We start from the raw sequence: 72,089 nt of genomic DNA, 5'->3' as shown, positions 1-72,089 counted from the left end.
CGTATGCTGGACAATCAGGTGCTGAAAATTACGAGATTGGAAAAGGCATTCAGAATAGTCCACAGGCAAGACCTTTTCATAGGAAAGCTAGGTGTCAGCCGGGCAAGGTGGGGCAAAAGATTTCGAAATCCAGTTGTGGTTCATTTTAATGAAGGTTAGATCATCTACATTTTGGGTAGCCAGACGAGTCCTTTTTTCTGTTAGTATTGAACCTGCAGCACTGAATACTCTTTCTGATAGGACACTAGCTGCCGGGCAAGCAAGCTCCTGCAATGCATATTCTGCCAATTCTGGCCAGGTGTCTAATTTTGATGCCCAGTAATCAAATGGGAATGACGGTTGAGGGAGAACATCGATAAGGGATGAAAAATAGTTTGTAACCATACTGGACAAATGTTGTCTCCTGTCACTTTGAATTGATGCTGCAGTACCTGTCCTGTCTGCGGTCATAGCAAAATCACTCCACAACCTGGTCAGAAAACCCCTCTGGCCAACGCCACTTCTGATTTCTGCCCCTCTAACTCCTCTGGTCTGCTGGCCCCTGCAGCTCGTGTGAGAACGATCACGGGCGCTGTGTGCAGGGAATGCCAGAAGCAAACGGTCAACAAGAGTTGATTGTTTGGTTGCTAATATTAGTTCCAAGTTCTCATGTGGCATTATATTTTGCAATTTGCCTTTATAGCGAGGATCAAGGAGGCAGGCCAACCAGTAATCGTCATCATTCATCATTTTAGTTATGCGTGTGTCCCTTTTGAGGATACGTAAGGCATAATCCGCCATGTGGGCCAAAGTTCCAGTTCTCAAATCTGCGGTTGTGCTTGGTTGAGGGGCAGTTTCAGGCAAATCAACGTCACTTGTGTCCCTCAAAAAACCAGAACCCGGCCTTGCCGCGCCACCAATTTCCAGTGGCCCCGGAAAAGCTTCCTCATTAAAAATATAATCATCCCCATCATCCTCCTCGTCCTCCTCCTCCTCTTCGCCCGCTACCTCGTCCTGTACACTGCCCTGGCCAGACAATGGCTGACTGTCATCAAGGCTTTCCTCTTCCTCAGCTGCAGACGCCTGATCCTTTATGTGCGTCAAACTTTGCATCAGCAGACGCATTAGGGGGATGCTCATGCTTATTATGGCGTTGTCTGCACTAACCAGCCGTGTGCATTCCTCAAAACACTGAAGGACTTGACACATGTCTTGAATCTTCGACCACTGCACACCTGACAACTCCATGTCTGCCATCCTACTGCCTGCCCGTGTATGTGTATCCTCCCACAAAAACATAACAGCCCGCCTCTGTTCACACAGTCTCTGAAGCATGTGCAGTGTTGAGTTCCACCTTGTTGCAACGTCTATGATTAGGCGATGCTGGGGAAGGTTCAAAGAACGCTGATAGGTCTGCATACGGCTGGAGTGTACGGGCGAACGGCGGATATGTGAGCAAAGTCCACGCACTTTGAGGAGCAGGTCGGATAACCCCGGATAACTTTTCAGGAAGCACTGCACCACCAGGTTTAAGGTGTGAGCCAGGCAAGGAATGTGTTTCAGTTGGGAAAGGGAGATGGCAGCCATGAAATTCCTTCCGTTATCACTCACTACCTTGCCTGCCTCAAGATCTACAGTGCCCAGCCACGACTGCGTTTCTTTCTGCAAGAACTCGGACAGAACTTCCGCGGTGTGTCTGTTGTCGCCCAAACACTTCATAGCCAATACAGCCTGCTGACGTTTGCCAGTAGCTGCCCCATAATGGGAGACCTGGTGTGCAACAGTGGCAGCTGCGGATGGAGTGGTTGTGCGACTGCGGTCTGTGGACGAGCTCTCGCTTCTGCAGGAGGACGAAGAGGAGGAGGAGGGGGTGCGAACGGCTACAGCCAATTGTTTCCTAGACCGTGGGCTAGGCAGAACTGTCCCAAACTTGCTGTCCCCTGTGGACCCTGCATCCACCACATTTACCCAGTGTGCCGTGATGGACACGTAACGTCCCTGGCCATGCCTACTGGTCCATGCATCTGTTGTCAGGTGCACCTTTGTGCTCACAGATTGCCTGAGTGCATGGACGATGCGCTCTTTAACATGCTGGTGGAGGGCTGGGATGGCTTTTCTGGAAAAAAAGTGTCGACTGGGTAGCTCGTAGCGTGGTACAGCGTAGTCCATCAGGGCTTTGAAAGCTTCGCTTTCAACTAACCGGTAGGGCATCATCTCTAATGAGATTAGTCTAGCTATGTGTGCGTTCAAACCCTGTGTACGCGGATGCGAGGCTAAGTACTTCCTTTTTCTAACCATAGTCTCATGTAGGGTGAGCTGGACTGGAGAGCTGGAGATCGTGGAACTAGCGGGGGTGCCGGTGGACATGGCAGACTGAGAGACGGTGGGAGATGGTATTGTTGCCACCGGTGCCCTAGATGCAGTGTTTCCTACTACGAAACTGGTGATTCCCTGACCCTGACGGCTTTGGCCTGGCAAAGAAACCTGCACAGATACTGCAGGTGGTGCGGAAAATGGTGGCCCTACACTGCCGGAAGGGATGTTGCGTTGCTGACTAGCTTCATTGGCCGAGGGTGCTACAACCTTAAGGGACGTTTGGTAGTTAGTCCAGGCTTGCAAATGCATGGTGGTTAAATGTCTATGCATGCAACTTGTATTGAGACTTTTCAGATTCTGTCCTCTGCTTAAGGTAGTTGAACATTTTTGACAGATGACTTTGCGCTGATCAATTGGATGTTGTTTAAAAAAATGCCAGACTGCACTCTTTCTAGCATCTGATACCTTTTCAGGCATTGCAGACTGAGCTTTAACCGGATGGCCACGCTGTCCTCCAACAGGTTTTAGCTTTGCCACGCGTTTTGGGCAAGATACGGGCCCGGCAGATGGAACCTGTTGCGATGTTGATGCCTGCTGCGGCCCCTCCTCCTCCGCTTCAGAACTGCTGCCGCCTGCACCCTGTTCCCCCAATGGCTGCCAATCGGGGTCAAGAACTGGGTCATCTATTACCTCTTCTTGTAGCTCGTGTGCAACTTCGTCTGTGTCACCGTGTCGGTCGGTGGTATAGCGTTCGTGATGGGGCAACATAGTCTCATCAGGGTCTGATTCTTGATCAGCACCCTGCGAGGGCAATGTTGTGGTCTGAGTCAAAGGACCAGGATAGTAGTCTGGCTGTGGCTGTGCATCAGTGCACTCTATGTCAGATTCAACTTGTAATGGGCATGGACTGTTAACTGCTTCACTTTCTAAGCCAGGGACGGTATGTGTAAAGAGCTCCATGGAGTAACCCATTGTGTCGCCTGCTGCATTCTTCTCTGTTGTTGTTTTTGCTGAAGAGGACAAGGAAGCGACTTGTCCCTGACCGTGAACATCCACTAACGACGCGCTGCTTTGACATTTACCAGTTTCACGAGAGGAGGCAAAAGAGCTAGAGGCTGAGTCAGCAAGATAAGCCAAAACTTGCTCTTGCTGCTCCGGCTTTAAAAGCGGTTTTCCTACTCCCAGAAAAGGGAGCGTTCGAGGCCTTGTGTAGCCAGACGACGAACCTAGCTCCACAGCTCCAGACTTAGGTGCAATATTTTTTTTCCCACGACCAGCTGATGCTCCACCACTACCACTACCCTCATTACCAGCTGACAATGAACGCCCCCGGCCACGACCTCTTCCACCAGACTTCCTCATTGTTTTAAAAACGTTACCAAACGAACGGTATTTGTTGCTGTCACACAACTTACACGGTGAGCTATAACTTCAGTATGATTTAGCTACCCCTTTACAGGTGGGTGAGACCACAACGAAAATCAGCCACAATGTTACACACTCTGTTGTTGTTGGCAACAAATGAGATGGCACACACGCAGGACTGTCACTGAAGCGCAAATGTAAATATTTATCTCCCACTGATTTGTGTTTGTTTTTTTTAAAAGGGAGACTTCAGAAAAAAAAAAAATTTAAAAAAAATTATTTTTTACAGAAGAATTTATAAAACAAATAAAATGAAATGATTGTTTCAGGGAGAATTTAGGAAAAAAAAAAAAAAAAAAGGCTTTGTAGGGCCCACTGAGTGAGAGAGGACGCACACAGGAGTCAGGAGTGGCACACAAGCCCAGAGGCCAATATTAATCTCCCACCGATTGATTTAGTTATTTTTTTTGGTAGATTTTGGAACCCAAATCAAGCAAAAAAATTAATAGGCTTTCTATGGCCCACAATTGGGGAGAGAGAGAGAGATGGCACACCCAGGAGTCAAGACAGGCACACAAGCAGAAGGGGCAATATGAATCTCCCACAGATTTTATTTTTTTTTTTTTCAGGGAGACTTGAGAGAAAAAAAAATACAAAAAAAATGATTTTTTTCAGGAATAATTTAGAAACCAAAGAAAATATAATGATTGTTTCAGGGAGAATTTAGAAAACAAATAAAACAAAAAATAGGCTTTCTAGGGCCCACTGAGTGACAGATGACGCACACAGGAGTCAGGAGTGGCACACAAGCCCAGAGGCCAATATTAATCTCCCACTGATTGATTTAGTGATTTTTTTTGGTAGATTTTGGAACCCAAATCAAGCAAAAAAATTAATAGGCTTTCTATGGCCCACAATTGGGGAGAGAGAGAGAGATGGCACACCCAGGAGTCAAGACTGGCACACAAGCAGAAGGGGCAATATGAATCTCCCACAGATTTTTTTTTTTTTTTTTTTTTTCAGGGAGACTTGAGAGAAAAAAAAATACAAAAAAAATGATTTTTTTCAGGAATAATTTAGAAACCAAAGAAAATAAAATGATTGTTTCAGGGAGAATTTAGAAAACAAATAAAACAAAAAATAGGCTTTCTAGGGCCCACTGAGTGACAGATGACGCACACAGGAGTCAGGAGTGGCACACAAGCCCAGAGGCCAATATTAATCTCCCACTGATTGATTTAGTGATTTTTTTTGGTAGATTTTGGAACCCAAATCAAGCAAAAAAATTAATAGGCTTTCTATGGCCCACAATTGGGGAGAGAGAGAGAGATGGCACACCCAAGAGTCAAGACTGGCACACAAGCAGAAGGGGCAATATGAATCTCCCACAGATTTGTTTTTTTTTTTTTTTTTTTCAGGGAGACTTGAGAGAAAAAAAAAAATACAAAAAAAATGATTTTTTTCAGGAATAATTTAGAAACCAAAGAAAATAAAATGATTGTTTCAGGGAGAATTTAGAAAACAAATAAAACAAAAAATAGGCTTTCTAGGGCCCACTGAGTGACAGATGACGCACACAGGAGTCAGGAGTGGCACACAAGCCCAGAGGCCAATATTAATCTCCCACTGATTGATTTAGTGATTTTTTTTGGTAGATTTTGGAACCCAAATCAAGCAAAAAAATTAATAGGCTTTCTATGGCCTACTATTTGTGAGAGAGATGGCACGCTCAGGACTGGCACACAAGCCCAGAGGCCAATATTAATCTCCCATTTTTTTTTTTTCCAGGGAAAATTTATAAACCCAATAAAAAAAATAATAATAAATAGGCTTTCTATGGCCCACTATCTGAGAGAGAGAGATGGCACGCTTAGGACTGGCACACAAGCCCAAAGCCCAATATTAATCTCCCACTGATTGATTGATTGATTTTTTCAGGTAGAATTATGAACCCAAATCAACCAAAAAAATAAATAGGCTTTCTATGGCCCACTATTTGTGAGAGAGATGGCACGCTCAGGACTGGCACACAAGCCCAGAGGCCAATATTAATCTCCCACTTTTTTTTTTTTTCCAGGGAAAATTTATAAACCCAATAAAATAATAAAAAAATAGGCTTTCTATGGCCCACTATCTGAGAGAGAGAGAGATGGCACGCTTAGGACTGGCACACAAGCCCAAAGGCCAATATTAATCTCCCACTGATTGATTTATTGATTTTTTCAGGTAGAATTTAGAACCCAAATCAAGCAAAAAAATTAATAGGCTTTCTATGGCCCACTGAGTGAGAGATGGCACACACAGGAGTAAGGAGTGGCACACAAGCCCTGAGGCCAATATTTTTCTCCCACTGATTGATGTTGTGATTTTTTCTGGTAGATTTTGGAACCCAAATCAAGCAAAAAAATAAATAGGCTTTCTATGGCCCACTGAGTGAGAGATGACACAGACAGAGATGGCACTCTAGCAGAAATGTCAATCTTAATCTCCCACAAAAAAAAAAAAAAAGGAACTGTCCTTCAATTACTATCTCCCTGCAGTAATCTCAGCCAGGTATGGCAGGCAGCAATAAGGAGTGGACTGATGCACAAATTAAATAAAAAGTGTGGACAAACAAACAAGATAGCTGTGCAGAAAGGAAGGAACAAGAGGATTTGTGCTTTGAAAAAAGCAGTTGGTTTGCACAGCGGCGTACACACAGCAATGCAGCTATCAGGGAGCCTTCTAGGGCAGCCCAATGAGCTACAGCGCTGAGGAAAAAAAAAAAAAAGGAGCTTCCACTGTCCCTGCACACCGAAGGTGGTGTTGGGCAGTGGAAATCGCTACAGCACAAGCGGTTTGGTGGTTAATGGACCCTGCCTAACGCTATCCCTGCTTCTGACGAAGCGGCAGCAACCTCTCCCTAAGCTCAGATCAGCAGCAGTAACATGGCGGTCGGCGGGAACTCCCCTTTATAGCCCCTGTGACGCCGCAGACAGCAAGCCAATCACTGCAATGCCCTTCTCTAAGATGGTGGGGACCAGGACCTATGTCATCACGCTGCCCACACTCTGCGTTTACCTTCATTGGCTGAGAAATGGCGCTTTTCGCGTCATTGAAACGCGACTTTGGCGCGAAAGTCGCGTACCGCATGGCCGACCACGCATAGGGGTCGGATCGGGTTTCATGAAACTCGACTTCGCCAAAAGTCGGCGACTTTTGAAAATGTTCGACCCGTTTCGCTCAACCCTACTCCCCACTTCTCTTGGTGGGAGAAGGAAGAGATTGAAGGCAGATTCAGGAGCTCAGCAAGGTACGTGGCCTCGACATCTTCACCATTAGAAGTAATCCAGGGAGCAGGTATAGCTAGAGTTAGGGACAAGGAAGGAGCCCCTGGCCCCGGGATATCCTACAACTGAGTCTTGACAATTTTTGTATGTTCACATGGTGCCATTTACAGTCATGGCCAAAAGTATTGACACCCCTGCAATTCTGTCAGATAATACTTATTTTTCTTCCTGAAAATGATTGCAAACACAAATTATTTGGTATTATTATCTTCATTTAATTTGTCTTAATTGAAAAAACACAAAAAGAATTGTCCTAAAGCCAAATTGGATATAATTCCACACCAAACATAAAAAAGGGGGTGGACAAAAGTATTGGCACTGTTCGAAAAATCATGTGATGCTTCTCTAATTTGTGTAATTAACAGCACCTGTAACTTACCTGTGGCACCTAACAGGTGTTGGCAATAACTAAATCACACTTGCAGCCAGTTGACATGGATTAAAGTTGACTCAACCTCTGTCCTGTGTTCTTGTGTGTACCACATTGAGCATGGAGAAAAGAAAGAAGACCAAAGAACTGTCTGAGGACTTGAGAAACCAAATTGTGAAGAAGCATGAGCAATCTCAACGCTACAAGTCCATCTCCAAAGACCTGAATGTTCCTGTGTCTACCGTGCGCAGTGTCATCAAGAAGTTTAAAGCCCATGGCACTGTGGCTACAGAGGCGTAGCTAGAGCTTTTGCCGCCCGGGGCTGTTCCCGAGTTTGGCGCCCCCCCCCTCCCCAGGCTCAATACACACAAAGGTTACCAAAAATGGTTTTCCTGTTTTGTAGAACTTAAACTGGGCCTAATGGTGTCACCCCCACATGCCAAACCTGTGACTTAATACCACCACACCATGACCAGACCACATAGTGACCGAATAATACTACATACAAGGGACAAATACCACCGCACCATTTCCAGACAACATATTACCACCACATAGTGACTGAATACTACAATACTGATCAGTAATAAAAAAAAAACACAATACTATCACCATAAGTGCCAGTATTCACAGGAGATCTGTACTTAGTATGCAGTGTCTGTGTAGAGGTAATACAGAGATCACTGGTGGTATCATACACAGGAACTCTGTATATAATGTATAGATAATACAGTGATCACTGGTGACATTGTACACAGGACCTCTGTATATAGTATACAGTGTATAGTGTCAGTGTATAGGTAACACTGACTCACCAGTGACGTCTCTAGGTGAAGTCCTTCATCTTTCATCCAGCACAGACCGCCATCATTCCTTCCAGCCAGGACTCGTTTCTGCAGGAAATAACACAGTTATCTCGAGCTCCGCTTGCAGAACACATTACTTAATTTTTCACAACTTCTACATTACACCACATGAAGAAAAAAAGGTGTCATAGTGTCACTCTGCACAGTAACAGGACCGCCCCCTCATTTAAAACAGTGTCCTCAAAAAATAAAATAAATACATCACTGCAGTAATAATATCCCTTAATTAGCCCCTATGGTAATAATATTCCCCACCCTGGCCCCGTTTATCTCATTCCTGGCTCCAGCCATATGTTCTCGCATCCTGCCCTCATGAGTATCCATTCTACCCCATATGATCTCCCCATCCTGCCCCACCAGCCTCCATCGTATCCGTCCTGCCCCATGATCTAATCCTGCCCCATGATCCAATCCTGCCCCGTGTCTCCAATCATGCCCCGTATCTACATTCTGCCCATGCCTCAAGTCCTGCCCCCAGTGTGTCCAGCATATTACCCCCATGTTGTCCAGCATTGCCCCAGTGTGTCCAGCATATTACCCCCAGTGTGTCCAGCAATCTGCCCCAGTGTCCAGCATTGCCCCAGTGTGTCCAGAAATCTGCCCGAGGGTCTCCAGCATTGCCCCAGTGTGCACAGCAATCTGCCCCAGTGTGCACAGCAATCTGCCACAGTGTGCACAGCAATCTGCCACAGTGTGCACAGCAATCTGCAACAGTGTGCACAGCAATCTGCCACAGTGTCCAGCATTGCCCCAGCGTGTCCAGCAATCTGCCCCAGTGTCCAGTATTGCCCCAGTGTCCAGAAATCTGCCCCAGGGTCTCCAGCATTGCCCCAGTATATCCAGAAATCTGCCCCAGTGTGTCCAGAAATCTGCCCCAGGGTCTCCAGCATTGCCTCAATGTGTCCAGAAATCTGCCCCAGGGTCTCCAGTATTGCCCCAGTGTGTCCAGCATTGCCCCAGTGTGTCCAGCATTGCCCCCAGTGTGTCCAGAAATCTGCCCCAGGGTCTCCAGCATTGCCCCAGTGTGTCCAGCATTGCCCCAGTGTGTCCAGCATTGCCCCCAGTGTGTCCAGCAATCTGCCCCAGGGTCTCCAGTATTGCCCCAGTGTGTCCAGCATTGCCCCAGTGTGTCCAGCATTGCCCCCAGTGTGTCCAGCATTCTGCCCCAGTGTCCAGCATTGCCCCAGTGTGTCCAGAAATCTGCCTCAGGGTCTCCAGCATTGCCCCCAGTGTGTCCAGCATTGCCCCCAGTGTGCACAGCAATCTGCCCCAGTGTGCACAGCAATCTGCCCCAGAGTGCACAGCAATCTGCCCCAGCGTGCACAGCAATCTGCCCCAGCGTGCACAGCAATCTGCCCCAGCGTGCACAGCATTGCCCCAGCGTGTCCAGCATTCTGCCCCAGTGTCCAGAAATCTGCCCCAGGGTCTCCAGCATTGCCCCAGTATGTCCTGAAATCTGCCCCAGTGTGTCCAGAAGTCTGCCCCAGGGTCTCCAGCATTGCCTCAATGTGTCCAGAAATCTGCCCCAGGGTCTCCAGTATTGCCCCAGTGTGTCCAGCAATCTGCCCCATGGTCTCCTGTATTGCCCCAGTGTGTCCAGCATTCTGCCCCATGGTCTTCAGTATTACCCCAGTGTGTCCAGCATTCTGCCCCATGGTCTTCAGTATTGCCCCAGTGTGTCCAGCAATCTGCCCCATGGTCTCCAGTATTGCCCCAGAGTGTCCAGCATTCTGCCCCATGGTCTTCAGTATTGCCCCAGTGTGTCCAGCATTCTGCCCCATGGTCTCCAGTATTGCCCCAGTGTGTCCAGCATTCTGCCCCATGGTCTCCAGTATTGCCCCAGTGTGTCCAGCATTCTGCCCCATGGTCTTCAGTATTGCCCCAGTGTGTCCAGCATTCTGCCCCATGGTCTCCAGTATTGCCCCAGTGTGTCCAGCAATCTGCCCCATGGTCTCCAGTATTGCCCCGGTGTCCAGCAATCTGCCCCATGGTCTCCAGTATTGCCCCAGTGTCTCCAGCATTGCCCCCAGAGTCAGACATAAAGAAAAAAAAAAAGTAAAATCCTCACCTCTCCCGTTCCCAGCGCAGGTCCGGTGCACTCGGCGTCTCTCCGGCTCTGCACGCACAGTGATGACGTCATCGCGCCCTCTGCCCTGAGACGTCGCAGAGTCAGAGGGCGCTGAAGACGCTGCAGCTGCCGCAGGAACCAGGAGAGGTGAGTATTAGAGCGGGGGCCGGGGGTGGGGGGAGCCTGGTCTTGGCGGCGGACGGCGCCGCCCGAAGATTTAAAGTGCCCGCGTCTTTTTTTTTCTTCTCCTCCTGCAGCGCCGGCCGCCCCCCGCATTGTGCCGCCCGGGGCGGCCCGCCCCCCCGCACCCCCCTTCCTACGCCACTGACTGTGGCTAACCTCCCTAGATGTGGACGGAAAAGAAAAATTGACAAGCGATTTCAATGCAAGATTGTGTGGATGTTGGATAAAGAACCTCGACTAACATCCAAACAAGTTCAAGCTGCCCTGCAGTCCGAGGGTACAACAGTGTCAACCCGTACTATCCGTCGGTATCTGAATGAAAAGGGACTGTATGGTAGGAGACCCAGGAAGACCCCACTTCTTACCCCGAGACATAAAAAAAGCCAGGCTGGAGTTTGCCAAAATTTACCTGAAAAAGCCTAAAACGTTTTGGAAGAATGTTCTCTGGTCAGATGAGACAAAAGTAGAGCTTTTTGGGTAAAGACATCAACATAGAGTTTACAGGAGAAAAAAAGAGGCATTCAAAGAAAAGAACACGGTCCCTACTGTCAAACATGGTGGAGGTTCCCTGATGTTTTGGGGTTGCTTTGATGCCTCTGGCACTGGACTGCATGACTGTGTGCACGGCATAATGAAGTCTGAAGACTACCAACAAATTTTGCAGCATAATGTAGGGCCCAGTGTGAGAAAGCTGGGTCTCCTTCAGAGGTCATGGGTCTTCCAGCAGGACAATGACCCAAAACACACTTCAAAAAGCACTAGAAAATGGTTTGAGAGAAAGCACTGGAGACTTCTAAGGTGGCCAGCAATGAGTCCAGACCTGAATCCCATAGAACACCTGTGGAGAGATCTAAAAATGGCAGTTTGGAGAAGGCACCCTTCAAATATCAGGGACCTGGAGCAGTTTGCCTAAGAAGAATGGTCTAAAATTCCAGCAGAGCTTTGTAAGAAACTCATTGATGGTTACCGGAAGCGGTTGGTCGCAGTTATTTTGGCTAAAGGTTGTGCAACCAAGTATTAGGCTGAGGGTGCCAATACTTTTGTCTGGCCCATTTTTGGAGTTTTGTGTGAAATGATCAATGTTTTGCTTTTTGCTTCATTCTCTTTTGTGTTTTTTCATTTAAGACAAATTAAATGAAGATAATAATACCAAAGAATTTGTGATTGCAATCATTTTCAGGAAGAAAATGAGTATTATCTGACAGAATTGCAGGGGTGTCAATACTTTTGGCCATGACTGTAGATGCTTGTGCAGGTGAAGCCACTTCAGGAAAACACCATTGATTGTTCTCCAAGAGCAGCCCTTCTGTCATTTTTGTAGCGGGTTTAATTGTATACTGTTAAGTATAGCGAGCGGGCAGTTTCTCAGCAGAAGCTGCCAGAAGAATGAGCATGTCATTTTTTCTTTGTTCAGAAATCCTGAAGCAGTTAAAGGGATTATCCTGGGCTAATTTTTTTTTTTTTTAATATGAGCCTAAGAACTAACAGGCAGGTACTTGATATCTACCTGTCTGTTCTGCCCACCGTCAAACTTTTCTGGATCCGAATGGTGATAGCTGCTTGTCTTTCACTCTGCAGTTGACAGGGTGTCACTGCTAATGTCATGCTGATTGACAGCCGGCTCCCAACTGCCTAACTGCTTGAAGCCAGCTGTCAATCAATATAACATTGGCAGTCACACCCCATCAACAGAGCAGCCCGGAAGAAGAATATCTGCTCTGTTGATGTGAAGCAGCAGCAGCAGAGTCACTGGCAGAGGCGGTCTATGACCGCTCTGAGCTGGTGCCGGGCAGAACAGGCAGGTTGTCAGCAATTACCTGCCTTTTAGTTCTTAGTTCCTTAGTAAAAAAATTAAATAGTCACAGAAAAACCCCTTTAAAAGAAGTGCTATAAGATGGAACTCGTACACAGAAATGTTGATTTGACATTGCTAAGCATGACTTCTGGATATAGTAATGTCTCCTGAACCCTTTTCAAGGAAAGTTAATTTGAGTTGAGATATAAACGATCTCCAGATCTGCCATTGTTGATCTAATTAAATAAAAACGATGCATCGGAGGCAAGAAAACACACACACATACACAACCAGGTTCTGTCAATGTGCAATTCTTGTCTGCCTTCAGATGCCAAAGACCAAATATTTTATTACACCCACAGAAGAAAGGGGAATGGCTAAGTACATTACCTAATAAAAAAGATATGTAAGTTGGGAAAAACAAAGTCGTAAAATTCTGGATTCTACTGAATTACTTTATACTGGTTCTACCTAGGTTCCTATGCCTTCTGTATCAAATAAAATATGACACAAGGGCACCTCTATATTAGAGACAACACCCTTTCATATTCCTTTTATGAATATGATATATAAATTGTCTAAATGATAATCAAAGCAAAGTATAAAATATTTACCATAACAGGATGGACCCTCATTTATTAGCACATGACCCAATCTACAGGGTGAGCCATTTATATGGATACACCTTGGTAGGCCATGTATATGGAGACACCTAAATAAAATGGGAATGGTTGGTGATATCAACTTCCTGTTTGTGGCACATTAGTATATGGGAGGGGGAAAACTTTTCAAGATGGGTGGTGACCATGGCGGCCATTTTGAAGTCAGCCAGTTTGGATCCAACTTTATAAATGGCCCACCCAGGTGTATCCATATAAATAGCCCACCCTGTACATAGCCCAATAAAATAAACAAGACATTATCTAATATATAATTGCCTAGAATACTACTTCCTGCAATTTGTGCCAACTTCCGTGGCTTTGTCCGGAGCTAATGTCCGGAGCTAATGTCCGGAGCTAATGTCCGGAGATAAGTGACGTCAACAGTGTCCAGTGTCTGATTGGTTGCCACCTGCTGCGAGCGACCAATCAGAAACGTGCCGTACTGTGACACACTCCGCCCGCCATTTTGGTGTGATTTTTGAATTTTTACCTCACAGCAAGTTTCTACTGCGTGGAGGCGGGCCCAGTGACGTTGCTCTTCAAGCTCCTGCCGAATTTCGTCAAAAAAATGATAATACCATTTACCAAAACTATATATATTTAGTTGTGAAGTGGTTCAGTGACATTTTCACACCAATTTTGAACTTTTGTTTGGTGTTTTCTCCATATACTGCCTATTATTTTTGTTCTTTCTTACTATTATTTATTAATATTATTCTTACATTTGAATAAATAAAGTATATATGGATTCTAGACTCCCGATTCTTTAGAATCGGGCTGCCATCTAGTATATATATATATATATATATATATATATATATATATATATATATATATATATATATATATAATGAGATTGTCAGCTCACCTCCTTCTCTGGTTAATAAGTCCTCCAGGCTGCACGGATCCTCCGGGTGAAGGTTGATATGCATCAAATGGTTAAAGGGACACTGTCACCTGAATTTGGAGGGAACAATCTTCAGCCATAGGGGCGGGGTTTTCGGGTGTTTGATTCACCCTTTCCTTACCCGCTGGCTGCATGCTGGCTGCACTATTGGATTGAAGTTCATTCTCTGTCCTCCGTAGTACATCCTGCACAAGGCAAGATTGCTTTGCGCAGGCGTGTACTATGGAGGACAGAGAATGAACTTCAATCCAATATTGCAGCCAGCATGCAGCCAGCGGGTAAGGAAAGGGTGAATCAAACACCCTAAAACTCCACCCATATGACCCAAAACCAGTCCCGCCAAATTCAGGTGACAGAGTCCCTTTAAGCCCTGCAGGCACCCTTGTATTGAGGTTAAAAATCCAGAAACTTTCCTTGTTCAGGATTTTTCTATGATCCCCTCCTCTCTGCTGTTTAAAATCTTTTTCTATAGCACACAATTTCAAGTGGGATGTACCCAGGTACGGACTGGGGCTGAAATTCAGCCCTCGCATTTGAAATCACACAGGCCCATGCTGTCCCCGTCCCAATGAACCAGAAGGGTTATATTACAAATATTTCCCTGGATGGAAGAAAGGAAGAATTTCTACATGACCAATATTTCTAATGATTCCAGTGCCGTGCCGGGGTAAGTGACGGAGTCAGCAATTTTGTGCTCCATCACAACTTTCTGAGCATCTTGAGAACACCGATTCTATTAACAACGTTGCAGACAAGGTAGCCCACAACCAGACAGGCCCTTCTGGCATTTGCGAGAATTGCCAGATGGCCAGTCCGGCCCTGTATGTACCCCCCCATGGACATTAGCAAAGTGCTTAGATACAGCTGAGCTGTTTAGCTTCAACTGGCCTATAGAGTCAGAAATATGCCTACGTATTTGTTTTTTCAAGTGGCCATAGGTACATCCCACATATTGGACATTACACATGCAGCATTCCACCAGGTAGATGACATTTTTAGTATTAAAATTCATGAATTAATTTATTTTATATGTGGAAAAGGAAGAAATGTCAGTGTTTTATTTCAGGGCTACAACACAGACACACTGTGTGTCCACATCTATAGAAACCTTTTATATCCAACCATGTCTGCTTTTGTTCATTCTGATTTTTTACAAACAGACTTGGTGATATCATGGAGCCAATTGTGGGTGCTTTTTTTGCTACATACTGCATCTAATAGTGTTCATGTCTATGATTTATCTCAATTTTTCATCTTGGTTCAACATGGGGACATATTTTTTGATGATTTTTGTAATCTCATTATATTTTGTGCTATATTGTGTGCTAAATGTGATATTCATATTGTCTCCCAGTTTTTCTTTGGTTTTATTTTCTATAAGATTCTCTCTATTTGCCAATGTCACTTCTTTTTTTATTTTTTCTAGTGTTTTTTGTTTATATCCTATTTCCACTAAACATTTTTTCACTATTTCCATTTCTTTATCTAATGCAGTGGTATTTGAGCAATTTCTCCTTGTTCTTATAAATTCTCCTTTGGGGATATTATTCACTAAATGGACAGGGTGGCATGAACTTGAACTGAGAATCGTATTGCTGTCTGTGTCTTTCCTAAAGGGGGTGATGAGAATTTTATTCTTGTCTTTCTCCACTGACAAAGTAACATCTAGAAAGTTGATTTTGTACTTATTATATGTATATGTAAAATTCAGATAGTAAGTATTAGTATTCATATGTAAGGGGGTGAAGAGGAAGACGAGCCCAAAGAAGGTCGCTTTCCCTGCTCCTTACCTGGAACCACTTAGTCGGACAGCTGGGTTGTTGGGGGGAGGACTTTTTGCCCAGGACAGAGGAGACCATGTGACTGCTGGCTGCGGAGAGAAAGAGAGAGGAGTGTGGTCAGAAAAGAGCGGGAGAGCAGAGCACGCGAGACAGAGGGGACAGTGCGCCAGAGAGAAAGCAGGCTGCAGCGCCGCGCTCCCCGAAAGAGAGTGCTCCCCGTGAGGGCACTGAGGCTGAGATACCCACCATAGTGAAGGCTGTATGTGAGAGTGTGGACTCAGAAACCTCCGTAATCAGAGAAGACTTTTCCCCTGACATTGCCGAGACAGTGACCCAAGTGCGCAGCCCCGGTGACCGCAGTGACAAGCCAAGACTCCCTGAGTGTGACAAGTAAACTGCTCAGTGTGTGTGGCATGGCTACTGCAGAAAGACTGCCAGTTTAACATGCAGAGATTAGTGCAGCAGAGTGGCTGTGTTACTTCCTGCTTCCAGCTTCACTGGGAGAAAAGACTGCAAAGACTTAACCCCGGAGTCTCCAGTTCCCAGGAGACAGAGGAGAGACTTCAGGATTTCAAGTGCTGCTAGTGACTGTACCCACGTTGGAATAAGGACCCTCCAGTCAGGACCTCCCTGGACTGATAAGTTACAAGAACACTCGTTAACCATTTCGATTCCGCTTAACTGTTTACTGTTTGCTTTATCTCTATTAACCCCCTGTATACTCCCTGCGAGGAGAATCTTACTCCTGTTAATAAATTCCCCTCAACAGTTGGTCTGTCTGTTCCGTGGTGACATACCCTACCTGCACCCTATTACACTTGGCGTAGTCGGCAGGATGTCACACGGTAGCGCGGAAAGGGCAGACCAAGCAGTTGGGGGAGGCCCCAGGTCTAGCATCTCCCTGGGAGCCATGTTGGTTAACCTGCCAAAATTCTCGTGGAGCGATGTCATGTTGTGGAGTTGGATGGAGCGCATCCGAGGGATGATGCAGATGCATCCTATGATGCCGACTCTGCAGGGGGAGATAGCTGTAATGGCCCTAGAGGGGGATGCATGGGACTCTGTTATGCTCAGACCCCCCCAGGCGAGAGATATCCTGGACAAAGTATTACGTATACTTGAGGAGACGCATGGGGACCCCACTGACGTAGGGGAGCTGCGCATGCGACTGTTCCACCGGGTACAAAGAGAGGGAGAGACCGTGACGCAATATATGAATGCCCTGCAGGAGCTTCATACTGCCATCATACGGAAGGATGGCGTAGGTGTGGGGTCAATTGACGTTGTGCTGCGAGACCAATTGGTGACAGGCTTGCGAGATGTGTTGATGAAACAGGCCCTGCGAGAGTGCATGCGCGTAAAGTCAGATATAACCTTCTCTGAGGTCGAGAGTGAGGCACGCACACGCGAGCAAGAGAAAGGAGTGGTAGCACCAGTGGGGAAGGTATGGAGCGGGGAGTAACCACCCCTCAATGGGTAGAAGACTTAGAGAAGAAGGTTAAGCGGGTCCTTGAGGAAGTGGCTGAATATAAGAAGACCCCTGCTGCAGAGTACTGCCTTCCAGTGCGAGAAAGAGAGACCGCCCTCCAAAGTGAGACTAGTGCTGCTCGGCGAAGAAGACTGCCTACATGCTACAATTGCGGAGCACCCAGTCAGAATGAAGAGGAGATGACATGGAACTGGGATTCCCGGTTGAAGATAAGAAGAATCTGGGAAGAGATTGAGAGTCTGGGGAGGGCCCTGACTGCCGTTTTGCGGACCAGTGACATAACCCGAGGTAATGTGCGGAAGCAGCCAGAAAGAGATAGCGGAGAGGTGCGTAGCATGAAGAAGGCTTCAGGGGTGGCCCCAGAGTGTAACTCCGTATCCTGGGGTGAAGAGCAACCGCAGATGAGAGATGTGTCCTGCCGAGGACGACGATCCAGACTAATGCGCCCTCCAGACAGATGCAGACGTGAGTGCTGGTCGTGCAGAAGGGTGGGACACATGTCTAGAAATTGCCCTACCCGAGAAGAGCAGTGGCAGAGATCCGCTCACCCTTCTGAGGGTCCTGCTAACTGGAGGGAGCGTCGCCCCTGGAGTGAGTGGTATGGTAGGAAGAGAAGAGCCCCACCTAGAGCAAGACAGTACCACAATGTCGGATGCCAAGGAGAAGGGGAGAAAGTGCCAAGTGTTCCTGCGACGCTCGTTTTCAAGGTCCTAGTCGATGAGAAGGAGGAACCACTGATGTCATCCCCTGAGGTGAAGAATGTTCTGGCTGTCAGCTCACAAGATCCTGATCAGACAGAGGAAGCGGAACAACTGTGTGAGACAGGGCGTGTGGCAGAGAAGCCCTGGGAAGTGATGCTTGCAGAGCCCGGCGCAGATGACGAAGAGTTCGGCCTGCATGGTCTTAATCCATCAGATTCTAGTTTCGACAAGAATGCTCCTGTCAAAGAGAGAGGGAGCTATAGAGAAGAATTACTTGTACTAAGCCCCCAGACTGAGGAGCCCGGGCAAGAAGTCCCTAAAGTTTCCGATAATGACAAGGAAAAGGACGAATCGTCTATGCAAGCATCTGCTAGCGACAAAACCAAGAAGAAGAAGAAAAAGAAGAAGAGGACAGTGGATGCCGTTGGAAAATTTAATGTGACAACAGAAGATTCGTCTGAGGAATTGTCTTCTATGGCTTCCGACGAAGTAGAGGAAGAATATCTCAACTTGACTGATGAACAACTCCTAGACCATTTAGTTTGGCAGTATGTGAAAGAAGAAATGCAGAAGGAGACGCAAGAATTGCAAGTATCTGACTCCCCTCAAAAGAACAAAGAGAAGCATGAAGAGTTCTCACCCGTGGAATGCGAGCTTCAAGAGAGGGGGAATGTAAGGGGGTGAAGAGGAAGACGAGTCCAAAGGAGGTCGTTTTCCCTGCTCCTTACCTGGAACCACTTAGTCGGACAGCTGGGTTGTTGGGGGGAGGACTTTCTGCCCAGGAAGTAGAAGACCATGTGACTGCTGGGGGCGGAGAGGAAGAGAGAGGAGTGTGGTCAGAAAAGAGCGGGAGAGTAGAGCTCGCGAGACTGAGGGGACAGCGCGTCATAGAGAAAGCAGGCTGCAGCGCCGCGCTCCCCATGAGAGAGTGTTCCCCGTGAGGGCACTGAGGCTGAGATACCCACTATAGTGAAGGCTGTATGTGAGGGTGTGGACTCGGAAGCCTCCGTAATCAGAGAAGACTTTTCCCCTGACATTGCAGAGACAGTGACACGAGCGCGCAGCCCCAGTGACCACAGTGACAAGCCAAGACTCCCTGAGTGTGACAAGTAAGCTGCCCTGTGTGTGTGGCATGGCTACTGCAGAAAGACTGCCAGTTTAGCATACAGAGATTCGTGCAGTAGAGTGGCTGTGTTAGGCAAGTTTCACATTTGCGTTTAAATCCGCAGTGTTTAAAACACATCCGCAAGTGGTGAAAAAAACGCATGTAAACGCGTACAAATGCTGCGTTTTTTAGACGCATGCGTTGTCGCATGCGGTTAAAAAAACACTGCGTTTGTACGCGTTTACATACGTTTTTTCCTGCGTTTGTGCTTTTGGTACGCATGATGAGAAATTTCACAAGAGAAAAATCAAGATCCAGACACCGCCAATGGGACTACAGAGGGCGTGCATTATGACGAAACGCGGAACGGTATAAATGGCCCCCCAAAAGAAATTCATGAATAGCTGGTTTTTGTTCATTCTGCTTCACAAAAATCGGAATAAAAAGCGATCAAAAATGTCACGTGCCCGAAAATGTTACCAATAAAAATGTCAACTCGTCCCGCAAAAAACAAGACCTCACATGACTCTGTGGACCAAAATATGGAAAAATTGTAGCTCTCAAAATGTGGTAACGCAAAAAATATTTTTTGGAATAAAAAGCGTCTTTTTGTGTGTAACAGCTGCTAATCATAAAAATCCACTAGAAAACCCCCTATAAATAGAAATCAAACCCCCTTCATCAACTCCTTAGTTAGGGAAAAATTAAAAAATTTAAAAAATGTATTTATTTCCATTTTCCCATTAGGGTTAGGGCTAGGGTTAGAGTTAGGGTTTGGGCTAGGGTTATGGTTAGGGTTAGGGCTAGGGTTAGGGTTAGGGTTTGGATCCCTTTATCACCTTGATGGTGGCTTAGGGTTAGGGCTAGGGTTAGGGTAAGGGTTTGGATCCCTTTATCATCTTGATGGTGGGGGGTGGCTTATCAGTGTCTAGACTTGTTTTTCTCTATTGAAGTGCATGCGTTCAAAAACGCAACCAAACGCATGTGCTTAAAAACGCATGCGTTTAGGCTACGTTCACATTAGCGTTTCCCGACGCAGCGTTGGGAAACGCTGCGGCGACGCATGCGTCATGCGCCCCTATATTTAACATGGGGGGGCGCATAGACATGCGTTGTGCTGCGTTTTGCGACGCATGCGTTTTTTGGCTGCAAGCATGGGGCGCAGAAAATGCAGCAAGTTGCATTTTTTTTGCGTCCCAATTTCGGCAAAAAAGGACGCATGCGTCGCAAAACGCAGCGTTTTAGCGTGCGTTTTGTTGCATTTTTGTTTGCGTTGTGCGGTGCGTCGCCGACGCAGCCCCGCACAACGCAAATGTGAACGTAGCCGTACATAGACAGCAATGCGTTTTTTTTACGCAAACCTTGCGCAATCGAACGCATGCGTTTCCTGGCGGCAAATAGACGCCTCTAGAAATTACTATATGTTGCATTTCCGCGCCAAGCCGCAAGCGACGAAAAGACGCATGCGTCGTCAAATGCGGCAAAACGCGAACAAAAAAAACGCATGCGTTTTTAATGTTAAATGTAGGAAAACACAACGCATGCGTTTATATGCGGTAACGCTGCGGCAAAAAACGCAAATGTGAAACCAGCCTTCCTGCTTTCAGCTTCACTGGGAGAAAAGACTGCAAAGACTTAACCCCAGAGTCTCCAGTTCCCATGAGACAGAGGAGAGACTTCAGGATCTCAAGCGCTGCTAGTGACTGTACCCACGTTGGAATAAGGACCCTCCAGTCAGGACCGCCCTGGACTGATAAGTTACAAGCACACTCGTTAACCATTTCGATTCCGCTTAACTGTTTACTTTTTGCTTTATCTCTATTAACCCCCTGTTTACTCCCTGTGAGGAGAATCTTACTCCTGTTAATAAATTCCCCTCAACAGTTGGTCTGTCTGTTCCGTGGTGACATACTCTACCCTGCACCCTATTACACTTATACTGTATAAACCCTTTTGCTTCCTCTTCACTCCCCCTCCACACAAACAAAAAATCATCAATATATTTGCCCATACATTGTAGTTTTTCATAATATGGGTTCATGGTAGAAAACATATATTTTTCTTCCCATAGGGGCCATTGTAAGATTTGCCAGTGAAGGGGAAAAGTTCTCCCCCATACTGACGCTTCTTTTCTGAATATAGAATTCTGCCTGACCTTTTTTGTAACCTGTTTTTAATATGAAGAAATAAATAGATGTGTTAAGAAATTAACCATTTAATTATTTTTTGTGTCAAATGCCACAGTTTTTATTTAAAATCACATGAGTATAGTAAGGGTAGGGGGAGATGCTAGGCAAGTATATTCTGAGATTTACGGACACTGTGAGATCCCTGAGCTGCCTGCCATACAGCAATCGGCAGGCAGCAAACTAGGGGCAGCATGCTCTGACTTAGTAGCAAAGTCAGTCCATTTCAAGGGCTCCTATGACCTTATCAAAGATCTTCATTCCTGTGCTTAAAGGGAATCTGTCAGCAGGTTTTTCTATGTAATCTGAAGAATGCAGGAGATAGAGGCTGAAACATAGAATTCAAGGATGTGTCACTTTTAAAAGTGAAGAATTTATTATCACTAAGATACTAACATTGTCGACTAGTCAGGCTGTGATAGGCAGCTCACTGTCTATGGCCTTTGTACACTGAGAGCCTGGTGTGGGCAGGGTTAGCTTCCTCAACTCTGCCTCATTCTGAATCTAAAAGCTCTGATTGTGTCATAACGACTGCACCCAGAAAGCTAAGTGATACATCTTTGGATTCATTGTGTCTTTTCCTACATTATTCTTCTCTCAGATGGGGTAGGAAATACCTGACAGATTCCCATTAACAGCTGTGCCATCCCCGGATGATGTTACCATTATCACACCCTTTAGGCTGGCCATTAAAGCTCAGCCTATTCACGACCATTGTGTAACAGCTTCTATTAAAATAAAATTAGTCCACCTTTACATGCCACCCACTTCCAGCTGACTCCCAAACCTCCACAGGAGAGGCAGTTTGACACTTTAAATGGCTCGACCCCCACACCAAATTAACCTGTCTTAATTCCCAATGATAACTAAGTTTTCTGTAATACTGAATTAACTACAATAAAAACATACAACAGCCCCAACCAGTTTAAACTAAGAGACATAATAATGGAATAAAATAATCCTGGCCTCACCCTGGCTGTTAGTAAAGTATTGAGTCAGTAATTATAAAATTCAAGACTGCAGTGGGGTAATTATCAACTATAATCTAGGTACAGGGATCCCAACTTACCACTAGCACCTTAAGAAAAAAATGAATAATGGAAAAGACTTAAGTGACTCTTCAACCCAATATTATGAAATAAGATACTGTACTTACCCAAAGATGTTTCCGTCTCACCTATATGCGAAAATATTATGAACCCTTTTCAACAATATGTAGCCAAGCTATTGATAACTAAGTTGTCTGAAACCACCACAATCCAGTAGCCGAAGACCAAACCTAGCTTCAGTGCTGCCATCTGGGTATTGACGGTATGAACACAGTGTATTAACATATATTTCAGCTTAATAAGACTGTAAACAGGTTGACCATTCCACAAGTACCACAAGTCACTAGCTGCAAAATCAAATCAGCTGTAGCGGCATCACTTGTCTAGTGTAATCAGGAAAACTGTGTAAGGCCGGCGTCACACACAAAGAATAAAAAATCAGTCCGTTTTACATGGACGAAAATTGCACAAATGTTTCACGAACAGTGATCCATGTGCAGTGCGAGGATGCGATTTTTTTTTTCTCCAAAAAATATCTGTGTGTCGTCCGTATTATTTTTCGGCGTATAAGACGACTGGGCGTATAAGACGACCCCCCAACTTTTCCAGTTAAAATATAAAATCTTCTTAAAAGTCGGGGGTCTTCTTATATGCCATGTGTCGTATTATAGGGCCGGTGACTAATGTGCCTTTTGGGGGGGGAGTGGTCCTGATGACGAAGAGAGTGCGTCTCACAGGAAAGTGTGAGTGGAGTATCCCCCTGTTACCTCATTGTAGCAGCGTGGGGTCTCTGTGCTGGGGAGCGGCAACGGCTGCTCCTCTTTGTGCCGCGTGGGTGCTGTGCTGTGGGGCGGCAGCTCCTCTTCGTGCAGTGTCAGGGCTCTGTGCTGTGGGGTGGCGTATCTTCGTGCAGAGTTGGGGCTCCTCTGGCATTTCCCAATTCCTCAAAGCCCGGAGGCACAGGCAGCTCCAGTGCTGCGATGCGGTGGCCTCCAGGAAAATGGCCGCTGGGGGCGGCGCATGCTCAGATTCAGATCTCGTCTCCCGAGATCTCGGGAGATATACAGTGGGGCAAAAAAGTATTTAGTCAGTCAGCAATAGTGCAAGTTCCACCACTTAAAAAGATGAGAGGCGTCTGTAATTTACATCATAGGTAGACCTCAACTATGGGAGACAAACTGAGAAAAAAAAATCCAGAAAATCACATTGTCTGTTTTTTTAACATTTTATTTGCATATTATGGTGGAAAATAAGTATTTGGTCAGAAACAAAATTTCATCTCAATACTTTGTAATATATCCTTTGTTGGCAATGACAGAGGTCAAACGTTTTCTGTAAGTCTTCACAAGGTTGCCACACACTGTTGTTGGTATGTTGGCCCATTCCTCCATGCAGATCTCCTCTAGAGCAGTGATGTTTTTGGCTTTTCGCTTGGCAACACGGACTTTCAACTCCCTCCAACGGTTTTCTATAGGGTTGAGATCTGGAGACTGTCTAGGCCACTCCAGGACCTTGAAATGCTTCTTACGAAGCCACTCCTTCATTGCCCTGGCGGTGTGCTTTGGATCATTGCCATGTTGAAAGACCCATCCACGTTTCATCTTCAATGCCCTTGCTGATGGAAGGAGGTTTGCACTCAAAATCTCACGATACATGGCCCCATTCATTCTTTCATGTACCCGGATCAGTCGTCCTGGCCCCTTTGCAGAGAAACAGCCCCAAAGCATCATGTTTCCACCACCATGCTTTACAGTAGGTATGGTGTTTGATGGATGGAACTCAGTATTCTTTTTCCTCCAAACACGACAAGTTGTGTTTCTACCAAACAGTTCCAGTTTGGTTTCATCAGACCATAGGACATTCTCCCAAAACTCCTCTGGATCATCCAAATGCTCTCTAGCAAACTTCAGACGGGCCCGGACATGTACTGGCTTAAGCAGTGGGACACGTCTGGCACTGCAGGATCTGAGTCCATGGTGGCATAGTGTGTTACTTATGGTAGGCCTTGTTACATTGGTCTCAGCTCTCTGCAGTTCATTCACTAGGTCCCCCCGCGTGGTTCTTGGATTTTTGCTCACCGTTCTTGTGATCATTCTGACCCCACGGGGTGGGATTTTGCGTGGAGCCCCAGATCGAGGGAGATTATCAGTGGTCTTGTATGTCTTCCATTTTCTAATTATTGTTCCCACTGTTGATTTCTTCACTCCAAGCTGGTTGGCTATTGCAGATTCAGTCTTCCCAGCCTGGTGCAGGGCTACAATTTTGTTTCTGGTGTCCTTTGACAGCTCTTTGATCTTCACCATAGTGGAGTTTGGAGTCATACTGTTTGAGGGTGTGCACAGGTGTCTTTTTATACTGATAACAAGTTTAAACAGGTGCCATTACTACAGGTAATGAGTGGAGGAAAGAGGAGACTCTTAAAGAAGAAGTTACAGGTCTGTGAGAGCCAGAAATCTTGATTGTTTGTTTCTGACCAAATACTTATTTTCCACCATAATATGCAAATAAAATGTTAAAAAAACAGACAATGTGATTTTCTGGATTTTTTTTTCTCAGTTTGTCTCCCATAGTTGAGGTCTACCTATGATGTAAATTACAGACGCCTCTCATCTTTTTAAGTGGTGGAACTTGCACTATTGCTGACTGACTAAATACTTTTTTGCCCCACTGTATATATATTTATATTTAATACAGAGCTAGATAGCAGAAAAGCCGGTAATTCAATTGTTGGCTTTTGCTAAATCAATACCGAACTCTACAAGATATGAGACATGGTTTACATACAGTAAACCATTTCATATCCGTTAGATTTTTTGTGTTAGAAGTGTTTGTGTGTAAAATTTGGGAGCTGTGGGTGTTAAATTAAAGGGAAAAAACGGAAAAAACTGGTGTGGGCTCTCCGCCAGAGAGGTAAAGCCAGTGACTGAGGGCAGATATTAATAGCCTAGAGAGGGACCATGTTTATTGCCCCCACCCTGGCTAAAAACATCTGCCCCCAGCCACCCCAGAAAAGGCGCATCTGTAAGATGCGCCTATTCTGGCACTTAGCCCCTCTCTTCCCACTGCCCTGTGGCATTGGCATATGGGGTAATAAGGGTTTAATGTCACCTTGCTATTGTAAGGTGACATTAAGTCTGTTTAATAATGGAGAGGTGTCAATAAGACACCTATCGATTTTTAATCCAAGATTAGGAAAGGGTTAAAAATACACACACACACACACACACACACACATTAAGAATAAAGTATTTTAATGAAAGAAAGAAACACAGGATTTTAATATCTTAATTGTACACTCAATCCAAAGCGAAGCCCTCGTTCTTCTGTAAAAAAAAAACCCCAAAAAAACAACAATATCCCATATCTGTCCACCGTACAGTTAATTCCCATGCTGTAAATCCATCTGAAAGGGTTAAGTACATTTATAACTGGGAGCACTGCTAATGTGACCGCTCCCGGCTGTAAAAGACTGGGGAATGAATGAAATGCAGGGAACGGAGCTTCGGTGACTAGTGGTGCCGTCACCGAAGCTCCACCCCCTGATGGCATGAACTCATTTCAACTGGAGCATGGGAAAGTTTCTAAATATTTTCCGTGGTCCGTGTGGTGTGCAAGTTTTTCTCGCACCCATAGACTTTCATTGGCGATTCTCGGCCGATATACGGTGCAAATCGCAGCATGGGAGCTGCCCCATAGATTAACATTGGTCTGAGTGCTATCTGATTTTTTTTATCGCATAGCACCCATCCATATTACGGTCTAGTGTGACCCCGGCCTAAGAGTGCATTCTGGCACCCGATCGTTATCCCTGTCAGGGCTTACGTCTGAACGGGATTCAGCGGGGGCATAGACAGCATTTGTGCACAGAGTGAACATGCATTCTGATGTGCAGAATTTTGGGGCATGTACACCTCCTGCAAAAGGACATCCAGACGCGGTCTACTACGCCTGAGTGTCCACCTCCAGTAGGCATACACAGAATGCAATGTGAAACCAACCTAATAAAAATAGATTTAAATAACCCAAAAAGTGGCAGTATGACAAAACAATAGCTGCAAAACCAGTACATCTATAGTGCCAACACTTGGTAATGGCAATTAGAAAAACTAGTAACAGTTTTTTCAAATATTTTTTTCTTTTTATTTTAAATACAGAGTACTGGGTAGGTCGGGTCCTTGGCAACCGTGGCTCCAGTATTAAATGGCCAAAATTGCAAAATTAAATATAATGTCTCCACACATATGCCCTTGTGCACAAATAAGTTCAGCATTAGCCTTCACCACTAGCCTCTAAAATATCCAACCAGCTAACGTGGTATACAACGGCTCCCGCAAAGACCTCAGCCATCACTCCCGAGTTTCCACCCCTTAGACGAGATATGTCCATGTGTACACATATACGTGCAGCGTTAACCTCCATCACAAGCCTCTAAAACCACCAACTAGCTACAGTGGTGTGCAAGGGCTCACTCTCATCCTTTTTTATTTTTATTATTGCAAAAAATATCATAATATGTAAAACTGTAGTCCAATTAAATGCAACAAGAACATTAGTCTCATGAGAGAGTAATAAAAAAAAACCTTTTTCCACCTTTCCAATCTTTTCCTCTCCCTAATCTCCTACTTTTCTTACGAGTTAAAAGGAATTTGTCACATCCCAAAATGCTATTAAGAATGCAGATATGAGGTTAATCTGCAGGTTAATGTAGTGCTGGCGTCCCTGCATGCTGCTCTTCTCCCCGGCAGGAACACCGACTCACTCACCGCTGTGGCCCCCATCACACACTTCCTCCATCCTCTTCAACTGCTGCCCAGGGTCTGCGCACTGCGCACAGATCCCCAGGAACTATGCTTAGAGTGCATGCTCCCTTCTTCTTAAGGGGGCCGTGCACTGTCCAAAAGTGTCTCAAACCAATGGCTGGTAGACACTTATTATTTAAGACACCTCCACCTGCATGGAGGTGCCTGTGCAACATTGTTAGTTTGTTGCCAACAGGCTTGCTAGTTCTCAGGTCCCTGTATGTTAGTTGCCACTAGTTCCGCTAGTGCCTGTCTGCCCCTAGCCTCCATGCCAGTACCTGCCTTGTCAATCTGTACTTCAGCCGGACCTGCCTGCACCTGCCATGCTAGTCTGTAGATCAGCAGGATTCGACTGCTCCTGCTGTGCTAGTCGGTATATCAACTGGACCCACCTGCACCTGCTGTACCAGTCTGTATATCAATTGGACCCGCCTGCATCTGCCATGCCAGACTGTATATCAGCAGGACCTGCCTGCACCTGCCGTGTCAATCTGTATATCAGCCGGATCCACCTGCACCAGCCAGTGCCTACTTATACACCAGCTGTACCCATATGCGTCTGTCGTTCCTGTGTTCCTGCCATGCCTGCCTGTATCAGCTGTACTCTCCTACCAAGCCGTTCCAGCTACCTGTCCCTTGGGGTTCAGCTGCCGTGCATCCGATGTCTGTCCTGGAGTAGCACCTGGTGTCCATCCAAAGCCAAGACTAACCCCAATATCAGGGGCAGTAGTGAAGAGTCAGGTGATCTCCTAATCACACCCCTCCAGGTTCTCCGCAGACCACAGCACAGTGGTTCCAATACTCTCGTTACAGTTAACAGCATCCTAAATCTGTGTGACCACCACACTGAAGGCCCAGCCGCCTGTGTACTGATGGACTAATGCAGATCGAATTACCAGTATCTTGGACAATAGTTTTATATTCCTGTTGATTAGGGATATAGGTCTATGTGACCCTAGATTCATCGGGTGTCTTCCCTGCTTATTTAGGACTTTGATATAAGCTATGTTATCTGATAGTAATTTTACAATTTTTTAAAATATAATTAAAAATACTAGTGGTGAAGAAATATCTTCTATCTTCTAGAACTCCACCGATAACCCAGCTGGGCCAGGGGCTTTATTGGGTATTAGAATTTTTATTGATGCCATTACTTCTTCCTTATTCACTAAAGAGTTTAAATCCTCTCTTTCAGTCACTGTGAAAGATGGTAAAGATAAAGTTTCCAAAAATGTTTTCCTTTTTTTTTCTTGGTAGACTTTTGTCCATTTAAAGCTCTGTAATATTTATAGAGAATGTCATTTTATTTTTTTTTAATCATTTTGGAGAACCCTCTCTATCGTATTAAAGGCTACCAATATATATTTTGGATATTTAACCCATTGCTAGGATAAATCTGCAGATTATGTATTCCTCTTAATTCTCTCCAGTCCGACAAACCAGAGGTCTAATTCTTTTTTCGCTTTTATTTTCTTTGTTTATCATGTTGGAGTCTGCTGTATTTGTATATAAAGATCTAACCTCTTTACTTGCTTCATTAAAAGCTTTCGATGTTTTATCTTTCAGACTCTTAACATAAACCATAATCTATCCCCTGATTACTGCGTTCACTGTGTCCCAATATAAATGAGACTTTTCCTCGTTCTACATTTTCAAAACTTTATTCCAACGACCAAGGCTTCAATGGTTGGTGAAAATTCTTATCTTGGGTTAACAAAGTAGGTAATCTTCAGATAATATACAATCCCCTAGGAAATTTGTCAGTTAAGGTACCTTCACACATAACGATTTCGTTAACGATATCGTTGCAACGTCATGCTTTTTTGTGACGTAGCAACGATTCCGCTAACGATATCTTTATGTGTTACAGCGACCAACGATGAGGCCCCTGCTGGGAGATTGTTGGTCGTGGGGAATGATCAGGACCTTTTTTTGGTCGCTGATCACCCGCTGTCATCGCTGGATCGGCGTGTGTGACGCCGATGTAGCGATGTGTTCACCTGTAACCAGGGTAAATATCGGGTTACTAAGTGCAGGGCCGCGCTTAGTAACCCGATATTTACCCTGGTTACCATTGTAAAAGTAAAAAAAAAACACTACATACTTACATTCTGATGTCTGTCACGTCCCCCAGCGTCAGCTTCCCTGCACTGACTGTCAGCGCCGGCTGGCCGTAAAGCAGAGCACAGCAGTGACATCACCGCTCTGCTTTACGGCCGGCGCTTACACAGTGCAGGGAAGCTGGCGCCGGGGGACGTGACAGACATCAGAATGTAAGTATGTAGTGTTTATTTTTTACTTTTACAATGGTAACCAGGGTAAATATCGGGTTACTAAGCGCAGCCCTTTGCTTAGTAACCCGATGTTTACCCTGGTTACCCGGGGACTTCGGCATCGTTGAAGACAGTTTCAACGATGCCGAAGTCTTTCCCTGGATCGTTGGTCGCTGGAGAGAGCTGTCTGTGTGACAGCTCCCCAGCGACCACACGACTTACCAACGATCACGGCCAGGTCGTATCACTGGTCGTGATCGTTGGTAAATCGTTTAGTGTAACGGTACCTTTAGAGACATCAATACTGGTGAATGACCCAAAATAATTAGATTTTTTTCTGACAATATTATCAATTCTATTAAGCACCTCTTGAGATGTTAGAAATTGATCTATTCAAGACCAAGTTTTATGCGCAAGGAAAAAATATGTGTATTCTTGTAATGGAATAATACTACGCCAACAATCTTTTAAGTTAGTTATCTAGAAATGGAGCCAATTCCTTGTCAGGTGTCCTTTCTATTCCAATTCTCCCGATTTCATCTTTTCTTTTGATCTATTTAAGACTGTGTTAAAATCATTTCCTAATACAATCTTTTTTTCACCATCTTCAAGTACCATACAGACTAATACGTCCTCCTGAGCGATCTATCACGGTAATCTACCCACCTCCTCTTTTTCCATTGATAATAAGACTTTGCAATTTGCTTGTTTTTTTTTTTTTTACCAGCAATAGTGATGAGCGAGTATACTCGGTTCTCGAGATTTCCCGAGCACGCTCGGGTGTCCTCCGAGTATTTATAAGTACTCGGAGATTTAGTTTTCATCGCCTCAACTGAATGATTTACATGTCTTAGCCGGCATGATTACATGTGGGGATTTCCTAGCAACCAGGCAACCCCCACATGTACTTTTACTGGCTAACAGATGTAAATCCTTCAGCTGCGGCAATGAAAACCAAATCTCCGAGTACTTACAAATACTCGGAGGACACCCGAGCGTGCTCGGGAAATCTCGAGTACCGAGTATACTCGCTCATCACTAACCAGATTCTCACTGCCCTAACAGTAAAGAATCCTCTTCTATGTTGGTGGAAAAACCTTCTCTCCTCCAGACGCAAAGAATGCCCCCTTGTGCCCGTCACCTTCCTTGGTGTAAACAGATCCTCAGCTAGATATTTGTATTGTCCCCTTACATACTTATACATGGTTATTAGATCGCCCCTCAGTAGTCTTTTTTCTAGAATAAATAATCCTAATTTCACTAATCTATCTGGGTATTGTAGTTCTCCCATCCCCTTTATTAATTTTGTTGCCCTCCTTTGTACTCTCTCTAGTTCCATTATATCCTTCCTGAGCACCGGTGCCCAAAACTGGACACAGTACTCCATGTGCGGTCTAACTAGGGATTTGTACAGAGGCAGTATAATGCTCTCATCATGTGTATCCAGACCTCTTTTAATGCACCCCATGATCCTGTTTGCCTTGGCAGCTGCTGCCTGGCACTGGCTGCTCCAGGTAAGTTTATCATTAACTAGGATCCCCAAGTCCTTCTCCCTGTCAGATTTACCCAGTGGTTTCCCATTCAGTGTGTAATGGTGATATTGATTCCTTCTTCCCATGTGTATAACCTTACATTTATCATTGTTAAACCTCATCTGCCACCTTTCAGCCCAAGTTTCCAACTTATCCAGATCCATCTGTAGCAGAATACTATCTTCTCTTGTATTAACTGCTTTACATAGTTTTGTATCATCTGCAAATATCGATATTTTACAGTGTAAACCTTTTACCAGATCATTAATGAATATGTTGAAGAGAACAGGTCCCAATACTGACCCCTGCGGTACCCCACTGGTCACAGCGACCCAGTTAGAAACTATACCATTTATAACCACCCTCTGCTTTCTATCACTAAGCCAGTTACTAACCCATTTACACACATTTTCCCCCAGACCAAGCATTCTCATTTTGTGTACCAACCTCTTGTGCGGCACGGTATCAAACGCTTTGGAAAAATCGAGATATACCACGTCCAATGACTCACCGTGGTCCAGCCTATAGCTTACCTCTTCATAAAAACTGATTAGATTGGTTTGACAGGAGCGATTTCTCATAAACCCATGCTGATATGGAGTTAAACAGTTATTCTCATTGAGATAATCCAGAATAACATCCCTCAGAAACCCTTCAAATATTTTACCAACAATAGAGGTTAGACTTACTGGCCTATAATTTCCAGGTTCACTTTTAGAGCCCTTTTTGAATATTGGCACCACATTTGCTATGCGCCAATCCTGCGGAACAGACCCTGTCGCTATAGAGTCCCTAAAAATAAGAAATAATGGTTTATCTATTACATTACTTAGTTCTCTTAGTACTCGTGGGTGTATGCCATCTGGACCCGGAGATTTATCTATTTTAATCTTATTTAGCCGGTTTCGCACCTCTTCTTGGGTTAGATTGGTGACCCTTAATATAGGGTTTTCATTGTTTCTTGGGATTTCACCTAGCATTTCATTTTCCACCGTGAATACCGTGGAGAAGAAGGTGTTTAATATGTTAGCTTTTTCCTCGTCATCTACAACCATTCTTTCCTCACTATTTTTTAAGGGGCCTACATTTTCAGTTTTTATTCTTTTACTATTGATATAGTTGAAGAACAGTTTGGGATTAGTTTTACTCTACTTAGCAATGTGCTTCTCTGTTTCCCTTTTGGCAGCTTTAATTAGTTTTTTAGATAAAGTATTTTTCTCCCTATAGTTTTTTAGAGCTTCAATGGTGCCATCCTGCTTTAGTAGTGCAAATGCTTTCTTTTTACTGTTAATTGCCTGTCTTACTTCTTTGTTTAGCCACATTGGGTTTTTCCTATTTCTAGTCCTTTTATTCCCACAAGGTATAAACCGCTTAGACTGCCTATTTAGGATGTTCTAAAACATTTCCCATTTATTATCTGTATTCTTATTTCTGAGGATATTGTCCCAGTCTACCAGATTAAGGGCATCTCTAAGCTGGTCAAACTTTGCCTTCCTAAAGTTCAGTGTTTTTGTGACTCCCTGACAAGTCCCCCTAGCTTCTCCCTGACATCCATAGCTTCTTCATCCTTTTAAAATCTTGTTTACGTAAATGTGATTCTTATAACAATCCCAGATTTAACTGAAGTTTGTTTAGGTGTCTTAATATCTTGATTTATTTTCTGTGAGGATATTACAACCTTTTACATTCCGAGTTGCTATATGGTATTCATTTTGAAATTAGAAAGAAAAAAACCCTTAAACTGCTAACACTTGCACGCTTACTAATATCCTCCCCACCTCTTTACCCTATTGCAGAAAGTACACTTCGTAGAGACTTACCTTTTTTTGCACATATACATATGGGATCTCTGCCTATTCCCACTTAAAGGGGTTGTCCGGGACAACCTTTTCTGAACCGTGTTTCACTCCCAGCAAAATAATAACATCCATACTCATCTCCGGTTCCAGTGCTGTTCCAGCAGTGCCAGTACTGGCTCTCCCATGGCTCACATGACATTGTTATATCACGTAATCCCTCCAACCAATCAGAGCTGGCTTCACTCACCTCTCCTACTCAAATAACTGACATCCAGAGGAACTGGGCGGATCCCAGGAGCTCAGACAATCCATTCTTATTGTGAGATCAGATGTGAGTTGATCCTTGAAGGAGGAGGAGTGGGGATTCTTAGCTGAGGCAAGACCCCATGTCCATCTGTTACTGCGGAAGCGAACGGGGCGAGACTTGAGCTGAGGACATATCTCGTCGCCCGTGGGATTGTTTTGGGATCCATTGGACTAACTGTGGACTATTGCTTTGTTACCTGGCACAAGGATTATCGGGAGGTGCCCCGAACCTGTTCCGTTGGACTAATTGTGGACTCTGTAGATCTACCTGCATGTGTTGTTCCAGCGTTCTTGATAATAAATCTGTGGAATCATCCATTGGCCTGTTGTCCCTTCTTGCTCTGCCGTACACCCCGTCACTGGCAAGCAGTGGGATCAGAGCAGAAGGAATGGAGGACAATGGCCCAACATCGGGAACCAACACCGCAGAGTACAAGAACTGGACTTTGGGGAGCCTACAATCAAAGGCCCGTGAAGTAGGAGTCCGTTTTAAGGGACTCTCCAAGGAGCAGCTTATTGAGGCTTTGGAAGGAGTTCGCCTGCAAGATGACGCTGAGGAAGGACCCTCACAGCAAATGGAGGAAAGACTGCAGCCGGAGGTAAATACCCAAAAAAGTCAGTGGGTTATGTGGTACGAGGAGGAGTTGGCATTGCTGGGAGAAGAGGCCACCATGGACGATAAGAGGGAGGCCATTCACAGAGCTCATGGAGAAGTCGTCCTCAAACCCCTACAGCACCTTCAGGTGGGAGCCAGCCTCCAGGTTCCCTTACCCCTCGCCCAAGAGGACGCCTTGGATGGAGTGAGACCCAGCAGAGATGCTATCGATGTGGACAGCCGGGGCATCTGCAAGCCTCCTGCCCAGCTGTTCAAATGAGGATTAATCCTGTACCCAGTCGTATTATTAATTATGTACACCCAAGTGCCATGGAGGACGACGTGTCACCACTACGTGAGGACTGGCCTAGTGCCTCACCCACCCATGTTGCACCACTAGGAGTTTATGGTGTGCGACCCGCAGCTATGACGACTTCTGCTCATCGAGGTAAGCACTTGCAGGAGGTCGTGCTGGATGGACAGAGACTTATTGGATTTTGTGACTCAGGGGCTTTCCTCACACTGGCTGATCCCCGAGTGGTTCGGCCTGAGGCAATCCATCGAGGACCTGGGATTGTCATTGAACTGGCTGGTGGACAATGGAGGACTATTCCCACAGCCACTGTGGATCTTAACCTTGGTTTTGGGGTCAGGCGATGTGTGGTTGGGGTGATGGGTGGTCTGCCTGCAGATGTTCTCCTGGGCAATGATGTGGGAGAGCTACGATGCCAATTCGTGGCTGCATGAAGCCACATGTAAGTTACGCTCTGCCTGTGTGTACTTAACCAGCGACCTGTAGAGGTCCCTGGTACATACACAAATTGGGAGGGGAAGGGATTGTCATGATATGTACTTTTGCCCTGTCCTGTATTTGAATAATATGCCATTTGATGTATGTAACTGTTCTCTGGTTTCTATTAGCTGTAATTTATGTATTCTCTTGTGCTGGGAGTTCACCTGTAACAATATGTCTCCTTCCCCCAATACTTGCGGCCCTAAGCTCTAATGTAATTAAGCTTTGTCAACATCACTAGTGGAGGAATAGCCATTCTTCTTCACAGCAGGTGGCTAGTCATATGTACATACTAGATAGCCTAAGCGGAGCCGACCAGTCTAGAATCTTCTGGGGACTCAACCATTGAATAGAAGGTGTGACCCCTACCCCCTTCATGGGCGGATCCCAGGAGCTCAGACAATCCATTCTTATTGTGAGATCAGATGTGAGTTGATCCTTGAAGGAGGAGGAGTGGGGATTCTTAGTTGAGGCAAGACCCCATGTCCATCTGTGACTGCGGAAGCGAACGGGGTGAGACTTGAGCTGAGGACATATCTCGTCGCCCGTGGGATTGTTTTGGGATCCATTGGACTAATTGTGGACTATTGCTTTGTTACCTGGCACAAGGATTATCGGGAGGTGCCCCGAACCTGTTCCGTTGGACTAATTGTGGACTCTGTAGATCTACCTGCATGTGTTGTTCCAGCGTTCTTGATAATAAATCTGTGGAATCATCCATTGGCCTGTTGTCCCTTCTTGCTCTGCCGTACACCCCGTCACAGTGCTGTATTACATTCTATGGGGGCTGGCTGCATTACATTCTATGGGGGCTGGCTGCATTACATTCTATGGGGGCTGGCTGTATTACATTCTATGGGGGCTGTGTTATGAACAGGTAATTCAGAACCACAATGGACCTTGAAGTTCAGAGCACACAAGGTGACCTGACATTTACCAAAAACATAGGACAAGCTCTGAGACGTGGAAACTCTGCTGACCGCAATCCCTAATCCTAACACACCACACTAGAGGTAGCCGTGGATTGCGCCTAATGCTCCCTATGCAACTCGGCACAGCCTGAGAAACTAACTAGCCCTGAAGATAGAAAAATAAGCCTACCTTGCCTCAGAGAAATTCCCCAAAGGGAAAGGCAGCCCCCCACATATAATGACTGTGAGTAAAGATGAAATACAAACACAGAGATGAAATAGATTTAGCAAAGTGAGGCCCGACTTACTGAATAGACCGAGGATAGGAAAGATAGCTTTGCGGTCAACACAAAAACCTACAAACAACCACGCAGAGGGGCAAAAAGACCCTCCGCACCGACTAACGGTACGGAGGAGCTCCCTCTGCGTCTCAGAGCTTCCAGCAAGCAAGAAAAAACCAATATAGCAAGCTGGACAGAAAATATAGCAAACAAAAATAACACAAGCAGAACTTAGCTTATGCAGGATAGAGAGGCCACAGGAACGATCCAGGAGGAAGCAAGACCAATACTAGAACATTGACTGGAGGCCAGGATCAAAGCACCAGGTGGAGTTAAATAGAGCAGCACCTAACGACTTAACCTCATCACCTGAGGAAGGAAACTCAGAAGCCGCAGTACCACTCTCATCCACCAAAGGAAGCTTATAGACAGAACCCACCGCAGTACCACTCACGACCACAGGAGGGAGCTTGGCCACAGAATTCACAACAGGGCTGGCTGCATTACATTCTATGGGGGCTGGCTGCATTACATTCTATGAGGGCTGTGCTGGATTACATTCTATGGGGGTGCTGTATTACATTCTACATTCTATGGGGGCTGTGCTGTATTACATTCTATGGGGGGCTGTATTACATTCTATGGGGAGGGCTGTATTACATTCTATGGGGGACTGTATTATATTCTATGAGGGCTGTATTACATTCTATGAGGGCTGTGCTGTATTACATTCTATGGGGGGGCTGTATTACATTATATGGGGGATGTATTACATTCTATGGGGGCTTTGCTGTATTACATTCTATGGGGGGCTGTATTACATTCTATGGGGGCTGGCTGCATTACATTCTATGTGGGCTGGCTGCATTACATTCTATGGGGACTGGCTGCATTACATTCTATGGGGCTGGCTGCATTACATTCTATGGGGGCTGGCTGCATTACATTCTATGGGGGGGGCTGCATTACATTCTATGGGGGCTGTATTACATTCTGTGAGGGCTGTGCTGTATTACATTCTATGGGGGGCTGTATTACATTCTATGGGGTGCTGTATTACATTATATGGGGGCTGTGCTGTATTACATTCTATGGGGGGGCTGTATTACATTCTATGGGGGCTGGCTGCATAACATTCTATGCGGGCTGGCTGCATTACATTCTATGGGGGGCTGTATTACATTCTATGGGGGCTGTGCTGTATTACATTTTATGGGTGGGCTGTATTACATTCTATGGGGAGGGCTGTATTACATTCTATGGGGAGGGCTGTATTACATTCTATAGGGGACTGTATTACATTCTATGGGGGGCTGTATTACATTCTATGGGGGCTACATTATATTCTATGGGGAGCTGCATTATACTATATGAGGAGGGCTGCATTGTATTCTATGGAGAGGCTACATTATATTCTATGGGGGGGGCTGCATTATGCTCTATGAGGGGGCTACCATATATTATATATGCAGGGGCCGCATTAAACTATATGAGGGGGCTGCATTATATTCTCGGTCGGGTTACACTATACTCAGGGGGCTACAATATATACTCTGGGGTGGCATCATTATACTATATGTGGTCTGCATTATACTGTATTGAGGACTATGGGGAATACATTATACTATATGAAGAACTATGGGGTTCATTATACTATGGGAAGTGAATTGTACTACATGGATGACAATGGCGGGGCATTATACCAGGGGTGTCAAACTGCATTCCTCAAGGGCCGCAAACAGGTCATGTTTTCCGGATTTCCTTGTATTGCACAGGTGATAATTTAATCACCTGCACAGAGAATGATTCGAGCACCTTGTGCAATGCTAAGGAAATCTTGAAGACATGCACGGTTTGCGGCCCTCGAGGAATGCAGTTTGACACCCCTGCATTATACTATATGAAACACTATGAGGCATGTATTATACTATATGAAACACTATGAGGCATGTATTATACTATTTGGAGGACTGAGGAGTGTATTATACTATATGGAGGACTGAGGAGTGTGTTATACTACATGAAGGACTATGAGGAGTATATTATACTATATGGAGGAGTGTATTATACTATATGGAGGACTGAGGTGCACATTATAATATATGGAGGACTATGAGGTGTATTATACTAAACAAGCAAAATGCTGCCTATTCATCGAGTGATTGGATTGTTTATGTGGGAACAGAAATCCTTGTTTTCAGCAGCACAACTGTTATGATCAGGCGGCCTTGGAACAACATGAAAAAACCCTCGCTGGAGTAGTGGTAACTATACAGACCGCTAACCCTGAACTTATCACAGACACTAGAAGTAGCCGTGGGGTGTGCCTATCCAGACCTAGACACCTCGACACAGCCGGAGGACTAATTATCCCTAAAGATAGAAAATAGGAAAACTGACTTGCCTCAGAGTAGACCCCCAAAGGATAGGCAGCCCCCCACAAATAATAACGGTGAGCAGGAGAGGAAAAGACACACGCAGGCGGAAAACAGATTTAGCAAAGGAGGCCACTTCTACCTGGATAGGAAAGTATAGTACAGGATACTCAGCGGTCAGCACAAAATCTACAAAATATCCACAGCAGAAAAATACAAAAACTCCACCACCTAACTAAAGGTGTGGAGAGTATATCTGCAACTCCAGCGAATCCAACAAGACTGAGAAAACAACAGGACAGTCGAAGCTGGAACCAAAATAGAAACTATGAACAGGACTGAAAAATAGACACAAAGCCTGTGAGTCTAAGAAACAGAATGAGACACTTATCTTTAGCTGAAATGGCAGCAGGCAGGAGAGGCCAGGCAGAGAACCATTACTGGCAATAGAACATTGACAACTGGCAGGGACTAATGAGTCCTGCACAGCTAAATACCCCAGTCAGCTTTGCAATTAGCAGATACACCTGTCCAATCCTGCAGTCCAGGCACAACTGCATTACCATCTACAGCCACCGGAGGGAGCCCAAAAGCAGAATTCACAACAGTACCCCATCCTTGAGGAGGGGTCACCGAACCCTCACCAGAGCCCCCAGGCCGATCAGGATGAGCCCGATAAAAGGTACGAACCAAATCAGCGGCATGGACATCAGAGGCAGAAACCCAAGAATTATCCTCCTGGCCATAACCCTTCCATTTGACAAGGTACTGAAGCTTCCGCCTCGAAAAAACGAGAATCCAAAATCTTCTCAACAACATATTCCAACTCCCCATCGACCAACACAGGGGCTGGAGGATCAACAGAGGGAACAACGGGCTCCACATATTTCCGCAACAAAGATCTATGGAAGACATTATGAACAGCAAAAGAGGCCGGAAGCGCCAGGCGAAAGGACACCGGATTAATAATCTCAGAAATCCTATAAGGACCAATAAACCGAGGCTTAAACTTAGGGGAAGAAACCTTCATAGGAACATGACGGGAAGATAACCAAACCAGATCCCCAACCCAAAACCGGGAACCAACACACCGACGACGGTTAGCAAAACGTTGAGCCTCCTCCTGAGACAGCACCAAATTGTCCACCACATGAGCCCAAATCTGCTGCAACCTGTCGACCACAGAATCCACACCAGGAAGGTCAGAAGGCTCAAACTGCCCAGAAGAAAAACGAGGATGAAAACCAAAATTACAAAAAAAAGGCGAAACCAAAGTAGCCGAACTAGCTCGATTATTAAGGGCAAACTCGGCCAATGGCAAAAAAGCCACCCAATTATCCTGATCAGCAGACACAAAGCATCTCAAATAGGTCTCCAAGGTCTGATTAGTTCGCTCAGTCTGGCCATTTGTCTAAGGATGAAATGCAGAAGAAAAAGACAAATCAATGCCCAGCTTGGCACAAAAGGCCCGCCAAAACCTAGAAACAAACTGGGAACCTCTGTCGGACACAATATTCTCCGGAATACCATGCAAACGGACCACATGCTGAAAAAACAACGGAACCAAATCAGAAGAAGAAGGCAATTTAGGCAAAGGCACCAAATGAACCATCTTAGAGAATCGGTCACAAACCCAGATAACCGACATCCTTTGGGAAACAGGAAGATCGGAAATAAATTCCATAGAAATATGCGTCCAGGGCCTCTCAGGGACCGGCAATGGCAAAAGCAACCCACTAGCACGGGAGCAACAAGGCTTGGCCCGCGCACAAGTCCCACAGGACTGCACAAAAGACCGCACATCACGCGACAAAGAAGGCCACCAAAAGGACCTACCAACCAAGTCTCTGCTACCAAAAATACCAGGATGACCAGCCAACACAGAACAATGAACCTCAGAAATCACTCTACTAGTCCATCTGTCAGGAACAAACAGTTTCCCCACAGGACAACGGTCAGGTTTGTCAGCCTGAAATTTCTGAAAAACCCGTCGTAAATCAGGAGAAATGGCAGAAAGGACCACCCCTTCCTTCAAAATACCGACTGGTTCCAAGACCTCAGGAGAATCAGGCAAAAAACTCCTAGAGAGGGCATCAGCCTTAACATTCTTAGCACCAGGAAGGTACGAGACCACAAAATCAAAACGAGAAAAAAACAAGGACCATCGAGCCTGTGTTATGGACCTGGTGGTTAGGAGCACCCGAAATGACCTGATGGTTAAACTGATACAGGACAAGCTCTGGGAAGTGGGAACTCTGCTGACCGCAACCCCTAATCCTATCACACACACTAGAAATAGCCGTGGAGCGTACCTGACTCTGCCTAGACGCCTCTTCACAGCCTAAGAGCTAACTAGCCCTAGAGATAGAAAATAAAGCCTACCTTGCCTCAGAGAAATTCCCCAAAGGAAAAGGCAGCCCCCCACAAATATTAACTGTGAGTTAAGATGAAAGTCACAAACACAGAAATGAAACAGGTTTCAGCAAAGGGAGGCCAGACTTACTAAACAGACAGAGGATAGGAAAGGTATCTTTGCGGTCAGCACAAAAAACTACAAAAGACCACGCAGAGTGTGCAAAAAGACCCCCGCACCGACTCACGGTGCGGAGGTGCCACTCTGCATCCCAGAGCTTCCGGCTAGCAAGGCAAAATCATGATAGCAAGCTGGACAAGAAAACAATGAACAGAAAATTAACAAGCAGGGACTTAGCTTCTGCTGGAATAGACAGGTCACCAGAAAGATCCAAGAGCGAACTGAACCAGTACAAGAACATTGACAGCTGGCAAGGAGTAACGATCAGAGTGGAGTTAAATAGAGCAGCCAGCCTAAGAATAAACTAGGTCACCTGTGGAAGGAACTTCAGAACCAGCAGCTCCACTCACAGCCACCAGAGGGAGTCCACGGACAGAACTCGCCGAAGTACCATTCATGACCACAGGAGGGAGTTCGATAACAGAATTCACAACAGTACCCCCCCTTGAGGAGGGGTCACCGAACCCTCATCAGAACCCCCAGGCCGATCAGGACGAGCCACGTGAAAGGCACAAACCAGATCGGCAGCATGAACATCAGAGGCAACAACCCAGGAATTATCTTCCTGACCATAACCCTTCCACTTGACCAGGTACTGGAGTTTCCGTCTCGAAATACGAGAATCTAAAATCTTCTCCACCACATACTCCAACTCCCCCTCGACCAACACCGGGGCAGGAGGGTCAACGGAGGGAACCATAAGCGCCACATATCTCCGCAACAACGACCTATGGAACACATTATGGATGGCAAAAGAAGCTGGAAGGGCCAAACGAAATGACACAGGATTGAGAACTCCAGAAATCTTATAAGGACCAATGAAACGAGGCTTAAAGTTAGGAGAGGAAACCTTCATAGGAAAATAACGAGACGACAACCAAACCAAATCCCCAACACGAAGTCGGGGACCAACACAGCGACGGCGGTTAGCGAAACATTGAGCCTTCTCCTGGGACAATGTCAAATTGTCCACTACGTGAATCCAAATTTGCTGCAACCTGTCCACCACAGAATCTACACCAGGACAGTCTGAAGGCTCAACCTGCCCTGAAGAAAAACGAGGATGGAAACCAGAATTACAAAAAAAAGGCGAAACCAAAGTAGCCGAGCTGGCCCGATTATTAAAGGCGAACTCAGCCAAAGGCAAGAAGGACACCCAATCATCCTGATCAGCAGAAACAAAGCATCTCAGATATGTTTCCAAAGTCTGATTGGTTCGTTCGGTTTGGCCATTTGTCTGAGGATGGAAAGCCGAAGAAAAAGACAAATCAATGCCCATGTTAGCACAAAAGGACCGCCAAAACCTCGAAACAAATTGGGAACCTCTGTCCGAGACGATGTTCTCCGGAATGCCATGCAAACAAACCACATGCTGGAAAAACAATGGCACCAAATCAGAGGAGGAAGGCAATTTAGACAAGGGTACCAAATGGACCATCTTAGAGAAGCGATCACAAACCACCCAGATGACCAACATCCTTTGAGAGACAGGGAGATCTGAAATAAAATCCATGGAAATATGCGTCCAGGGCCTCTTCGGGACTGGCAAGGGCAAAAGCAACCCACTGGCATGAGAACAGCAGGGCTTAGCCCGAGCCCAAATCCCACAGGACTGCACAAAAGAACACACATCCCGTGACAAGGAAGGCCACCAAAAGGATCTAGCCACCAAATCTCTGGTACCAAAGATTCCAGGATGACCAGCCAACACCGAACAATGAACCTCAGAGATAACTCTACTAGTCCATCTATCAGGGACAAACAGTTTCTCTGCTGGACAACGGTCAGGTCTATCAGCCGGAAACTTCTGCAGCACCCGCCGCAAATCAGGGGAGATGGCAGACAAAATTACCCCCTCTTTGAGAATACCAGCCGGCTCAGGAACACCCGGAGAGTCAGGCACAAAACTCCTTGAAAGGGCATCAGCCTTCACATTCTTAGAGCCCGGAAGGTACGAAACCACAAAATCGAAACGGGAGAAAAACAGCGACCATCGAGCCTGTCTAGGATTCAACCGTTTGGCAGACTCAAGATAAGTCAAATTCTTGTGATCCGTCAAGACCACCACGCGATGCTCGGCTCCTTCAAGCCAATGTCACCACTCCTCGAATGCCCACTTCATAGCCAACAACTCTCGATTGCCAACATCATAATTGCGCTCAGCAGGCGAGAACTTTCTAAAAAAGAAAGCACATGGTTTCATCACCGAGCCATCAGAACTTCTTTGAGATAAAACAGCCCCTGCTCCAATCTCAGAAGCATCAACCTCGACCTGAAACGGGAGCGAAACATCTGGCTGACACAACACAGGGGCAGTAGAAAAACGACGCTTCAACTCCTTAAAAGCCTCAACGGCCGCAGAGGACCAATTGACCACATCAGCACCTTTCTTGGTCAAATCAGTCAACGGTTTAACAACACTAGAAAAATTAGCGATGAAGCGACGGTAAAAATTAGCAAAGCCCAGGAACTTCTGCAGGCTCTTCACAGATGTAGGCTGAGTCCAATCATAAATGGCCTGAACTTTAACAGGGTCCATCTCGATAGTAGAAGGAGAAAAAATGAAACCCAAAAATGAAACCTTCTGAACTCAAAGAGACATTTAGACCCCTGTTGTGAATTCTGTGGCCAAGCTCCCTCCTGTGGTCGTGAGTGGTACTGCGGCTGGTTCTGTCTATAAGCTTCCTTTGGTGGATGAGAGTGGTACTGCGGCTTCTGAGTTTCCTTCCTCAGGTGATGAGGTTAAGTCGTTAGGTGCTGCTCTATTTAACTCCACCTGGTGCTTTGATCCTGGCCTCCAGTCAATGTTCTAGTATTGGTCTTGCTTCCTCCTGGATCGTTCCTGTGGCCTCTCTATCCTGCATAAGCTAAGTTCTGCTTGTGTTATTTTTGCTATATTTTCTGTCCAGCTTGCTATATTGTTTTTTTCTTGCTTGCTGGAAGCTCTGAGACGCAGAGGGAGCACCTCTGTACCGTTAGTCGGTGCGGAGGGTCTTTTTGCCCCTCTGCGTGGTTATTTGTAGGTTTTTGTGTTGACCGCAAAGCTATCTTTCCTATCCTCGGTCTATTCAGTAAGTCGGGCCTCACTTTGCTAAATCTATTTCATCTCTGTGTTTGTATTTCATCTTTATTCAGTCATTATATGTGGGGGGCTGCCTTTTCCTTTGGGGAATTTCTCTGAGGCAAGGTAGGCTTATTTTTCTATCTTCAGGGCTAGTTAGTTTCTCAGGCTGTGCCGAGTTGCATAGGGAGCGTTAGGCGCAATCCACGGCTACCTCTAGTGTGGTGTGTTAGGATTAGGGATTGCGGTCAGCAGAGTTTCCACGTCTCAGAGCTTGTCCTATGTTTTTGGTAAATGTCAGGTCACCTTGTGTGCTCCGAACTTCAAGGTCCACTGTGGTTCTGAATTACCTGTTCATAACAGTACTGGAGGCCCAAAGTACTAATGCTTCTCAATAGAGGGAAAAGAGAAGTTCTGAGACCATTTTTTTTTCCTTGCACTGTGTTCTGTCTTTCTTTTCCCCTATACATCAGGGTGGTTCAGAACACAGGTGTGGACATGGATATTCAGGGTCTGTCCTCTTTGATGGATAATCTCACTATAAGAGTACAGAACATTCAAGATTTAGTGGTTCAGAATCCTATGTTAGAACCTAAATTCCTATTCCTGAGTTATTTTCTGGAGAGAGAGCTAAGTTTTTGAATTTTAAAAATAATTGTAAACTGTTTCTGGCTTTGAAACCCCGCTCCTCTGGTGACCCAGTTCAACAAGTTAAAATCATTATTTCTTTATTACGTGGCGACCCTCAAGACTGGGCATTTTCCCTTGCGCCAGGAGATCCTGCATTATGTAATATTGATGCGTTTTTTCTGGCGCTCGGATTGCTGTACGACGAACCTAATTCAGTGGATCAGGCAGAGAAAAATTTGCTGGCTCTGTGTCAGGGTCAGGATGAGATAGAGATTTATTGTCAGAAGTTTAGAAAATGGTCCGTGCTCACTCAATGGAATGAATCTGCACTGGCAGCTATTTTCAGAAAGGGTCTCTCTGAAGCCCTTAAGGATGTCATGGTGGGATTTCCTATGCCTGCTGGTCTGAATGAGTCTATGTCTTTGGCCATTCAAATCGGTCGACGCTTGCGCGAGCGTAAATTTGTGCACCATTTGGCGGTATTATCTGAGCATAAACCTGAGCCTATGCAGTGCGATAGGACTTTGACCAGAGCTGAAAGGCAAGAACACAGACGTCAGAATGGGCTGTGTTTCTACTGTGGTGATTCCACTCATGCTATCTCCGATTGTCCTAAGCGCACTAAGCGGTTCGCTAGGTCTGCCACCATTGGTACGGTACAGTCGAAATTTCTTTTGTCCGTTACTTTGATCTGCTCTTTGTCTTCCTATTCTGTCATGGCATTTGTGGATTCAGGCGCTGCCCTGAATTTGATGGACTTGGAGTATGCTAGGCGCTGTGGGTTTGTCTTGGAGCCCTTGCAGTGTCCTATTCCATTGAGAGGAATTGATGCTATGCCTTTGGCCAAGAATAAGCCTCAGTATTGGACCCAGCTGACCATGTGCATGGCTCCTGCGCACCAGGAGGATATTCGCTTTCTGGTGTTGCATAATCTGCATGATGTGGTCGTGTTGGGGTGCCATGGCTACAAGTCCATAACCCAGTATTAGATTGGAAATCAATGTCTGTGTCCAGCTGGGGTTGTCAGGGGGTACATGGTGATGTTCCATTTCTGTCTATCTCCTCATCCACCCCTTCTGAGGTCCCAGAGTTCTTGTCTGATTACCGGGATGTAATCGATGAGCCCAAGTCCAGTGCCCTACCTCCACATAGGGATTGTGATTGTGCTATCGATTTGATTCCTGGTAGTAAGTTTCCTAAGGGTCGACTGTTTAATTTATCTGTACCTGAGCACGCCGCTATGCGGAGTTACATGAAGGAGTCTTTGGAGAAGGGTCATATTCGCCCGTCATCGTCGCCATTGGGAGCGGGTTTCTTTTTTGTGGCCAAGAAGGATGGTTCGCTGAGACCTTGTATTGATTACCACCTTCTAAATAAAATTACGGTCAAATTTCAGTGCCCCTTGCCGTTGCTGTCTGATTTGTTTGCTCGGATTAAGGGGGCTAGTTGGTTCACCAAGATAGATCTTCGTGGTGCGTATAATCTTGTGCGTATCAAACGGGGCGATGAATGGAAAACAGCATTTAATACGCCCGAAGGCCATTTTGAGTACCTGGTTATGCCATTCGGACTTTCTAATGCTCCATCAGTGTTTCAGTCCTTTATGCATGACATCTTCCGAGAGTACCTGGATAAATTCCTGATTGTATACTTGGATGATATTTTGGTCTTCTCGGATGATTGGGAGTCTCATGTGAAGCAGGTCAGAATGGTGTTCCAGGTCCTGCGTGCTAATTCTTTGTTTGTGAAGGGGTCAAAGTGTCTCTTTGGTGTTCAGAAGATTTCATTTTTGGGGTTCATTTTTTCTCCTTCTACTATCGAGATGGACCCTGTTAAAGTTCAGGCCATTTATGATTGGACTCAGCCAACATCTCTGAAGAGTCTGCAGAAGTTCCTGGGCTTTGCTAATTTTTATCGTCGCTTCATCGCTAATTTTTCTAGCATTGCTAAACCGTTGACTGATTTGACCAAAAAGGGTGCTGATGTGGTCAATTGGTCTTCTGCTGCTGTGGAAGCTTTTCAGGAGTTGAAGCGTCGTTTTTCTTCTGCCCCTGTGTTGTGCCAACCAGATGTTTCGCTTCCGTTCCAGGTCGAGGTTGATGCTACTGAAATTGGAGCAGGGGCTGTTTTGTCGCAGAGAAGTTCTGATTGCTCGGTGATGAAACCATGCGCCTTCTTTTCCAGGAAATTTTCGCCTGCTGAGCGAAATTATGATGTTGGCAATCGAGAGTTGCTAGCCATGAAGTGGGCATTCGAGGAGTGGCGTCATTGGCTTGAAGGAGCTAAGCATCGCGTGGTGGTCTTGACTGATCACAAAAACTTGACTTATCTCGAGTCTGCCAAACGGTTGAATCCTAGACAGGCTCGTTGGTCGCTGTTTTTCTCCCGTTTTGACTTTGTGGTTTCGTACCTTCCGGGCTCTAAAAATGTGAAGGCGGATGCCCTGTCTAGGAGTTTTGTGCCCGATTCTCCGGGTTTGTCTGAGCCGGCGGGTATTCTCAAAGAGGGGGTAATTTTGTCTGCCATCTCCCCTGATTTGCGGCGGGTGCTGCAAAAATTTCAGGCTAATAGACCTGACCGTTGCCCAGCGGAGAAACTGTTTGTCACTGATAGGTGAACGAATAAAGTTATCTCTGAGGTTCATTGTTCGGTGTTGGCTGGTCATCCTGGAATCTTTGGTACCAGAGATTTGGTGGCTAGATCCTTTTGGTGGCCGTCTCTGTCGCGGGATGTGCGTTCTTTTGTGCAGTCCTGTGGGATTTGTGCTCGGGCTAAGCCCTGCTGTTCTCGTGCCAGTGGGTTGCTTTTGCCCTTGCCGGTCCCGAAGAGGCCTTGGACACATATCTCTATGGATTTTATTTCGGATCTCCCCGTCTCTCAAAGAATGTCAGTCATTTGGGTGGTTTGTGATCACTTCTCTAAGATGGTCCATTTGGTGCCCTTGTCTAAATTGCCTTCCTCCTCTGATTTGGTGCCATTGTTTTTTCAGCATGTGGTTCGTTTGCATGGCATTCCGGAGAACATCGTTTCTGACAGAGGTTCCCAGTTTGTTTCGAGGTTTTGGCGAGCCTTTTGTGCTAGGATGGGAATTGATTTGTCTTTTTCCTCAGCTTTCCATCCTCAGACAAATGGCCAGACTGAACGAACCAATCAGACCTTGGAAACATATCTGATATGTTTTGTTTCTGCTGATCAGGATGATTGGGTGTCCTTTTTGCCTATGGCTGAGTTCGCCCTTAATAATCGGGCCAGCTCGGCTACTTTGGTTTCGCCGTTTTTCTGCAAATCCGGGTTCCACCATCGTTTCTCTTCAGGGCAGGTTGAGTCTTCGGACTGTCCTGGTGTGGATACTGTGGTGGATAGGTTGCAGCAGATTTGGACTCATGTAGTGGACAATTTGACCTTGTCCCAGGAGAAGGCTCAACGTTTCGCTAACCGCAGGCGCTGTGTGGGTCCCCGACTTCGTGTTGGGGATTTGGTTTGGTTGTCATCTCGTTATATTCCTATGAAGGTTTCCTCTCCTAAATTTAAGCCTCGTTTCATTGGTCCATATAGGATTTCTGAGGTTCTTAATCCTTTGTCTTTTCGTTTGACTCTTCCGGCTTCTTTTTCCATCCATAACGTGTTTCATAGGTCATTGTTGCGGAGATACGTGGCACCTGTGGTTCCATCTATTGATCCTCCTGCTCCGGTTTTGGTTGAAGGGGAATTGGAGTATATTGTGGAGAAGATTTTGGATTCTCGTGTTTCGAGATGGAAACTCCAGTATCTGGTTAAGTGGAAAGGTTATGGTCAGGAGGATAATTCCTGGATCTTTGCCTCTGATGTCCATGCTGCCGATCTGGTTCGTGCCTTTCATTTGGCTCATCCTGGTCGGCCTGGGGGCTTTGGTGAGGGTTCGGTGACCCCTCCTTAAGGGGGGGGGGGGTACTGTTGTGAATTCTGTGGCCCAGCTCCCTCCTGTGGTCGTGAGTGGTACTGCGGCTGGTTCTGTCTATAAGCTTCCTTTGGTGGATGAGAGTGGTACTGCGGCTTCTGAGTTTCCTTCCTCAGGTGATGAGGTTAAGTCATTAGGTGCTGCTCTATTTAACTCCACCTGGTGCTTTGATCCTGGCCTCCAGTCAATGTTCTAGTATTGGTCTTGCTTCCTCCTGGATCGTTCCTGTGGCCTCTCTATCCTGCATAAGCTAAGTTCTGCTTGTGTTATTTTTGCTATATTTTCTGTCCAGCTTGCTATATTGTTTTTTTCTTGCTTGCTGGAAGCTCTGAGACGCAGAGGGAGCACCTCCGTACCGTTAGTCGGTGCGGAGGGTCTTTTTGCCCCTCTGCGTGGTTATTTGTAGGTTTTTGTGTTGACCGCAAAGCTATCTTTCCTATCCTCGGTCTATTCAGTAAGTCGGGCCTCACTTTGTTAAATCTATTTCATCTCTGTGTTTGTATTTCATCTTTACTCACAGTCATTATATGTGGGGGGCTGCCTTTTCCTTTGGGGAATTTCTCTGAGGCAAGGTAGGCTTATTTTTCTATCTTCAGGGCTAGTTAGTTTCTCAGGCTGTGCCGAGTTGCATAGGGAGCGTTAGGCGCAATCCACGGCTACCTCTAGTGTGGTGTGTTAGGATTAGGGATTGCGGTCAGCAGAGTTTCCACGTCTCAGAGCTTGTCCTATGTTTTTGGTAAATGTCAGGTCACCTTGTGTGCTCTGAACTTCAAGGTCCACTGTGGTTCTGAATTACTTGTTCATAACAGACCCCTTCACAAACAAGGAATTCGCACGAAGGACCTGGAACACCATTTTGACCTGCTTCACATGAGACTCCCAATCATCCGAAAAGACCAAAATATCATCCAAATATACAATCATGAATCTATAGAGGTACTTTCGGAAGATGTCATGCATAAAGGACTGAAACACAGATGGGGCATTAGAAAGCCCGAATGGCATCACCAGGTACTCAAAATGGCCCTCGGGCGTATTAAATGCTGTTTTCCATTCATCGCCCTGTTTAATACGCACAAGATTATACGCCCCTCGAAGATCTATCTTGGTGAACCAACTAGCCCCCTTATCCGAGCAAACAAATCAAACAGTAGCGGCAAAGGGTACTGAAATTTGACCGTGATCTTATTAAGAAGGCGGTAATCAATACAAGGTCTCAAAGAACCATCCTTCTTGGCCACAAAAAAGAACCCTGCTCCCAACGGTGATGACGACGGGCGAATATGCCCTTTCTCCAAGGACTCCTTTATATAACTCCGCATAGCGGCGTGTTCTGGCACAGATAAATTGAACAGTCGACCCTTAGGAAACTTACTACCAGGAATCAAATTAATAGCACAATCACAATCCCTATGAGGAGGTAGGGCACTGGATTTGGGCTCATCAAATACAACCCGGTAATCCGACAAAAACTCAGGGACTTCAGAAGGAGTGGAAGACGAAATTGACAGCAATGGAACATCACCATGTACCCCTTGACAACCCCAGCTGGACACAGACATTGATTTCCAATCCAATACTGGATTATGGACCTGTAGCCATGGCAACCCCAAAACGACCACATCATGCAGATTATGCAACACCAAAAAGCGAATATCCTCCTGATGTGCAGGAGCCATGCACATGGTCAATTGAGTCCAGTACTGAGGCTTATTCTTGGCCAAAGGCGTGGCATCAATTCCTCTCAATGGAATAGGATACTGCAAGGGCTCCAAGAAAAAACCACACCGCCTGGCAAACTCTAAGTCCATCAAATTCAGGGCAACGCCTGAATCCACAAATGCCATAACAGAATAGGACGACAAAGAGCAAATCAGAGTAACGGACAAAAGAAATTTAGGCTGTACCGTACCAATGGTGGCAGACCTAGCGAACCGCTTAGTGCGCTTAGGACAATTGGAGATAGCATGAGTGGAGTCACCACAGTAAAAACACAGCCCATTCTGACGTCTGTGTTCTTGCCGTTCAGCTCTGGTCAAAGTCCTATCACATAGCATGGGCTCAGGCCTATGCTCAGAGAGTACCGCCAAATGGTGCACAGCTTTGCGCTCACGTAAGCGCCGATCGATCTGGATGGCCAAGGACATAAACTCATTCAGACCAGCAGGCGTGGGAAATCCCACCATAGCATCCTAAAGGGCTTCCGAAAGACCCTTTCTGAAAATTGCCGCCAGGGCACACTCATTCCACTGAGTAAGCACAGACCACTTTCTAAACTTCTGACAACATACCTCCGCTTCATCCTGACCCTGACACAAAGCCAGCAAGATTTTCTCTGCCTGATCCACTGAATTTGGTTCATCATAAAGCAATCCAAGCGCCAGAAAAAACGCATCTACATCACGCAATGCAGGATCTCCTGGCGCAAGGGAAAATGCCCAGTCTTGAGGGTCGCCACACAACAAAGAAATAACGATTTTTACTTGTTGAACGGGGTCACCAGAGGAGTGGGGTTTCAAAGCAAGAAACAGTTTACAATTATTTTTGAAATTCAGGAACTTAGATCTATCCCCAGAAAACAAATCAGGAATTGGAATTCTAGGCTCTAACATCGGATTCTGAACTACAAAATCTTGAATGCTTTATACCCTTGCAGTGAGATGATCCACACAAGAGGACAGACCTTGAATGTCCATATCTACACCTGTGTCCTGAACCACCCAGAGGTTAAGGGGAAAAGAAAGACAAAACACACTGCAGAGAAAAAAAAATGGTCTCAGAACTTCTCTCATCCCTCTATTGAGATGCATTAACACTTTGGGCCAGCTGTACTGTTATGGAACTGGTGGTTAGGAGCACCCGAAATGACCTGATGGTTAAACTGATACAGGACAAGCTCTGGGAAGTGGGAACTCTGCTGACCGCAACCCCTAATCCTATCACACACACTAGAAATAGCCGTGGAGCGTACCTGACTCTGCCTAGACGCCTCTTCACAGCCTAAAAGCTAACTAGCCCTAGAGATAGAAAATAAAGCCTACCTTGCCTCAGAGAAATTCCCCAAAGGAAAAGGCAGCCCCCCACAAATATTAACTGTGAGTTAAGATGAAAGTCACAAACACAGAAATGAAACAGGTTTCAGCAAAGGAGGCCAGACTTACTAAACAGACAGAGGATAGGAAAGGTATCTTTGCGGTCAGCACAAAAAACTACAAAAGACCACGCAGAGTGTGCAAAAAGACCCCCGCACCGACTCACGGTGCGGAGGTGCCACTCTGCATCCCAGAGCTTCCGGCTAGCAAGGCAAAATCATGATAGCAAGCTGGACAAGAAAACAATGAACAGAAAATTAACAAGCAGGGACTTAGCTTCTGCTGGAATAGACAGGTCACCAGAAAGATCCAAGAGCGAACTGAACCAGTACAAGAACATTGACAGCTGGCAAGGAGTAACGATCAGAGTGGAGTTAAATAGAGCAGCCAGCCTAAGAATAAACTAGGTCACCTGTGGAAGGAACTTCAGAACCAGCAGCTCCACTCACAGCCACCAGAGGGAGTCCACGGACAGAACTCGCCGAAGTACCATTCATGACCACAGGAGGGAGTTCGATAACAGAATTCACAACAGTACCCCCCCTTGAGGAGGGGTCACCGAACCCTCATCAGAACCCCCAGGCCGATCAGGACGAGCCACGTGAAAGGCACAAACCAGATCGGCAGCATGAACATCAGAGGCAACAACCCAGGAATTATCTTCCTGACCATAACCCTTCCACTTGACCAGGTACTGGAGTTTCCGTCTCGAAATACGAGAATCTAAAATCTTCTCCACCACATACTCCAACTCCCCCTCGACCAACACCGGGGCAGGAGGGTCAACGGAGGGAACCATAAGCGCCACATATCTCCGCAACAACGACCTATGGAACACATTATGGATGGCAAAAGAAGCTGGAAGGGCCAAACGAAATGACACAGGATTGAGAACTCCAGAAATCTTATAAGGACCAATGAAACGAGGCTTAAAGTTAGGAGAGGAAACCTTCATAGGAAAATAACGAGACGACAACCAAACCAAATCCCCAACACGAAGTCGGGGACCAACACAGCGACGGCGGTTAGCGAAACATTGAGCCTTCTCCTGGGACAATGTCAAATTGTCCACTACGTGAATCCAAATTTGCTGCAACCTGTCCACCACAGAATCTACACCAGGACAGTCTGAAGGCTCAACCTGCCCTGAAGAAAAACGAGGATGGAAACCAGAATTACAAAAAAAAGGCGAAACCAAAGTAGCCGAGCTGGCCCGATTATTAAAGGCGAACTCAGCCAAAGGCAAGAAGGACACCCAATCATCCTGATCAGCAGAAACAAAGCATCTCAGATATGTTTCCAAAGTCTGATTGGTTCGTTCGGTTTGGCCATTTGTCTGAGGATGGAAAGCCGAAGAAAAAGACAAATCAATGCCCATGTTAGCACAAAAGGACCGCCAAAACCTCGAAACAAATTGGGAACCTCTGTCCGAGACGATGTTCTCCGGAATGCCATGCAAACAAACCACATGCTGGAAAAACAATGGCACCAAATCAGAGGAGGAAGGCAATTTAGACAAGGGTACCAAATGGACCATCTTAGAGAAGCGATCACAAACCACCCAGATGACCAACATCCTTTGAGAGACAGGGAGATCTGAAATAAAATCCATGGAAATATGCGTCCAGGGCCTCTTCGGGACTGGCAAGGGCAAAAGCAACCCACTGGCATGAGAACAGCAGGGCTTAGCCCGAGCCCAAATCCCACAGGACTGCACAAAAGAACACACATCCCGTGACAAGGAAGGCCACCAAAAGGATCTAGCCACCAAATCTCTGGTACCAAAGATTCCAGGATGACCAGCCAACACCGAACAATGAACCTCAGAGATAACTCTACTAGTCCATCTATCAGGGACAAACAGTTTCTCTGCTGGACAACGGTCAGGTCTATCAGCCGGAAACTTCTGCAGCACCCGCCGCAAATCAGGGGAGATGGCAGACAAAATTACCCCCTCTTTGAGAATACCAGCCGGCTCAGGAACACCCGGAGAGTCAGGCACAAAACTCCTTGAAAGGGCATCAGCCTTCACATTCTTAGAGCCCGGAAGGTACGAAACCACAAAATCGAAACGGGAGAAAAACAGCGACCATCGAGCCTGTCTAGGATTCAACCGTTTGGCAGACTCAAGATAAGTCAAATTCTTGTGATCCGTCAAGACCACCACGCGATGCTCGGCTCCTTCAAGCCAATGTCACCACTCCTCGAATGCCCACTTCATAGCCAACAACTCTCGATTGCCAACATCATAATTGCGCTCAGCAGGCGAGAACTTTCTAAAAAAGAAAGCACATGGTTTCATCACCGAGCCATCAGAACTTCTTTGAGATAAAACAGCCCCTGCTCCAATCTCAGAAGCATCAACCTCGACCTGAAACGGGAGCGAAACATCTGGCTGACACAACACAGGGGCAGTAGAAAAACGACGCTTCAACTCCTTAAAAGCCTCAACGGCCGCAGAGGACCAATTGACCACATCAGCACCTTTCTTGGTCAAATCAGTCAACGGTTTAACAACACTAGAAAAATTAGCGATGAAGCGACGGTAAAAATTAGCAAAGCCCAGGAACTTCTGCAGGCTCTTCACAGATGTAGGCTGAGTCCAATCATAAATGGCCTGAACTTTAACAGGGTCCATCTCGATAGTAGAAGGGGAAAAAATGAAACCCAAAAATGAAACCTTCTGAACTCAAAGAGACATTTAGACCCCTGTTGTGAATTCTGTGGCCAAGCTCCCTCCTGTGGTCGTGAGTGGTACTGCGGCTGGTTCTGTCTATAAGCTTCCTTTGGTGGATGAGAGTGGTACTGCGGCTTCTGAGTTTCCTTCCTCAGGTGATGAGGTTAATTCGTTAGGTGCTGCTCTATTTAACTCCACCTGGTGCTTTGATCCTGGCCTCCAGTCAATGTTCTAGTATTGGTCTTGCTTCCTCCTGGATCGTTCCTGTGGCCTCTCTATCCTGCATAAGCTAAGTTCTGCTTGTGTTATTTTTGCTATATTTTCTGTCCAGCTTGCTATATTGTTTTTTTCTTGCTTGCTGGAAGCTCTGAGACGCAGAGGGAGCACCTCTGTACCGTTAGTCGGTGCGGAGGGTCTTTTTGCCCCTCTGCGTGGTTATTTGTAGGTTTTTGTGTTGACCGCAAAGCTATCTTTCCTATCCTCGGTCTATTCAGTAAGTCGGGCCTCACTTTGCTAAATCTATTTCATCTCTGTGTTTGTATTTCATCTTTATTCAGTCATTATATGTGGGGGGCCGCCTTTTCCTTTGGGGAATTTCTCTGAGGCAAGGTAGGCTTATTTTTCTATCTTCAGGGCTAGTTAGTTTCTCAGGCTGTGCCGAGTTGCATAGGGAGCGTTAGGCGCAATCCACGGCTACCTCTAGTGTGGTGTGTTAGGATTAGGGATTGCGGTCAGCAGAGTTTCCACGTCTCAGAGCTTGTCCTATGTTTTTGGTAAATGTCAGGTCACCTTGTGTGCTCCGAACTTCAAGGTCCACTGTGGTTCTGAATTACCTGTTCATAACAGTACTGGAGGCCCAAAGTACTAATGCTTCTCAATAGAGGGAAAAGAGAAGTTCTGAGACCATTTTTTTTTCCTTGCACTGTGTTCTGTCTTTCTTTTCCCCTATACATCAGGGTGGTTCAGAACACAGGTGTGGACATGGATATTCAGGGTCTGTCCTCTTTGATGGATAATCTCACTATAAGAGTACAGAACATTCAAGATTTAGTGGTTCAGAATCCTATGTTAGAACCTAAATTCCTATTCCTGAGTTATTTTCTGGAGAGAGAGCTAAGTTTTTGAATTTTAAAAATAATTGTAAACTGTTTCTGGCTTTGAAACCCCGCTCCTCTGGTGACCCAGTTCAACAAGTTAAAATCATTATTTCTTTATTACGTGGCGACCCTCAAGACTGGGCATTTTCCCTTGCGCCAGGAGATCCTGCATTATGTAATATTGATGCGTTTTTTCTGGCGCTCGGATTGCTGTACGACGAACCTAATTCAGTGGATCAGGCAGAGAAAAATTTGCTGGCTCTGTGTCAGGGTCAGGATGAGATAGAGATTTATTGTCAGAAGTTTAGAAAATGGTCCGTGCTCACTCAATGGAATGAATCTGCACTGGCAGCTATTTTCAGAAAGGGTCTCTCTGAAGCCCTTAAGGATGTCATGGTGGGATTTCCTATGCCTGCTGGTCTGAATGAGTCTATGTCTTTGGCCATTCAAATCGGTCGACGCTTGCGCGAGCGTAAATTTGTGCACCATTTGGCGGTATTATCTGAGCATAAACCTGAGCCTATGCAGTGCGATAGGACTTTGACCAGAGCTGAAAGGCAAGAACACAGACGTCAGAATGGGCTGTGTTTCTACTGTGGTGATTCCACTCATGCTATCTCCGATTGTCCTAAGCGCACTAAGCGGTTCGCTAGGTCTGCCACCATTGGTACGGTACAGTCGAAATTTCTTTTGTCCGTTACTTTGATCTGCTCTTTGTCTTCCTATTCTGTCATGGCATTTGTGGATTCAGGCGCTGCCCTGAATTTGATGGACTTGGAGTATGCTAGGCGCTGTGGGTTTGTCTTGGAGCCCTTGCAGTGTCCTATTCCATTGAGAGGAATTGATGCTACGCCTTTGGCCAAGAATAAGCCTCAGTATTGGACCCAGCTGACCATGTGCATGGCTCCTGCGCACCAGGAGGATATTCGCTTTCTGGTGTTGCATAATCTGCATGATGTGGTCGTGTTGGGGTGCCATGGCTACAAGTCCATAACCCAGTATTAGATTGGAAATCAATGTCTGTGTCCAGCTGGGGTTGTCAGGGGGTACATGGTGATGTTCCATTTCTGTCTATCTCCTCATCCACCCCTTCTGAGGTCCCAGAGTTCTTGTCTGATTACCGGGATGTAATCGATGAGCCCAAGTCCAGTGCCCTACCTCCACATAGGGATTGTGATTGTGCTATCGATTTGATTCCTGGTAGTAAGTTTCCTAAGGGTCGACTGTTTAATTTATCTGTACCTGAGCACGCCGCTATGCGGAGTTACATGAAGGAGTCTTTGGAGAAGGGTCATATTCGCCCGTCATCGTCGCCATTGGGAGCGGGTTTCTTTTTTGTGGCCAAGAAGGATGGTTCGCTGAGGCCTTGTATTGATTACCACCTTCTAAATAAAATTACGGTCAAATTTCAGTGCCCCTTGCCGTTGCTGTCTGATTTGTTTGCTCGGATTAAGGGGGCTAGTTGGTTCACCAAGATAGATCTTCGTGGTGCGTATAATCTTGTGCGTATCAAACGGGGCGATGAATGGAAAACAGCATTTAATACGCCCGAAGGCCATTTTGAGTACCTGGTTATGCCATTCGGACTTTCTAATGCTCCATCAGTGTTTCAGTCCTTTATGCATGACATCTTCCGAGAGTACCTGGATAAATTCCTGATTGTATACTTGGATGATATTTTGGTCTTCTCGGATGATTGGGAGTCTCATGTGAAGCAGGTCAGAATGGTGTTCCAGGTCCTGCGTGCTAATTCTTTGTTTGTGAAGGGGTCAAAGTGTCTCTTTGGTGTTCAGAAGATTTCATTTTTGGGGTTCATTTTTTCTCCTTCTACTATCGAGATGGACCCTGTTAAAGTTCAGGCCATTTATGATTGGACTCAGCCAACATCTCTGAAGAGTCTGCAGAAGTTCCTGGGCTTTGCTAATTTTTATCGTCGCTTCATCGCTAATTTTTCTAGCATTGCTAAACCGTTGACTGATTTGACCAAAAAGGGTGCTGATGTGGTCAATTGGTCTTCTGCTGCTGTGGAAGCTTTTCAGGAGTTGAAGCGTCGTTTTTCTTCTGCCCCTGTGTTGTGCCAACCAGATGTTTCGCTTCCGTTCCAGGTCGAGGTTGATGCTACTGAAATTGGAGCAGGGGCTGTTTTGTCGCAGAGAAGTTCTGATTGCTCGGTGATGAAACCATGCGCCTTCTTTTCCAGGAAATTTTCGCCTGCTGAGCGAAATTATGATGTTGGCAATCGAGAGTTGCTAGCCATGAAGTGGGCATTCGAGGAGTGGCGTCATTGGCTTGAAGGAGCTAAGCATCGCGTGGTGGTCTTGACTGATCACAAAAACTTGACTTATCTCGAGTCTGCCAAACGGTTGAATCCTAGACAGGCTCGTTGGTCGCTGTTTTTCTCCCGTTTTGACTTTGTGGTTTCGTACCTTCCGGGCTCTAAAAATGTGAAGGCGGATGCCCTGTCTAGGAGTTTTGTGCCCGATTCTCCGGGTTTGTCTGAGCCGGCGGGTATTCTCAAAGAGGGGGTAATTTTGTCTGCCATCTCCCCTGATTTGCGGCGGGTGCTGCAAAAATTTCAGGCTAATAGACCTGACCGTTGCCCAGCGGAGAAACTGTTTGTCACTGATAGGTGAACGAATAAAGTTATCTCTGAGGTTCATTGTTCGGTGTTGGCTGGTCATCCTGGAATCTTTGGTACCAGAGATTTGGTGGCTAGATCCTTTTGGTGGCCGTCTCTGTCGCGGGATGTGCGTTCTTTTGTGCAGTCCTGTGGGATTTGTGCTCGGGCTAAGCCCTGCTGTTCTCGTGCCAGTGGGTTGCTTTTGCCCTTGCCGGTCCCGAAGAGGCCTTGGACACATACAGTGGGGCAAAAAAGTATTTAGTCAGTCAGCAATAGTGCAAGTTCCACCACTTAAAAAGATGAGAGGCGTCTGTAATTTACATCATAGGTAGACCTCAACTATGGGAGACAAACTGAGAAAAAAAAATCCAGAAAATCACATTGTCTGTTTTTTTATCATTTTTTTTGCATATTATGGTGGAAAATAAGTATTTGGTCAGAAACAAACAATCAAGATTTCTGGCTCTCACAGACCTGTAACTTCTTCTTTAAGAGTCTCCTCTTTCCTCCACTCATTACCTGTAGTAATGGCACCTGTTTAAACTTGTTATCAGTATAAAAAGACACCTGTGCACACCCTCAAACAGTCTGACTCCAAACTCCACTATGGTGAAGACCAAAGAGCTGTCAAAGGACACCAGAAACAAAATTGTAGCCCTGCACCAGGCTGGGAAGACTGAATCTGCAATAGCCAACCAGCTTGGAGTGAAGAAATCAACAGTGGGAGCAATAATTAGAAAATGGAAGACATACAAGACCACTGATAATCTCCCTCGATCTGGGGCTCCACGCAAAATCCCACCCCGTGGGGTCAGAATGATCACAAGAACGGTGAGCAAAAATCCCAGAACCACGCGGGGGGACCTAGTGAATGATCTGCAGAGAGCTGGGACCAATGTAACAAGGCCTACCATAAGTAACACACTACGCCACCATGGACTCAGATCCTGCAGTGCCAGACGTGTCCCACTGCTTAAGCCAGTACATGTCCGGGCCCGTCTGAAGTTTGCTAGAGAGCATTTGGATGATCCAGAGGAGTTTTGGGAGAATGTCCTATAGTCTGATGAAACCAAACTGGAACTGTTTGGTAGAAACACAACTTGTCGTGTTTAGAGGAAAAAGAATACTAGTTGCATCCATCAAACACCATACCTACTGTAAAGCATGGTGGTGGAAACATCATGCTTTGGGGCTGTTTCTCTGCAAAGGGGCCAGGACGACTGATCCGGGTACATGAAAGAATGAATGGGGCCATGTATCGTGAGATTTTGAGTGCAAACCTCCTTCCATCAGCAAGGGCATTGAAGATGAAACGTGGCTGGGTCTTTCAACATGACAATGATCCAAAGCACACCACCAGGGCAACGAAGGAGTGGCTTCATAAGAAGCATTTCAAGGTCCTGGAGTGGCCTAGCCAGTCTCCAGATCTCAACCCTATAGAAAACCTTTGGAGGGAGTTGAAAGTCCGTGTTGCCAAGTGAAAAGCCAAAAACATCACTGCTCTAGAGGAGATCTGCATGGAGGAATGGGCAAACATACCAACAACAGTGTGTGGCAACCTTGTGAAGACTTACAGAAAACGTTTGACCTCTGTCATTGCCAACAAAGGATATATTACAAAGCATTGAGATGAAATTTTGTTTCTGACCAAATACTTATTTTCCACCATAATATGCAAATAAAATGTTAAAAAAACAGACAATGTGATTTTCTGGATTTTTTTTTCTCAGTTTGTCTCCCATAGTTGAGGTCTACCTATGATGTAAATTACAGACGCCTCTCATCTTTTTAAGTGGTGGAACTTGCACTATTGCTGACTGACTAAATACTTTTTTGCCCCACTGTATCTCTATGGATTTTATTTCGGATCTCCCCGTCTCTCAAAGAATGTCAGTCATTTGGGTGGTTTGTGATCACTTCTCTAAGATGGTCCATTTGGTGCCCTTGTCTAAATTGCCTTCCTCCTCTGATTTGGTGCCATTGTTTTTTCAGCATGTGGTTCGTTTGCATGGCATTCCGGAGAACATCGTTTCTGACAGAGGTTCCCAGTTTGTTTCGAGGTTTTGGCGAGCCTTTTGTGCTAGGATGGGAATTGATTTGTCTTTTTCCTCAGCTTTCCATCCTCAGACAAATGGCCAGACTGAACGAACCAATCAGACCTTGGAAACATATCTGATATGTTTTGTTTCTGCTGATCAGGATGATTGGGTGTCCTTTTTGCCTATGGCTGAGTTCGCCCTTAATAATCGGGCCAGCTCGGCTACTTTGGTTTCGCCGTTTTTCTGCAAATCCGGGTTCCACCATCGTTTCTCTTCAGGGCAGGTTGAGTCTTCGGACTGTCCTGGTGTGGATACTGTGGTGGATAGGTTGCAGCAGATTTGGACTCATGTAGTGGACAATTTGACCTTGTCCCAGGAGAAGGCTCAACGTTTCGCTAACCGCAGGCGCTGTGTGGGTCCCCGACTTCGTGTTGGGGATTTGGTTTGGTTGTCATCTCGTTATATTCCTATGAAGGTTTCCTCTCCTAAATTTAAGCCTCGTTTCATTGGTCCATATAGGATTTCTGAGGTTCTTAATCCTTTGTCTTTTCGTTTGACTCTTCCGGCTTCTTTTTCCATCCATAACGTGTTTCATAGGTCATTGTTGCGGAGATACGTGGCACCTGTGGTTCCATCTATTGATCCTCCTGCTCCGGTTTTGGTTGAAGGGGAATTGGAGTATATTGTGGAGAAGATTTTGGATTCTCGTGTTTCGAGATGGAAACTCCAGTATCTGGTTAAGTGGAAAGGTTATGGTCAGGAGGATAATTCCTGGATCTTTGCCTCTGATGTCCATGCTGCCGATCTGGTTCGTGCCTTTCATTTGGCTCATCCTGGTCGGCCTGGGGGCTTTGGTGAGGGTTCGGTGACCCCTCCTTAAGGGGGGGGGGGTACTGTTGTGAATTCTGTGGCCCAGCTCCCTCCTGTGGTCGTGAGTGGTACTGCGGCTGGTTCTGTCTATAAGCTTCCTTTGGTGGATGAGAGTGGTACTGCGGCTTCTGAGTTTCCTTCCTCAGGTGATGAGGTTAAGTCATTAGGTGCTGCTCTATTTAACTCCACCTGGTGCTTTGATCCTGGCCTCCAGTCAATGTTCTAGTATTGGTCTTGCTTCCTCCTGGATCGTTCCTGTGGCCTCTCTATCCTGCATAAGCTAAGTTCTGCTTGTGTTATTTTTGCTATATTTTCTGTCCAGCTTGCTATATTGTTTTTTTCTTGCTTGCTGGAAGCTCTGAGACGCAGAGGGAGCACCTCCGTACCGTTAGTCGGTGCGGAGGGTCTTTTTGCCCCTCTGCGTGGTTATTTGTAGGTTTTTGTGTTGACCGCAAAGCTATCTTTCCTATCCTCGGTCTATTCAGTAAGTCGGGCCTCACTTTGTTAAATCTATTTCATCTCTGTGTTTGTATTTCATCTTTACTCACAGTCATTATATGTGGGGGGCTGCCTTTTCCTTTGGGGAATTTCTCTGAGGCAAGGTAGGCTTATTTTTCTATCTTCAGGGCTAGTTAGTTTCTCAGGCTGTGCCGAGTTGCATAGGGAGCGTTAGGCGCAATCCACGGCTACCTCTAGTGTGGTGTGTTAGGATTAGGGATTGCGGTCAGCAGAGTTTCCACGTCTCAGAGCTTGTCCTATGTTTTTGGTAAATGTCAGGTCACCTTGTGTGCTCTGAACTTCAAGGTCCACTGTGGTTCTGAATTACTTGTTCATAACAGACCCCTTCACAAACAAGGAATTCGCACGAAGGACCTGGAACACCATTTTGACCTGCTTCACATGAGACTCCCAATCATCCGAAAAGACCAAAATATCATCCAAATATACAATCATGAATCTATAGAGGTACTTTCGGAAGATGTCATGCATAAAGGACTGAAACACAGATGGGGCATTAGAAAGCCCGAATGGCATCACCAGGTACTCAAAATGGCCCTCGGGCGTATTAAATGCTGTTTTCCATTCATCGCCCTGTTTAATACGCACAAGATTATACGCCCCTCGAAGATCTATCTTGGTGAACCAACTAGCCCCCTTATCCGAGCAAACAAATCAAACAGTAGCGGCAAAGGGTACTGAAATTTGACCGTGATCTTATTAAGAAGGCGGTAATCAATACAAGGTCTCAAAGAACCATCCTTCTTGGCCACAAAAAAGAACCCTGCTCCCAACGGTGATGACGACGGGCGAATATGCCCTTTCTCCAAGGACTCCTTTATATAACTCCGCATAGCGGCGTGTTCTGGCACAGATAAATTGAACAGTCGACCCTTAGGAAACTTACTACCAGGAATCAAATTAATAGCACAATCACAATCCCTATGAGGAGGTAGGGCACTGGATTTGGGCTCATCAAATACAACCCGGTAATCCGACAAAAACTCAGGGACTTCAGAAGGAGTGGAAGACGAAATTGACAGCAATGGAACATCACCATGTACCCCTTGACAACCCCAGCTGGACACAGACATTGATTTCCAATCCAATACTGGATTATGGACCTGTAGCCATGGCAACCCCAAAACGACCACATCATGCAGATTATGCAACACCAAAAAGCGAATATCCTCCTGATGTGCAGGAGCCATGCACATGGTCAATTGAGTCCAGTACTGAGGCTTATTCTTGGCCAAAGGCGTGGCATCAATTCCTCTCAATGGAATAGGATACTGCAAGGGCTCCAAGAAAAAACCACACCGCCTGGCAAACTCTAAGTCCATCAAATTCAGGGCAACGCCTGAATCCACAAATGCCATAACAGAATAGGACGACAAAGAGCAAATCAGAGTAACGGACAAAAGAAATTTAGGCTGTACCGTACCAATGGTGGCAGACCTAGCGAACCGCTTAGTGCGCTTAGGACAATTGGAGATAGCATGAGTGGAGTCACCACAGTAAAAACACAGCCCATTCTGACGTCTGTGTTCTTGCCGTTCAGCTCTGGTCAAAGTCCTATCACATAGCATGGGCTCAGGCCTATGCTCAGAGAGTACCGCCAAATGGTGCACAGCTTTGCGCTCACGTAAGCGCCGATCGATCTGGATGGCCAAGGACATAAACTCATTCAGACCAGCAGGCGTGGGAAATCCCACCATAGCATCCTAAAGGGCTTCCGAAAGACCCTTTCTGAAAATTGCCGCCAGGGCACACTCATTCCACTGAGTAAGCACAGACCACTTTCTAAACTTCTGACAACATACCTCCGCTTCATCCTGACCCTGACACAAAGCCAGCAAGATTTTCTCTGCCTGATCCACTGAATTTGGTTCATCATAAAGCAATCCAAGCGCCAGAAAAAACGCATCTACATCACGCAATGCAGGATCTCCTGGCGCAAGGGAAAATGCCCAGTCTTGAGGGTCGCCACACAACAAAGAAATAACGATTTTTACTTGTTGAACGGGGTCACCAGAGGAGTGGGGTTTCAAAGCAAGAAACAGTTTACAATTATTTTTGAAATTCAGGAACTTAGATCTATCCCCAGAAAACAAATCAGGAATTGGAATTCTAGGCTCTAACATCGGATTCTGAACTACAAAATCTTGAATGCTTTATACCCTTGCAGTGAGATGATCCACACAAGAGGACAGACCTTGAATGTCCATATCTACACCTGTGTCCTGAACCACCCAGAGGTTAAGGGGAAAAGAAAGACAAAACACACTGCAGAGAAAAAAAAATGGTCTCAGAACTTCTCTCATCCCTCTATTGAGATGCATTAACACTTTGGGCCAGCTGTACTGTTATGGAACTGGTGGTTAGGAGCACCCGAAATGACCTGATGGTTAAACTGATACAGGACAAGCTCTGGGAAGTGGGAACTCTGCTGACCGCAACCCCTAATCCTATCACACACACTAGAAATAGCCGTGGAGCGTACCTGACTCTGCCTAGACGCCTCTTCACAGCCTAAAAGCTAACTAGCCCTAGAGATAGAAAATAAAGCCTACCTTGCCTCAGAGAAATTCCCCAAAGGAAAAGGCAGCCCCCCACAAATATTAACTGTGAGTTAAGATGAAAGTCACAAACACAGAAATGAAACAGGTTTCAGCAAAGGAGGCCAGACTTACTAAACAGACAGAGGATAGGAAAGGTATCTTTGCGGTCAGCACAAAAAAACTACAAAAGACCACGCAGAGTGTGCAAAAAGACCCCCGCACCGACTCACGGTGCGGAGGTGCCACTCTGCATCCCAGAGCTTCCAGCTAGCAAGGCAAAATCATGATAGCAAGCTGGACAAGAAAACAATGAACAGAAAATTAACTAGCAGGGACTTAGCTTCTGCTGGAATAGACAGGTCACCAGAAAGATCCAAGAGCGAACTGAACCAGTACAAGAACATTGACAGCTGGCAAGGAGCAACGATCAGAGTGGAGCTAAATAGAGCAGCCAGCCTAAGAATAAACTAGGTCACCTGTGGAAGGAACCTCAGAACCAGCAGCTCCACTCACAGCCACCAAAGGGAGTCCATGGACAGAACTCGCCGAAGTACCATTCATGACCACAGGAGGGAGTTCGATAACAGAATTCACAACAAGCCTGTTTAGGATTCAACCGTTTGGCAGACTCAAGGTAAATCAAATTCTTATGGTCGGTCAAGACCACAATACGGTGCTTAGCTCCCTCAAGCCAATGTTGCCACTCCTCAAACGCCCACTTCATAGCCAACAACTCCCAATTGCCGACATCATAATTGCGTTCCGCAGGCGAAAATTTACGGGAAAAGAAGGCATACGGTTTCATCAAGGAACCAACAGGATCCCTCTGAGACAAAACGGCCCCTGCCCCAATCTCAGAAGCGTCAATCTCAACCTGAAACGGAAGAGAAACATCCGGCTGGCGCATCACTGGAGCAGAAGAAAAACGACGTTTAAGTTCTTGAAAGGCAGAGACAGCCGCAGAGGGCCAATTCGCCACATCAGCGCCCTTCTTAGTCAAATCAGTCAAGGGTTTAACCACGCTGGAAAAATTAGCAATGAAACGGCGATAAAAATTAGCAAAACCCAAAAATTTCTGAAGGCTCTTCACGGATGTGGGCTGAATCCAATCATGAATGGCCTGAACCTTAACCGGATCCATCTCTATAGATGAGGGAGAAAATATAAAGCCCAAAAAGGAAACCTTCTGCACCCCAAAAAGACACTTATACAAACAAGGCATTGTCACGAAGGATCTGAAATACCATCCTGACCTGCTGCACATGAGAGCAAAGGCAAGGGGTATTGAAACTTGACCGTGATCTTATTTAAGAGGCGATAATCAATACAGGGTCTCAAAGAACCATCTTTTTTAGCAACGAAAAAGAACCCCGCTCCCAACGGTGAAGAAGATGGACGAATATGCCCCTTCTCCAAAGACTCCTTAATATAACTCCGCATGGCGGTATGTTCAGGTACAGAAAGGTTGAATAGTCGACCCTTAGGAAACTTACAGCCTGGAATCAAATCAATAGCACAATCACAGTCCCTATGCGGTGGAAGGAAACTGGACTTAGGCTCATCGAATACATCCTGAAAATCAGACAAAAACTCCGGAATTTCAGAAGAGAGAGAAGGGGCGATTGACATCAGAGGAACATCATTATGAACCCCCTGACAACCCCAACTAGTTACAGACATGGACTTCCAATCCAAAACAGGATTATGGACCTGCAACCACGGGAAACCCAGCACGACAGCATCATGCAAATTATGCAACACCAGAAATCGACAATCTTCCTGGTGGGCTGGCGCCATGCGCATGGTCACCTGTACCCAAAACTGGGGCTTATTTTTAGCCAAGGGTATAGCATCAATGCCCCTTAAAGGAATAGGATTCTGCAAAGGCTGCAAGGGAAAACCACAACGCCTAGCAAAGTCGAAGTCCATCAAATTCAAGGCGGCGCCTGAATCCACAAACGCCATGACAGAAAATGATGACAATGAGCAGATCAAGGACACAGATAACAGAAATTTAGGTTGTACAGTACTGATGGTCAATGAACTGGCGATCTTTTTTGTCCGCTTAGGGCAGACAGAAATGACATGAGAAGCGTCGCCACAATAAAAACACAACCTGTTGAGACGTCTGAAACCTTGTCGTTCTGTTTTAGACAGAATCCTATCACACTGCATAGGCTCAGGAATTTGCTCTGAGGATAATGCCATAGCGCGCACAGTTCTGCGTTCCCGCAAGCACCAGTCAATCTGAATGGCCAAAGACATAGAATCACTCAGATTGGAGGGTGTGGGAAACCCCACCATAACATCCTTAACGGATTCAGAAAGACCCTTTCTGAAAATTGCCGCCAAAGCATCATCATTCCATTTAGTCAGCACAGACCATTTTCTGAATTTCTGACAATACAATTCAGCCGCCTCTTGCCCCTGAGATAGGGCCAACAAGGTCTTCTCAGCTTGATCCACAGAATTAGGCTCATCATACAATAACCTCAATGCTTGAAAGAAAGAATCTACATTAAGCAAACAGGATCCCAAGATTCCAGGGAAAATGCCCAATCCTGTGGGTCACCACGCAGCAGGGATATGATGATTTTAACCTGCTGAATGGGATCACCAGAGGACCGGGGTCTCAATGCAAAAAACAGTTTACAGTTATTTTTGAAACTCAAAAATTTGGATCTGTCACCAAAAAATAAATCAGGAGTGGGAATCTTAGGTTCTAAAGCAGGAGTCTGAACAATATAATCTGAAATACCCTGTACCCTAGCAGCAAGCTGATCCACACGAGAAGCTAACTCCTGAACATTCATGTTAGTTCTAGGTTCCTCAGCCACCCAGAGATTAAGAGGGAGGAGAAGACAAAACAGGCTGAAGAAAAAAAAATGGCTCAAAACCTTTCCTCCCTTCTTCTGAGATGCAATTAACTCATTGTTGGCCAGTTGTACTGTTATGATCAGGCGGCCTTGGAAAACAGATTTAGCAAAGGAGGCCACTTCTACCTGGATAGGAAAGTATAGTACAGGATACTGAGCGGCCAGCAAAAAATCTACAAAATATCCACAGCAGAAAAATACAAAAACTCCACCACCTAACTAAAGGTGTGGAGAGTATATCTGCAACTCCAGCGACTCCAACCAGACTGAGAAAACAACAGGACAGTCGAAGCTGGAACCAAAATAGAAACTATGAACAGGACTGAAAAAATAGACACAAAGCCTGTGAGGCTATGACACAGGATGAGACACTTATCTTTAGCTGAAATGGCAGCAGGCAGGAGAGGCCAGGCAGAGAACCATTACTGGCAATAGAACATTGACAACTGGCAGGGACTAATGAGTCCTGCACAGCTAAAAACCCCAGTCAGCTTTGCAATTAGCAGATACACCTGTCCAATCCTGCAGTCCAGGCACAACTGCATTACCATCTACAGCCACCGGAGGGAGCCCACAAGCAGAATTCACAACACACATCGCCGGTGTAAACTGTAGTTGTGCTGTTGATAACATGATATTGTATGGGGACAGATTGATCTAATTGTGATTGTTCTGTTCCCTTCATTCTTTCTCAGTTGGTGTAAAGAGGCTGGGAAACAAGCGAACGACTTCAGTATTGTCGATCACACTTGTTTAGCGGCCTGAAATCAGCGCATATAAATACAACAGAAATGCTTCACAGGGAGATGAGGCAAGGATGATGACAGTTGTAGTTAGCACCCGGCGCCTTGGAATAGCGCTAGCTCTACTACTTTTCCTATCAGACACTCCCACTACTAGCCCAGACCTGGCGAGAACCAGCGACTCTGAAGAGCGATGACGGTAGTAACAATACCGCTCTTCACAGTCGCCGATCTCAGCACAAGAATCGGAATATCTGAAGAGTGGTGACGTTACTGATGTCACCGCTCTTCAGAGTCACCGGGTCTCGTGCTGCTCAGCGGAACCAAAAGTGGCTGTAGGCAAAGTTTATGGAGCATCAGAATGAGGTTCCATAGCCTTTGGTCATATCAATCCCTTCATTATCTACGAGATCTGTTTATGTAGGTAAAGTAGCGGCTTTTCTTGGTACTGCAACTAAAAGCAATAAATAGGACTGAGCTGTAATGCTGGATACAGCTGTAATTATACAGTATGTTATATAGTCGTGTTACACTCCCCTCACTTCTTGTAACCTACAAGTGTACAAAGATATTATACAGTCACCATGTGACAAGTGGACCTGTGTAACTTCAAATGCCAGGGCTGAATTTTAGTCCCAGTCCGGCCCTGGTGCCAACACCGCTGGAACAGCATCGGATGTGAGTATGTGTTATTATTTTGTTATTGTTATTACTGGGGGGAAACATACGGATTGAGAAAGCGTTGTCCTAGTAGTGGACAGCCCCGTTCATACATAATTACAGTAAGCAAATCTAACAATTGGAAAACTGCCATACCTCTCCCACATGTTGATAATAGTAATACACTCTTATGAAGTAAAAATGTACCATACCTCTCCCACATGTTGATAATAGTAATACACTCTTATGAAGTAAAAATGTAATACCCTTAACTATATTTTGATGTAACTTAACTTTCTTATATCCTACTTTTTCTTGTACAGACCTGCCACATTTCTTTAGCAATTATTTATCGTAGGATGAGAACTGAAAAAGTTCTCAACCTTATGATGATTTTTTTTTATTTCTTGTCATCATCTCTGGATGGAGCAATTCTCAACTAGTATTAAATCAGAAAAGTTTCTTCAGCCATCCAGAATACAATAATTTTCTCTTCCATTTTTGCTCAACAAGCTTTTAACCCATTATCTACCAATGTTCTTTTTTTGGGACGCCTAATCTTTAGCTTCTAGCAACTAAAATTTTATAATTTTTATAATTAGGTCCAATTTTTTGTGTTGTGTTTGTAAAATGAATGTTTACAAAATAGGAAATCATGTCATTGACATTTTTAATTGAATATTGGGACGCCCTTTTCTGAAAAATCCGTACTTGAAAAAATTTTGCAAATTATTTTTCTGATTCATTAGGACCCAAATCATTAATAATCTGTCAAAAAAAAAAAAATGAAAATTGCTAGTAATGGGTTAATGAATTCTGCCACTTGTTCTGGCACTATCAAAGTCTCTGTTCCTCCTCCTTCTGACAACACTTGAAGAATGGCAGGAAATTGAAAATATAAAACGGATTTTCTTTTTAACTAGTTCAGAGCAATTTTCTCTGAACGTGCAACGTAAAGATGCAGTGACTTCTACGAAGTATTGACTGAAAATTACTACTTTGCATCCACGTAACTGTAGGAGTGGTGCAGGTGATGATCTTCTTCCTGCCATTATGAGGGGTGAAATATATTTTATATTCATGCATGTTGTTAAGAGTAACAAACACTGGAGCTGCAGTCTGGCCTAGGCATGGTTAACTGTAATGGTCATCCCAGTTTGAGGAAGGAGAACTGAGAGTTAGTGTCAAGTTAAGGAAGTGACAGTTCAGTGGAAGACAGTAGTGTGACATCAGCAGACTCACGCATTGGTCTGCTAAGGACAGCAGGGGCCTAATACTCAGGGTAGTGCATTGCCAAATATACCCTTCCATGTGACTCCATCTACCGGCCTGGGGGAACCTTCAGATGGACATCAGGGGTCTTGGGTGCACACGGTCTGTGAAGGTGCAAGGAAAGATGGACTCAGACTCTATGAGGCAGGAGGTGTTGCAATCCAGGTGCACTGCTAGTGGTGGAGAAGACTTCCTAGTGCTAGTGAAGATAGGAAGAGAGACACTCTACCTATACCGAGAACCAGGGCTGAAGTTGTGTCCAGTACCTGTTGGAAAGACAACAACCCTCTTTCCACCTCCTGTCACCTCCAGCTCAAAAATATTTCCAGAATCCGTCCTTCCCTCAACTCTCAATCTACTAAAATGCTTGTGCATGGCATCATCATTTCCCGCCTCAATTACTTCAACATCCTTTTCTGTGGCCTCCCTGTTAACACCCTTGCACCTCTCCAGTCCATCCTTAACTCTGCTGCCCAACTAATTCATCTCTCTCCTCGTTACTCCTCTGCTTCTCCCCTCTGCAAATCTCTTCACTGGCTCCCATTCGCTCAGCGTATCCTGTTCAAATTACTAATACTGACCTACAAAGCCATCCATAACCTGTCTCCTCCATATATCTCTGAACTAATCTCCTGATATCTCCCCTCACGTAATCTCCGGTCCTCCAAAGACCTCCTTCTCTCCTCACTTATTCGCTCCTCATCTAATCGCCTCCAAGACTTCTCCCAAATATCCCCCATCCTCTGGAATTCTGTGCCCCAACATGTCCGACTATCAACCACATTCGGGTCCTTCAGACGGAACCTGAAAACTCACCTCTTCAAGAAAGCTTATAGCCTGCAATGACCCCACTGCCTTCTCACCACTATCAAAGCTACCGCCTCACCAACACCGGAGCTGCTGCAACCCCCCAACCTACTGTCTCCTTCCCCACCATCCTGTAGAATGTAAGCCCGCAAGGGCAGGGTCCTCTCCCCTCTGTATCAGTCTGTCATTGTTAGTTTGTTTACTGTAAGTGATATATGTAATTTGTTTGTAACCCCTTCTCATGTACAGCACCATGGAACCAATGGTGCTATATAAATAAATAATAATAATAATAACAATAATAACCCGTTGGGCCTTATTCTATATGCCTGTTTGTAAAGACTGCCAACTGTCCAGGAAAATTGTTTTTACAAAACCTGTGTTCCCTGGATTGATTACTTCCAAGGTTCCAAAAGAGGAAACCTGGAGCCAATGGAGGCCTGCAGGCCAGAAGTGAGTGTGATGCACCCCACACACAGCAGTACTCCAGGACGGGGACACGTATTGTCTGTAGAGTGCCAGAGTGAGTGGGATCAGCAACTCACCCACGACTGCCTCACTTGGGCACTTTAAATGTGGGGTATTTGGCAGGATGCAAGTTCCTTGCATGAAGAAAACGGGGAAGAGCCGATGGTATAGATAGAAAAGTACCCAAGATGGCTAGAAGCATGGACTCCAAGGTGGCGACGGTGGTGGTGAAGAGGAGGAGAAGAATCGCTTATCATGGGCATGGACGGCATCCGAAATGCATGAAAATGTGTCCAGCCCCCTCGATTGACAGACCGAAGGAGAAATGAGCATAGCAGTCAGAGTTCAACTTAGAATGGCAGGTACATACCGAAAGAAGGCACAGTTCAGTATGAGGCGTGGTCCACTGAGTGGAAAATAATGATGGAATGAGCCATGGCTGAAGTTGGAGCCACTGGGATAGAATTCTGACGCGGTGGTCGCATCATAAGTTCGATCCATAAAGAGATGGAGCTGGATGTACAGGAGGTACGTCACTAGAAGACGACTGGGGCCATTTTCCCTGCCACACACAAGGACTGTGGAGCGTACATATTAGCCTTCATTGAGAATTGCACATAGCAAATGGGACTGCCCCTTGAATATCAGCAACAAGAAGGGGATACCTTAAATCATCACCCCTGACACCGCAAAGGGAAGTCACCGAGCGATGAGCACTGCTCAAGGACCGGCACCCCCACCACCGATGATGATCCAGTGAATGACCACACCACAGCCTCTTTGCAAAGACTGGCAACTGTCCAGTAAAAGTTTGATTGTTTTTACAAAACTTGTGTCTCCTGGATTGATTGCTGCCAAGGTTCCAGAAGAGGAAAATCTGAAGCCAATGGAGGCCTGCAGGCCAGAGGTAAATGGGATTCACCCCACACACAGCAGGATGTGGACACGTATTGTCTGTAGAGTGCCAGAGCAAGTGGGAGGAGCAACTTGCCCACGACTACCTAGCATGGGCACTTTACATAACATCAAGGGTGAAGACTTCTGTAACTCTGGCTAACATTGGTTTTAAATGCATAGTGTGGGTGTCACCAGATGTTTTTCTGATGTGCTGCTCAAGTTAAGTGACCACTCAGTCAGTTGCCCTACTGTTGGTGGAACAGTGTGTTACGGAACCACTGAGCACCCAGAATATGTTGTGCAGTTATATCTATGTATAATAGGTTCCATGTGAGATGCATCAGCCCACAGGCTGCGCCCCTGGGCAGAGGAGACAAGATATTCCCCTTCTGTCCTCCCCCCACCTTTGTAATTCCCACAGTAAATATCAGCAGGCTCCGGCCCCCTGCGGCTATTGTAATGTATGTCTGGCCTACTGCTTTTCTATTGGTCTGCCCTCTGTATCTGTGTGATATATTCTGTGTCCTGTGAATAAAGTGTTGTCAGACTGGAAATACGTGGAGAAGCAGTGAGATTTTATATGCGCTGTGAGGTGCCAAGGGGAGAAGTACTAGAAAACAGATATGTTTCTCCCCGTTTCATTTCATATGTATCACAGTATTGATTGTGAAGCTGTTTATTTCACTGTAATCTGGTCCTGGTTTCTTTAGTGATCAGCCTGAAAGGACTGGTGCTTCCCTTCCACACATGCAATCCAGCTTTTGACTCCTGACTGCTTCAGCTGATATAATCAGGAACTGCTGGGATCTCAGTCTCTCATCTGCTGGTCTGGGAAGCTGACACAGTAAGGTTGCACAAACTTCTTTCTTGTTGTGTAGGTTTATTTTGCAGTTAGTATCTTGTTGTTAGTTAGTGGCCAGACGGCCTTAGATATTT

The sequence above is a fragment of the Ranitomeya imitator genome, chromosome 3 (genome assembly GCF_032444005.1).
Source record: "Ranitomeya imitator isolate aRanImi1 chromosome 3, aRanImi1.pri, whole genome shotgun sequence".
Taxonomy (NCBI): Eukaryota; Metazoa; Chordata; class Amphibia; order Anura; family Dendrobatidae; genus Ranitomeya; species Ranitomeya imitator.
Note: the sequence above shows the minus strand (reverse complement) of the source record.